General features: G+C 38.6%; 1 protein-coding gene across 1 annotated transcript; it reads right to left on the bottom strand.

Annotated features, from left to right (window-relative positions):
• Positions 1 to 24,481: 24,481 nt before the first annotated feature.
• LOC124521247 (tropomyosin alpha-3 chain-like) lies at positions 24,482 to 62,512 on the bottom strand. Its single transcript, XM_047092338.1, is given in 8 exon segments — positions 24,482 to 24,768; positions 24,771 to 24,907; positions 25,171 to 25,349; positions 25,351 to 25,462; positions 49,187 to 49,301; positions 57,654 to 57,785; positions 57,895 to 58,102; positions 62,435 to 62,512. Coding segments are annotated over 8 exon segments (1,248 nt in total).
• Positions 62,513 to 72,089: the final 9,577 nt, after the last annotated feature.

Genomic DNA, 72,089 nt, shown 5'->3' with positions numbered 1-72,089 from the left:
AATGAACAAAAACAAACAAACAAAAACAAAAGAGGTAGATTACAAATAGATTTAACTTGATACATATTGTCTTGAACATTTTTTTTTTTTCTGACTAGGGCTGGGAGGAACATTGCTAAAGGAGGCTATATAACCCCCTAAGTTTTTAAAGGGAGAATCAGTGACTCTTGATAGCTAAAGAAATAAGACTCAGCAGGAGCGCACTGTGTTTTGAGAATCAGCCATTTCTTCCTGCTTTTCTCTAAGTAACAACTTGCGTCTACTTTGAAAGTTGAAGTATTAGTGAGCAAATGAAATTTCCCTAAGATGCTGTCATGGGGCGATCGTCACTTCAGCCATCTTCCTAAAATTTATGTGCATCAACAAATGGTGAATTTTGTGTTTAAACATTGAACTTAATGTTTCTTTTCATTGGCTTTTCCATCCCACCGTGATGCACAATTAATCTTTAACTAGACTTACAAAAGGATGGAGGACTTGGGATCCCCCAAATTTTTCTAATCAGAAAAGAAAAAAAGCCACAAATGGTAGATACTCTAAAGTGATTGGAAAAGTGGGTTAATAGAGTTTAGTTTTCTTTAGGATAATCTATTAAAGCCTCACTCTTGCTTAACATACCTTAGGGAAGAGCCAAGTGCGAGGCAGTTCTGAGCACAATTCTAAATACAATTGTACAGTTTACATTTATTATTTTCCTGCTGTGATTAGATAATTAGTAAGGTACTTTGTGTTTAGGTGAATTTTCATTAGAAAAGCAGTAGAATTAAATTGAAATGGCGAAAGTGCCACTTATATCTTCTCTTCTTTAATGTGTTGATTTCTTCATGCCAGTCTTCAAGGATGAGCTCAGCGTGTGTTCTCACATAATTTAAACTTTATTTCTTATAATTAAATCTGAACATATATTGAAATCAAGGTTACCTTGCTCTTTTAAGGGTATTCCTAGTGATTACAAATGCACGCGATCAATTTTAATAAACTAAAAAAGGATACCCATTGTCGTGCATTAATTCAATGTGTGGTAATAAGTGATCCCTCAGAAGAAAAAGGACAATTTTGCTTCTCTGTCAGAGGGAACCCTTGATTTCTGTGGAACAAACATGCATTTTCATTGAAATCAGTTATGTCTGTCAATAAAGGGTAGATTGCATATGACAGGGGAAAAAAAGTTTATATTCTTTCAAATTCCCATTTGACAGATGCTTGCATTGGGGAGATATGCACAAAAATGAAGAAAAAGAGAAAGAAAAGAGGGCTAAACCTTATGTATAATGATACACGTTAGTGGTATTAAGGGAAAGGACTAGCGAGAAACAGAGTTGGTCCTGAAGAGATGCTAGATAAATTTACATGAATGGTTGAATAAGTGAATGCGTGTCATATGAGAGTGTTTGTGAAGATGGCAATCACCAGAAAATACCTGAGGAATAAAAACAGCGGAAAATAGGGTACTAAGAGTTTTGATAAATGAAGATAGTGGTGGCATTTTGGAGGGAAGTAACTAGTAACCCGGATTTGGAGGACAGTCAAGGGCATTGTTCAGGAGCAGGAGGAAGCACTGATAAAAAGACACAACCAGCCGGGAAGTTCTGACCCACAGGGCCCACAGGGAGAATTCCTTACGTTACCTAGATGACTGTAGCCATATCGTGGCTTTTTTGGAATGATACTGAATTTTGCTAATGGTTCCAGCTAGCTCTTGTATTTGAATATAATACAACCTCTGTCAGTCTGAAGGTGAGTGAACATACTCCTTTTCCTTCTCCATTGTCTCTTTACCCCTGCTTTGACATGCTAATGAGGCAAAAGTATTTAGAAACACCAGACTGCCCTTAGAGCATATATTAAATGAACATAATGAATAGACATTTTGTATATCATCTATTGTTACTAGAAGTTGAAAATATAGCCATGTTGTATTGTGAATTCTACATATTTTTAAACTTCCTTCCATCATTTCCCCATATTCTAAATAATACAAGTATCATTGTATTATTGGAAAATGTTTAATTTCACAATACTTAAATTAAAACCTTTCATTACCACACTAGAGTAGAATCCAGACATTTTCTAGTTCATTGTGTTCACTCCCATAAATCCCCAGATAATCCAGTTTTTTAAAACATAAATTTTCCACCAAAGGTAGTACCATGCATTTAAAAATGTAAGTGATCCATTTATTTTCCTAAAGGATTTTATATATTCATCCAAAAGAGTAGGAAAATAAATTACCCACCAAAATGAATTGTTTTAAATATTGTAGTGCATTCTCACTGTTGTAACATCAACCAAAATCTTAGGATATTGAGAAGTTTCATTTTTGATTTTCAAACCATTTCTCTAGAAGCATTATGTACATAATGATTAAAAGTAAACAATCAAGTTATTGTTGGTTCATTCATCAGTCAAAATGTATTTGTTGCCTATTCAGCTAGGAGGATTTGGTCCAAACTTGCTCCTGACCTAAGTGATTTACCACACATATACACTGTTTTTATTTTTTAATTTTTTTCATAAAGTTTTTATTTTTTAATACACTGTGTTTATTATTCAAAATTACCTCAGTAAGATTTTTCATTTAAAGCTACACATCATAGATTTAAAAAAAAATAATGTTTATTTTTGACAGAGACAGTGTGAGCAGGGGAGGGACAGAGAAAGAGGGAGACCCTGATTCCCAAGCAGGCTCCAGGCTCTAAGATGTCAGCACAGGGCCTGATGCGGGGCTTGAACCCATGAACCATGAGATCATCACCTGAGCCGAAATTGGTCACTCAACCTACCAAGCCCCCCCAGGTGCCCCAGTATACATCATAGACTTTTAATGTGGCTTATGACAATATTGTTAGATCTATACGTGATTAAATATATTTCACATTTTTGTGTTCCTCTTGTTAAAGAACAAAATTTACCTCAGTAAATTTTAAAAAGTGTATTGACATTGTTAAGCAATTCATGAAATAGGCAACATTCAATCTAGCAGATATGAGATCCAAAGGGTTGTATATAATTTGAGAGGGTTTTGTGGATCACAGTGAGAAGGAAAAAGGGAGTTACACTGGGCATATATTGATTGATTATAGAAGGGTTACCTTCCTTATATGAAGCCAGGATAGGTAACCTGTGCAGAGCAGATCAGCACTGATTGGTTGACCTAGGCTTTCCTTTCCTGGGAGATCCAAGCATAGGAATTTAGTTAACCTGGGTTTGCTCATGTGAAGTTAGCATCAGTGACTCCCTCGTAGGCCTAACACTAGGATTAGCACTCCAAAGAGGCAGATAACTCAAAATGATTAATTCAAAAGTAATTTTATAAGGAATAAATGAGTGATGGATTTATATCTAGAGGTTAAAAATAGCCAGAGTTCCTATCCTTTTTTGCTATGTTATATTTGTACAAAGAGTCAGTAGATGGTTGATGGTGGGGGGGGGGTTGGGAAAGAAACCCATACTCAGAGTCTGGTCAATCCATAGAAGCCACCTGGTACCCCTTTGCTTCCATGACCTTCACATCCTCCCTGTTTTTGGTCAGGTATGATCATTTTATTTAGGAAGGATTACATTTTATTTAGGAAGGTAGGCTTTATGGAACATGTCCCCCAGCTTTTCAAAGTTCACTTTAAACCACTTTGTTTTATGAAAGATTTACGTTGGTAACGCTAAGGAAAAGAAACCCAAAGATTTTTGCTTTAATAAAAAAAGCTATTACCTACCAATGTAGGTCTTTCATTAAAGCAAAGTGGTAAGAGATGAACTCCGAGAAAGTGGGTGTACTTGTCACGTTCTGCCATTTTGACTTATGGAAGACTTCACATGGATACTCTAAAATAGTGGGGGAGCCTGGATGCAATCTCCATCTCTTTGATGGGAACGTAGCTTAATTTTTCTGTGCCTTGTTTGATTCAGTTGGAAAATGATAATAATAATTTATTTGCCCTACCCCTTCATTGAAGGCTGTTTGGAGAATTAAATGAGGTTATCTCTGCAAAGCACTTTGAATAATACTGGGTATTCAGCAAATGTTAGACGTTTTTCTGACTGTTTCACTAAAGTAAAGAATGTGCAGATATTTGGCACAGGTTCACTAATAAGGCAACTTCTTCATTCTTACTCCAAGGGAGGGGAGGCTTTTTATTTCTGCTTCTCTGCTATAACAACTGATCTTATCCAGGTAGAGTGAAGGGTTAAGTTTTAAAATGCAAGTAAAGAAACCAAAAACCCACTGAAGACACAGTCATCCTAAAACACCCCCACTGGCAAATGAGAAGTAAATGCCAGTCAAGAATCCATTTTGTATCAGTCTATGAATTGTGTTGACAACCCCTGTGCCTCTGTTCCTTGTACCTTAGTGGGGCATCCTGCCAAAAGGTCAGATTTCCTTGTCTCCTAGCCCAGCGGCCACGTAATGAAGCAATATCCTTAGGTAGAAAGAGGAAGCGAAGCAAAGAGAGTTGATGGCGTGCGGGAGTAGTGGCAGTGGTTGGTGATCCTGTCACTCGAAATCCAGCTGGTCCACAGTACTCTAGATGTTGTCACTCAATTGTAAGAGTTCACGTATTTACATACGTTCTTTCTCCATTCTCTCTCTCTTTTTTTTAATATTTAAAAAAATTCAATGTTTATTTATTTTTGAGAGAGAAAGAGACAGAGACAGAGTGAGTGAGCGAGCATGAGCGGGGATGGGGAAGAGAGAGAGGGAGACACAGCCTCTGAAGCAGGGTCCGGACTCTGAGCTGTCAGCACAGAGCCCAACACGGGGCCTGAACTCACTATTCATGAGATCATGACCTGAGCTGAAGTCGGACATTTAACCGACTGAGACACCCAGGCACTCCTTTTCTCCATTGTCTCTTAACCTTAAAACGTTTTACCCAGTACCTCACTTTTGGATATTTCTGCCACTAGCAAGGTTTGATATTGCCCGAGTGAAAGCTGAAGGAAGATAGGCAGGTAATGGAATGAGATAAGGCTTTGGAAATGGGGAACTGTCCAAACACATAGGGTCTAGTAGGTTAGGAATGAATGAATATATATATATATATATATATATATATATATATATATATATATATATATATTTTATCTTAAACCTAGAGAGAAGCTATGGAGACATCTCAACAGGAAATAGACATGCTATAATACAAATTGGGGAGGAGGAAATAAATTAAATTACAGATGCAATCTTCACAAAATGCATGGCCTTAGGAGGAAAATAGTGGAGTTTGGTGTGATGGAGAAGGAATTTCTTCTTCCTTGGAGAAGAAAGTCAGAGATCAGTGCTGGTTAGTTTGACCTTGGGACACATCAGATTAGAGGATGACAGAGGCTGGGTCTAATTTTCACTTTATCAAAGAAGGTGTGATTTTCAAGTTTGTGAGATACAGGCACGCTATTCTTCAGGCAAAGTAAGTACAATAGTTTGAAGCCTTTCAAAGATGGTGCCATTTTTACTTAAAAAGAGCTTGAAGGAAGGGTTGTCCTGAAATAAGAGATGAAAATGGGACATTCCAGGTAGAAGTACATTCAGGATAAAATAATATCATAACAAGGGGAAGAACCATTTCAGCATTGCTGGCTTGCTGTACAAGCATGGAACTTGCAGGATACTCTTATGAAATTGCTTCCTGTTGCTTCAGGACTGCAAAAGTTCACAATTTGTTTATAGTTAAGCTCAATACTGTTATTTTGCATTAGTATATCTGCACGCCAAAGGATGTATTTTCAAGGGAGATCCAGTTCTTGGATTTTGCTGTCTCATTAGGGTAATATTGTGGTAGTCGCCAGCCTGCAATTAGAAACTATATTTTTCATTAGAGTGAGCTGTGGACTGTGACTTTTGGTATTCTATCTTGTGTCGCAGGGGGCACTGCACCAGAAAGGTCATGCCGATAACATGAACAAAACCAATAAGATAGCTCTCCACTAAGGTTAGTGCTATTTAACATTGAAAGGTTGTATTTATGTTAGAGAATTAAAAGAAAGTAAAATCATGACATCCTAGAAATGTTAGAGCTGGAAAGCTCCCTAGAGGCACCCAAGTGAGCTTAAGGTTAAGTGACTACTCCAAGGTCACAAAGCTAGTTAGTGGCAGGATTTCTTTCATTACCTGTGCTTTCCAGTTTTCCATTTTGAGCTTTCCCCACTGTCAGAGTGCTTTGCATGTAAAAAAAAGTCAAAGCTTTTCATTCACAAAGTCATGTAAAACGTCAAGGATGAAAAACTTTTTTTTTATGTTACATTTCATATTCCTACTTGTGTCAGTGCAAGAACCAAATTGGTGTGTGTTGGGGGGTGGTTGTAGAAGGACTTGAGAAACAAGCACACTCAAGAAGTAAGGTGGTCCTCAACTAGAGGCAAGTCCATATGCTTTTGAACTCACAGAGAATGCTTAACTTATTATATAGCCCCTGTCTTTGTTTATTTTCTAGTAGGCAAGTAATTTCCTTACATAGGCACCTCTAAGTCACATTCATAGAAGTTGAAAATGATGAGTGCCACGAAGGGGTCGCTGATGCTGTGCTAGTCATTCAAGGGAGGAAGAGACTATGCCCGCTGAGAAGCATGGGGAAGGTGTGCAGACATACTGTCATTAATTCTGGTCATAAAAGATGGAAAGGATTTGGAAATGTGATGAACAGGTTGATGGCACATTTGGAGAGGAGGTAGATTAGAAGGGTAAACACAATGGCTGGAAATAGAGAAGCGTCTGGTTTCGCTGTGATTGGGAAGGGCTTGGACTGGACCCTACTCCTTAGTGTCTGGGTCACCTTAAGGTATTGCACATCTGCCTTCCTCAGCAGCAGCTGTTAACATTCCTTAGCTCTTTCTGTGTGCACTGTTACACACACCGTCTTATTTTACTTGTACAATAACCCTAGGCAGTAGGTAATACTACAATATCCACTTAGAGAAAATGAACTTGAAGTTTATTTGGTCAGGGTTGCAATGGTGGAATGTCATATTCCATCACATGTAGAGATTCTAGCCACACATAGGATGTGGCTTCAATCCCAGCTCAGTATCACTCCCAAACCCATACCTTTCCTTTTTTTACTATTCATTTTCTTCCCATAATATGATTAGGTTGTGGTTATGCATATGAGATCGGGTGGCTGATATAATGCACACAACAGGAAATGACGAGAATCTTAGCTTTTTAATGTATTTTTTTAAATTTTTTAAAATATTTATTTATTTTTCAGAGACAGAGTCCAAGTTGGGGAGGGACAGAGAGAGAGAGAGAGGGAGAGGCAGAATCTGAAGCAGGCTCCAGGCTCTGAGCTGTCAGCACAGAGCCCGATGTAGGACTTGAACACACGAACCTCAAGATCATGACCTGTGCCAAAGTCGGAGGCCTAACCAACTACATCACCCAGGCTCCCCAAGAATCTTAGCTTTTTAAAAGAAGTCTGCGTGAAAATGTTAGGGTCCAAAGTCAGGCAACCCAGGTTTGACTTCCAGCTCCACTCTCCTCACCCCTACACTGGTTGTGTGATTTTAAGCACAATCTCACATAGCGTCTCCTAGCTAAGAGAAGTCCTTGTCTTTGTGTGCGATAGCCTTAAACTCCTATTGTCTCTGGGGTTTGTGCTCCTGTTCACCAGGTGATGTCTTACCTACTGGGTTTTGCAGTTGAAGTCAGGGGCTGTTTGATCCGTTACCTTAGTAGCCTCAGCCTATCCTCAGCAGCTGTTCAGAGCTCAACAAAGACAAATATTTGGCTCGATTCAGTGATGACTCTGCTGCCTTCACTTTTCCAGAGCCAGCCTTGTCACACACTTTTGTTGCCCCTGGAAGTCACACTGTGACAGAGGGTGGAACTTCAGGAAAGCTAGAGTCGTGAAGGCCCAGGGCTTCCCTCTACCTATCCATGTGATGGCCACCTGCCTATTGACAGTAGCGGGAGAGCGGAGTCTGTGAGTTCCATTGTGGGTAGGCCACTTCCACTTCTGGGATTTTCCAACTAAATATTTAAGAGTCTGTTGTGTCTGATCACTTGATGTTCTCACTTTTGCTCACTGTCTCCACATCATTTCCTAAATGACTTAGGTCAGAAAAGAATAGACTTTCCTATGCCTTGAATAGCCTTTAACAATTAAAGTGTTGACCTATAAATTAGATGCTTTATTTTTCTTTCTCATTGGCATGTTTAGGAATTCAAAGAGCACTTAGCAACTCACTGAATTAATAGGCAATTCTTCCAGTTTGTTTTTAGATCTTTTTTCTATCAGTATTCTGATATGTAGAGAACCATAGAAATATAGATCAGATTCAGTATTCTCAATAATTTATCTGAAATTATTGAACAGGGACAATGCAAATTGCACATTCCCCCCTCTTTCTAAAGTCAAATGTGAATGCTAATTAACAGTTTAGTGGTGAATAGTGCCTTAGGGTTGTTATCTTCTTTGGTAAGATAAACAGAAGAGATATTTTAAAGTCAGCTGGATTTTTAAAATTTAAAAGTTTAATTGTGTTTCTCATAATTTTATTTCCTTATAACAGACTTGGATATATATTCATCATACTTAAAAAGTATTAAAAACATGAAAAGCAGGCTCTAATGTCAAGGCAGTACAATCCATTTGGCCATTATCTGTATTATAAAAACTGTACAGGGCAGTGATGTGGATGTAATGATTTAGAAAGTTATAATTCTAAATGTATGGGGATGTGTTGATTTAGGTATGTTAATTGGTGTGTGTAGTAGACATTGGTAGTATTTCTGTCAAATTTTGTGGCCACATATATCAATGCCTCTTTGATTTTACCATGCTGCAACTACTGTGGAATTAGTGAGAGGTAATTAAGAAAATCTTCTTTTTAACTTTCTAAAGGGAAGAACAAAAAAATACATGTTTAAAATTTTTTGTATCTACAGGGCACCTGGATGGCTTAGTCTGTTAAGTGTCCAACTCTTGATTTCATATCAGATCTTGATCTCATGGTTTGTGGGATCAAGTTCAATGCTGGGCTCTGTGCTGGCAGTGCTGTATTTCTTTGGGGTTCCCTCCGTCCCTCACTTGCTCCCTCCCTCCCTCTCTCCCTCTCTCTCTCTCTCTCTCTCCCTCCCTCTCCCTCCCTCCCTCTCCCCCCACTCTGCCCCTCCTCTGCTTTCATGGCTCTCTCTCTCAAAATAAATACACATTTAAAAATTAAAATAAATAAATTTTCATAGCTATAGAAACGAAATGCAAAACCTATATGAAACATATGAATTTAGAAGATTACATCAGTATGTGTTAGGTCTCTATACCCATTGGTAATTGAACTAATTTCTTTATAATTTCTAAAACAGAAAACATTCATAAAACCGATCTTTAATAAGACATGTAAGTTCACTTGCTTGGGTGACAATGTCAATAGATTAATAAAAAGAAAACCAGTGTAGAGAGATATTAAAAGAGGAAGAAAAAAATGGAAAAAAAGATGTCAGATGAGGTATAGCAAACCACCAACCCATAACTAACTATTCCCTCAGGATGTGTCACTGGGTCTTCTGATTTTAGGTGAGTAGTCTGCCCAATGATGGATTGACATATTACAGATGGGGTATTTATACTCATGGCTTAGGATCATAGTGGTCCAAGTTCAAAATGCTGGCATCAGGATTTGTACCCATACACTCTGGCATTACTCCATGCTATTTGTTGTTCCTTCGTCTGCCTCCCTGTGAGAAAACTTTAATGTACGTAAGTACAATATGGTGCAGTGATTTTTCCTGAAGACAGTGTATAATGATCCATCTCATTTGTTTCTGAATATGACATACCACATCATTCATTCGCATGCACGTTCATTCAAAAGTACTCCCCGGATTACTGATGTTCGCCAGATACCTGTGGGCTCTGAGGATGGGTCAAAGAAAAAAATACGAAGTTCGCACTTGGGCTTTGTAGTATTGTATCATATTTATATTGAGTTATCAACTAACAGCATATTTTTATAAAACTAAATCCTTTCACAGATCTGAATAGCTTTCATATAAACAACAGTTTAAAATACCACAGTTCACAACACACCGTTTAAGCTCTCAGAATGGTATAGATTATTCTAAATTTTAAGACCTATCAAAGGTATAAAAGGAAGACACTCTTCCAGTTTTAAGCCTGTACCCTTTTACGTTTGAACACTTGGTTAGGTCACTTCTCTTACCAGACAGGAAGGCAATTTTTTCTCTGAGGATTTCCTCCCCCGCCCCCCACTCTAGACATAGAGAGCGGCTTTGGGGCTGGGAAGCCACACGTAAATGAAGGGTGGAAAGTAGGGAAAATGAAGAGAGCATTGGGGAAGTGAGATGTTCCAGAGTCCCACAGGTACCCCTCGTTTTGAGCTTCTTGTAATCTTCTGCCTGCCCGACTGTGAACACATGAATGAATGAGCTTGTCTGCCTGGTGGGTTCTTTCTGAGCAAGCTATCTTTTTCTCCGCTGGAACACTGAAATTTTGTCTCCAGTACTCTCAAATTCCCGTTCTTGAACTAGTCTCAGTCTTGTCGGGGGACAAGGTCAGATATGCCATCAAAACAACTTCTGTGGTACAGTAGGTTATATCCAGGTCCATTGAATCTACAGTGAATCAACCCTGTACTTGGTGTGAACAGGAGAGAGAGGGAGCAGAAGAGGCAATCCTATCACTTTCCCTACAAGAAAAAGTATGCGGATTGGACGCTGAAATGATGTTCAGAATTACCTCTAGGTAAAATGAAGAAGATCACTGAAGCAGAGTAACAACAAAAGGCACGTTCAGCAAGTGATGAACATCTCGGGTGAACTAGCAGGTATTGTGCGCAGTGGAGGCAGAGAGGGTAAAGGAGTTTGCCTTCTGACAGGTTTTACATTCCAGACCTGAAGTTTGCATTTGTGGAGTTCCACCATAGAACACTGCAGCTGGAGAATGTTTTCAGAAGTTTTCCTTTAGGCCAGCAATAGTAGAAAGGAGTCACCAATGATATCATGTAGAAAATTACAGTTTCAATGTCTGTAATGGTCATTGGACCATATGTAGTGCTTAGTTAGCCCCGATATGTCTTCAGGAGTCCATCCTTTCCCCCAGAGAAGCCCTCACTGCCTTTTTTCTTCTTACCTGCTCCTCAGATCTCGCCTGTCCCATATTCCTTCAAGCTTCTGCCAATGCTCTTTTGCATTTTCTGATGTTCCTCTGAGTATGAGAGAGCTCTGTCTGACAGGTCAGGGGAGTGGTCATTTGCGTTCCTACCAACTTTCACAGTTGTGTGCCCAGGAGGACACCCCCCACCCCCACCGTTGGGTATTAGACTGCAAAGCCTTTCACATCTCATGAAACCTGGTTTAATTTTTGTTTTCAAAGCTACTATGTACACACCCATTAAAAAAATCAACTCAATCAGTATAGCACAAGGAACATTTCCTACTTCCAGAACATTTTTAAATGGGTCGCTGGTCTTGATGCTAATATTAAAATTATTAAAAATATGTTTAAAACATATATTCAGCTAGATTTATCTTGGTCTTCATTTTAATGTGCAATATATGATACCAGGAGTGAAAGTTTTAAGTCTATTTTTTTAGCACAAGTTTTACATCTGTTCATTAGAATGTTACCTTATAGAATGTATTTTTATATACTTAAGGAAAGAGGGTTTAGAATACGAGTAAAGGAAAAAATAATACCTCAGAACACATCCACTATATGTTTGGTTCATAGTAGTTACATAATCTTGATGAGCAAAAATTTTTAATGAAATATCCATAAAAGTGTGATTTTTTAAAAATGACTTAAAAGTAAGGTTTTGGGGGCGACTGGGTGTTTCAGTCCACTAAAGGCCAACTCTTAATTTTGGCTCGGGTCACGATTCCAGGGTCGTGGGATTGAGCCCTGCCTCGGGCTCTGCACTAAGCATGGAACCTACTTAGGATTTTTTCTTTCTCTCCCTCTGTCCCTCTGCCCTGCTTCTGCTCTCTTGCACATGCTCACTCTCTCTCTCTCAAAAAAAAAAATGTTTTGGATGTGTTATACCATGCTTTATTGAGTATTGGAGTTTCCCCATCTAATCTCTGCTCCTTAAAATCCTGGAATAATTACAGAGAAAAAAAGTTTCATGATGGTCAGGTCAGCAAGTACATTTATTCCAACAACACTCTGAGACTTGTTCAGTGTTACTAGTGGAATATTGTCTCCAATATAATTGTGTTAATACAATAACAGCTCTCATTCCATGGTAAAGAATGGGGGGGGGTGGTGATGTTCATGTCCAGTCCTTATTTTCTTTCTAACATTTATGTTTTACCATATTTATGTTTATATTTAAATCATTATCTCTAATCATCTCTGAATCCCTTGTACCGTGCATAATTTATTGTTAGGGTTGGTTGCACATAACAGAAATCCAAAAACAATAGTGACTTCAACACACATTAGTTTATTCTCCCATGTCAAAGGAGTTGAGAGATTGAAGGTCAGGTGCCATTATGTTACATCCTGGAGTAAATCATGTCCCTTGAGCCTAGTATCCTTCTGTTCCATTGTTCCTAGATTGTTGGCACTTCAGTCATGGCACCTGAGTTTCAGGTAGCCCAAACTAGTAAAGGTAGATGGGAAAATGGGATCTAACCGTGCCTGTCCAGTCCTCTTAAGACTTTCATGAAATCCTTCCCAAAATTCATTTCTCTGTGATTAGTCAGAGCATAATCATAGATACCTGATAGGCTGAGAAATGTTGATATGTAGCTGGATATATTGCTCTCCCCCAATAATAATAAAGAAGTTCCATTAGTTGTAAAGAAGGCGAGAGTAGATTTCAGGGAGGTCCTAGCCACATATCTCCATAATTAGTTTCAAGCTACACTTTGAAGGTATTAACAGATAGGGAAAACAACTTTTCCATCTCTGTTCATCTCAGCTTGTGTTTAGTTTGGCTTTATTTTTACCATTAGCTTATTAATACATCCTTAATACATATTGCTACATTTTTGTGCTAATATATATATCGCTAAATTTTTCTTAAATCATTATTCCCTGCATTTGTACCATTCATTAGAACAATCTATCATGATGGCAAAATTTTAAATACTATTTCTATTTAATTATTTGTCTCATTTTAAACTACTGTGTGTGTTCATTTGTTAGGATTAAACTATTTTAGTCATAAGACCTTTATACAGTTTTGTTAAAGCATATTCTTCCAAATTATACCTTTTTTTGGCAAACATTTCTTACTAGTATTTATATACTCATTTATGTGAACTTATGTAAATTAACAGCTTTTGTTACAAATAATAGTAAAGATAATTTTGATTTTGATGGGAATAGCATTGAATTTGCAGACTAATGAGGGTGTGATTTATATCTTCAGAAGATTGACACTTCCCTTTCAGGAACAAGATGTTGTTCTGCCTTGGTGAGTTTATTTGATAGGTGTGTCCTTTAAATTTTATGGGATTATAATGTAGACAGTGTGCTTTTCTTTAAACCTCCTTCTAAGTAAGTAGTTTGTGCTGATATGTTGAATATGTATTCTTTTTGCCAAAACTTTCAGAAGTTGGCTATTGTTGGCAAATAAGAAAACTACTTATTTTGTACATTTAGCTTGCCTTTGTCACAGTATAGAATACAAAATCTCAGAATTCTGCAGTTGGTTTGCCCAGATTTTATGAGAAGGCAATGCTATCTAGAAATTAATTTATCTCTTAAGACTATTGGATTGGGTAGAACTTTGATCACAATACTGAAAAATGCATCACAAATACTGTTAATAGTTGCTGTGGTTGTATTTTGATGCTAAATGTTAGGAATAGAGTTCAGGTAAATTCCTTACCAGGTTGTGGGCATATCCTTGTATTTCTGTGTTGCTAGCCTTATGTGTGTGTGTGTGTGTATGTATGTATGTATGTATTTATTTTTAAATTAGTTTCAACAGCCATTACTAATTAGTGAGTTTCATTCTCCATTAAGATTTTTTTTTCTTTTTCAGTCTATTATAGTACTAAGTTTTATCTCCTAATATTGAATGATCCTTTCATTTCCTGGATGATGTCTCCTAGCTCATGATGTGTCTTTTAGTCCTCAGCTTAATCGTATTTATTTATATTTTATTCATCTGTTTTCCACAAAAATGAGTTTAATCCATACACTCTTCTTACTTTTTCTATTTCTAGAATTTGGTAGAAGAATTTTGGCTTTTAAAGTTTCCAATTTTTTAAGAACTCTGTAATGGTTCTATTCTTTTTTTTTTTTTAATGTTTATTTATTTTTGGGACAGAGAGAGACAGAGCATGAACGGGGGAGGGTCAGAGAGAGGGAGACACAGAATCTAAAACAGGCTCCAGGCTCTGAGCTGTCAGCACAGAGCCCGACGTGGGGCTCGAACTCACGGACCGTGATATCATGACCTGAGGTGAAGTCGGCCGCTTAACCGACTGAGCCACCCGGGCGCCCCTGTAATGGTTCTAAGTAGTATAACAATTATATATATTTAAACAGATACCTGGTGCTAATTAAATGGATTTTTCATTTCTTTGTTTTTTAGTAGTGTATTTAAGTCATATGCCATTTTCAGTGAACATTAACAATTTATGAGTTTTCTGGGTCGAGGTCCATTAAATTGATACTTATTTAGATATTAAAATACAAATTAGTGTATTCAAATATATACAAATATTTTCCTTTTATAATGTTTTACAATACCTCCTGCCTGGTATTGAAGACTTTTTTTGTTATTCATGTGACTTATATTTTCCATACCTTTTTTGACCCTTTCTCAAACATGCCAGGTCATTTTAGGAATTATTTCAGAAAAGTATTTTTTGATGAAATTCCTTTTTCCTGTTTTAACTTAATCATTTCTATTCTTTCTTTAATAGTGTCTTTCACATTTTTGTAGAATAGTTTTCTTAAGGGAATATTTATATCATTTTTATAGTTTCTGTCCACATGAGTATGTACTTATTCAGTATGTTCCCTAGAGTGTTCATTTCTAAATATATGATATTTTATGGTTTATTTCTTGCATAACCCAAGTATCCTAATGAGCATGAATTATTCTGTTTTTAGTGTTCATTTGCCCAATGTATTAGACTTTTTTTATCCTTTTGTTTCTAATTTCTAGTTTAATCTCATTTACGTTAGAGACTATTACCTTGACGGTTTTATTTTTCAGATACTTTTTGAGACTTTCTTTCTAGTCTGGTTTCCTTCTTACAAATGTTCATCTAGAGTTAGAAATAATATGTTTCCTTTTTTGACTCAGGGCAGAAGATTTTTCTCCCTACACATAGATATAAAATCATGTTTTTATTCACAGACACTATACGCTGATTATTTTTGTGTTTTTGATCTAACATTTTCTGAGAGTTGTATATAGTACAATCGCATGACTACAGTTTTGTACATCACTCCTTACGTGCCTCACAGTTGTCTCTTTATATATCTCTGTGCTATTCTGTTGTTTGATGTATAAATGTGTCAATGGTGGTTCTGTCTTCTTGGAGAACCATACGGTATTAAAAAAGAAAACAGCAACAATGAAACCTTTTTCCTGTTCCATTGTCAGTGCTGATGCTACACTAAGCTGCTCCTTGCAAGTAAGCATTAATTGAATGACATTATCAGATGTTATTGTTCAATTCAACTCAGATATGTGCATGTACAGTATGTTTAAGTTAGAGTGTCTTGTCAGATAGCACTGTTATTAAGAACTTTAAGTTCAGGGGTGCCTGCGTGGTTAGTTCGATTGATCTCAGGTCAGGATTTCGTGTTTGTGGGTTCTAGCCCCCCATGGAGCTCTGTGCTGACAGCTCAGAGCGTGGAGCCTGCTTCGCATTCTGTGTCTCCCTCTGTCTTTGACCCTCCCTCACTTGGGCTCTGTCTCTGTCAAAAATAAATAAAATGTAAAGAAAAACATTAAAAAAATGTAGTTCAATAAAAACATACTAAAAATGAAAATTACTTGGGGCGCCTGGGTGGCTCAGTCGGTTAAGCGTCCAACTTCAGCTCAGGTCATGATCTCACGGTCTGTGAGTTCGAGCTCTGCGTCGGGCTCTGTGCTGACAGCTCAGAGCCTGGAACCTGTTTCAGATTCTGTGTCTCCCTCTGTCTCTGACCCTCCCCGGTTCATGCTCTGGCTCTCTCTGTCTCAAAAATAAACATTGAAAAAAATTAAAATAAATAAAATAAAAATTAAAATTACTAAAACCAACCATTGACCTAACCAGTCCTTGGCATATTTGAGGGAGGAGGGGGGAGGAATGAATGAGAAGTGGTATTTAGAGGTTGTTTACAACTGGAGACAAATGCACATTAACTAAATGCAGATTGCTTAGAAAACAGATAAATGTTAATACTTTATTAGTTGATTTTTTTTTTTCAACGTTTTATCTATTTTTGGGACAGAGAGAGACAGAGCATGAACGGGGGAGGGGCAGAGAGAGAGGGAGACACAGAATCGGAAACAGGCTCCAGGCTCTGAGCCATCAGCCCAGAGCCCGACGCGGGGCTCGAACTCACGGACCGCGAGATCGTGACCTGGCTGAAGTCGGACGCTCAACCGACTGCGCCACCCAGGCGCCCCAATACTTTATTAGTTGAAATGCTCTTGGTTTCACAGAAAACTAGAAGAGCTAGCTCACACAAAACATGGAGGCTAACAAAAGGGGAAAGTCCCATCACCCATCCCTAAGCTTGGATGTAAACTTGGGCCTCTTAAGTAAATAAAACATGCATCAACAGGTGTCTGAAGCCAATAGTGCTGCTTTGTCAATATCTTAGTGTCCTTCCCACCCTATCCCTCTCTCACCCTCCCGCTTGGAATCCCACTTCTCTCTGCAGAATGGCGTGCCCTTTGTTGCCATAGAAGGATACTCACTGTAGAGCCACTCAAGTTTTATGTCCTCAGTTGCAGCCCCCAGCACTTCTTAGTTCCAGATCTGGAGAGTATCCAGACAAGGGAGGAATGCAATTTTCACCCCATTTTGCTTAGATATCTGTTCACTCATACTTGCCATTGGGGACTGCACAAACCCAGAAAGTTAATTATGAAGGTTTTTAGAAGTGCCATGGAAAATATAAAACGAGAAGCAGAGTAAGAGAAACTGAGGGAGAGGTAGAAGAGACTTTAAATGTTAAATAGGGTGGTCACAGGGGTCCTCATGAAGGTGGTGTTTGAGAAAGGACTTTTGGGGGGGGGGAGTTAGCCAAAGACACATCGAAGAGAGTATGTCTAGTCTCGTAAACAGGATAGCAGAATATTTCATTTTGTAGTGAACCTAGGATGTGCAACTTAAAAAAAATAGCATGGGTTTGCCTGCCAGTGGTCAGAAGATAAGGCCATTTGAGGCAGAGGAAGCAAGAGAATAAAATAATGCAGATGGTGCGGGGAAGGTCTTGGAAGCCAGAAGCCGTCTGGCAAGAATTTTCTGTGTGAGGACTAGAGCGTGGAGATAAACCTGGAGAGTAGATTGCGCTCGTTGAAGGGACACTGACATGCCGTGCCAAAGACTTAAGTCCTTACAAAGTGGGGACAGTCTGCTAATATATGTGTAATTCCTTGATTCTCTCTAGGAAAGTCTTTTTTGTGATAGCATAGATTCTCATCTCTGTTTCTTACATAAATACAGATCACACACTTTAAATGAATTTTATGTATCTGTATGGCCATCAACTGGAAATACACAGAGAAGTCACTTTGAATTTTTAGTCCCACCAATCAATATTTATGAGGTCATAGATAAATTATACCACCTCACTGAGGCGGTATCCACACTTTCAATTTAAAATTTAGATATATCATTTGCCTTTATTGATTGCCAAGATAAATCAATTAGGTAAGGTATATAGACTGGCTGAAATAGGCCCTCAAGAAATATTTGTTATCTTGCCCTCTTCTTGTAGGCTCGGTATATTCTCTATCAATTTTATTTTTCTATTCCATTTTGTATTCTGGATTCAATGTGGCAAAGATTCTACCAATAACAACAACAAAAATTAAATTGTAATAAGATTGTAGAAAAACATGTGTAAGTAAAAATTATTTTATATGTGAAGAAGCTCTTGTCTCAGGAGACAAATCTATTGATGTCAACAATAATATCTATGTTGTGTTAATTCAGCAAGCTTCAGTTTTACTTTCAAGTATCATTTTCAAGTAATACAACTTGAATTAGAAGATACCTAAAACAAGGAACTTGGCATTGGTTCAATAGCTAATGAGAAACAAATTGGTAAACAAATTGATAATTCAAAATAATTTCTGTATGTACTATACTGCCCACCTCCACATGGGACATAACTGATACGCAATTTTTTTTGAAATTATATTTTCTATAAGGACTCCAACTTTATTTCTCCAAATAGGCAAAGCACTAAGTATGTATTTAATATCATTAGTACACGTAAGTGCAACGTGGTGAGGCTACAGATATAAATTTTCACAGTATCCTCGATAATTTAAAAAATATATATATTTTCTTGGTACACCATGCATCAATAATCTATAAGAAAGAAACCAGAGAAATCACACACGAAGAGACCAAAGCTTTTAAACATAGGCAAATATAATTTTGTTTCTGTCTTCAAGTTTATATAGGGCAGCATATTTGTTTTATGTGACAGTTAGAAGTTTTTATATCAAGTCCATTCATACTTTACCAGAGCAGATTTTGTAAAATAATCTCACCCACTGACATAAATCTTAATTTTATGAGGTTTTTTGCACTTAATGTTTATCTCCAGTCATTTGTCGTTTTGATGATGGCATGCATTAGAAGTACCATGTCTTTGAACATGAGATTCTGAAGACAGCCAGTAGCAACCCCCCTTTTGCCTCCTTGTACTAATCACCTTCCTCCCCTTGGAAAAACAAGTAACTTACATCCAGAAATTTCCTCCCCCATCACACTGAGCTCCATTATTACAAAGTCTTTTGTGGGGTACCTAGGTGGCTCTGTCATTTGAGCGGCTGGCTCTAGATCTCAAGGTCTTGATCTCAGGGTCATGAATTTGAGCCATGCATTGGGTTCCACACTAGGTGTGAAGCCTGCTTGGAGAAAAAGAAACAAAGAGACAGGGAAGGAAGGAAGGAAGGAAGGAAGGAAGGAAGGAAGGAAGGAAGGAAGGAAGGAAGGAAGGAAGGAAGGGAAGGAAGGAAAGAAGGAAAGAAGGAAGGAAGGAAGGAAAGAAGAAAAGAGAGAGAGAAGGAAGGAAGGAAGGAAGGAAAGAAAGAAAGAAAGAAAGAAAGAAAGAAAGAAAGAAAGAAAGAAAAAGAAAGAGAAAGAAGGAAGGAAAGAAGGAAAGAAAGAAGGAAAGACAGAAAGAGAAAGAAAGAGAAGGAAGGAAAGAAAGAAAAAGGGAAAAGGAGAGAGAAGGAAGGAAAGAAAGGGAGAGGGAGAGAGAGAAGGAAGGAAGGAAGGAAAGAAGGAAAGAGAGAAGGAAGGAAAAAAGGAAAGAAAGAAAGAGAAGGAAGGAAGGAAGAAAAGGAAAGAAAGAGAGAGAAGGAAGGAAGGAAAGAAGGAAAGAAAGAAAGGGAGAGACGGAGGGAGAGGGAGAGAGAGGAAGAGGGAGAGAGAGGAAGAGGGAGAGAGGGAAAGGGAGGGAGGAAGGGGGAGAAGGGGAGAGGGAGGGGCTTTCTTTGTATTTTAAAGAATGTTGATAAGGCAACTTAGTAAACTGGAAATCTGCCTATGTGGTATCATGCTTTTATTAATAGCTATCAGCTCATATTTGAGATGGTTAATTTTGAACCCTGTAGAGACCTGAAAATTAGCATCTTTGAAAATGTTACATAGAATGTAGGTATTTTCTGCATATATTAAAGGTAATCATGAGTATTTGAAGGCCATTATGATGATCGGGTTGGAGGAAGTTCTAAGGGAAATATAGGACTCCTTAAAGGATAAGGAAAAGACAGTAAAACCTTTGAGGTCACTGAAGTATGTTTATGATTTATTTCATATTTCACAGTTACTAGAAAATAAGATTATGTCACAATAAAATAAACATAGCTCTAATCCTGGTATTCAAATAAAAGGATCTGGAGATTTTGTTTCAAGAAAATAGTTTTATGAAGTTAAGACCCAATTTCTACTTTCTCATTAGCAGTGACTTAATTTTACTCCATATATTGTCTCAAAATAATCATAAACAAATTTGTTTTCTTAAGATCACAGAGATTTAAATTTGCTTTGATGCCAATCATTCTGGGCAAGAAAAGATACTTTTTTTTTTAATGATGAAATGTCTTCCAGAAAGCTACAGAACTGTGTCTAATAAAACACATATCTAGGGTGAAGAAGATATCTGCTGACTTGATATGTTTTTTGAGTATTACTTTTAAATTTTATGAGCTGTCTGCTGTTCTATCCTTTTCTTGATCTCTGAGAAATAAAGAGGACTTTGCAATTGGAAAATACGCATCTTTCCCTGTATGTTGCTTTTAACCAACGTTGTGATGGTATATGTCACACAGTTTTGAAAAATGCAATGACTACAACCTTTGTGGAAGAAGAATGTCTTTCAGACTTAGTAATGTGGAGCTGAATATTAGATATAATATACACTGTGTTCACTTTTTCTTAGACTATTCAAATAAACTTTCACAGCCAGTAGAGAAGACCACTTTAGGTAACTTATTTTTTGGGTAAGCTAAGCCATTCAGTGTTTTGAGTTTTCTAAAGCCTTTTGGGAGGTACATTTATACTCTTTGCCTGATGAGGCATAATGTCTATTCCTTGACACTTTGGGAATCCCAGGGAATTAATGAGCAGGTACAGAGAGAATCTTCATATGAAAGACATCTGGTGGTACCGTTACTGTCTTAATGTATACAGGCTACAAATGTTAGAGCCTAGAATTCTTCCCACATGGTTCACAGATCTGTTCTAACTGTACATAATGGTTCCAATAAAAGTTCTAATAGACTAAATGCACTCTATAGTTTTTGCTGTGTGTATTCCCAGAAGGGCCTCTTCTCTGGATTTTTTTCTTATCTGTTACCCATTACTCTTTCCCATGAATCATGAATTGGCAGAATCTAGTGTTGTGAGGTAGGTTGTGAGGTAGGTTGTTTTTCTTCTTTGCTTCCGTTAGAAAAGACAAGAATTAGGGCAGTTGTATACTCCTATTGATTTATACTTCTGATGTGGCCAATTGGACTCAGAGAAGATAGAAAAAAGAGTGAGATACAGGGAAAGAGATCAAGAGATAATGTGTGGAGAAAGGGATATGGATTGAAACATACTAAGGAAGTTATTTAGATAAAGAAGGACATGGTGAAAATTTCAGTGTTCAGTGGATTGCTTTTATTTTTGTGTTACCAAGCTGCTTGACTTGGTTGGTAAGAATGGGGATTCTAACTTCCATTCTGTTAAGATTTTCCAAGATACCTTCACTGGGCAAACCCCTGACTGGCTGTTTTTCCAGGTCATGAGGCACAGGAAACTTTGGTGAAGCTGAGAGTCTAGGGTTCATTGACTCAGGCATAACCTGTGACCTGTCAGCTTCTCCCTTTTTTCCCCCTTGATCTGTAAGAACTTCCTCCCTTTCTCCTCTTGTTCTTTTTCTTTTTTTCTTCTCTCCCCCCCTCCCCTCTGCATTCCCTTCATAGAATTGATTGACTCCATCACTTAACATAGAATACTCAGTATGCATCACAAGTTCCCATCACTCATCTAGCTCATCCCCTGACTACTTCATCCATCAACCCTCACTTTGTTCTCTATAGTTAAGAGTCTTTTCTGGTTTGCTTCTCTCTCTCTCTGTTTTTCTTCCCTTCCCCTCTGTTTATCTGTTTTGTTTCTTAAATTGCACGTATGAGTGGTCATATGGTATTTGTCTTTCTCTGATGGACTTATTTTAGTTAGCGTAAGACACTCTAGTTCCATCCGCACGGTTACACATGGCAAGATTTCATTCTTTGATGGCTGAGAAATATTCCATTGTGTGTGTGGGGGTGGTGGTGTATATATATATATATATATATATATATATATATATATATATATAAAACATATTCTTTATCCATTCATCAGCTGATGGACATTTGGGCTCTTTCCATACTTTGGCTATTGTTGATAGTGCTGGTATAGACATTGGGATGCATGTGTCCCTTTGATTCTGTATTTTTTTTATCCTTTGGGTAAAAACTTAGTGCTGCAATTGCTGACTCATGGGCTGGTCCTATTTTTAACTTTTTGAGGAACATCTGTACTGTTTTCCAGAGGGGCTGCACAGTTTGCTTTCCCACCAGCAGTGCGCGAGGGTTCCCCTTTCAGCTTCTGCACAGCGAAGGAAATAATTAACAAAACTCAAAGACAACTTAAGAAATGGGAGAAGATATTTGCAAATGGTACATGTGATGAAGGGTTAGTATCCAGATGTGGGATCACGTCAGGGTCACCAGTTGTGAGTTTGGCTTTCGGCTTTGTCTAGCAAAGCCGAGGGGGGCACAAAGGAGTACTAAAGACTCCATCCAAGTCAGGGGAGGTGAGAGGGAGGCTATGAGAACTCTCCCCAAGCTGCTCTCAAGCTCCTGCATGTGCTGAGATGACATTTAGCATAACATTGCGCAATACTTTGGTGGGCTATGTGTCGGTAAGAACGTATAGAAAACGTGCAAAAAAAACAAGACAGGATAAAATATTCCGTGCGATAACATTGTCTACGGAATTTATGACAATAGGCAGGATCTAACCCCTAGATAGACATGAACTAGATAAGCAAAGTGAGTGCCCCCTAGAGAGATATGAACTAGATAAACCAAGCATGGTCTGCTGTTTTCAGCAAGGCCAGAAAGCAGTTTTCTGCTTTGCAATGTGTTCTTTATAATCTCCTAACCCAGGACATAGCTATTTGATTTCCCACATCAAAATCTGTAAAGAACTTCTCAAACACAGCACCCAAATAATAAATAATCCAGTTCAAGAAATGGGCAGAAGATATGGAAAGTCATTTTTCTAAAGAAGATATGCAGATGTCTAACACACACATGACAAATGCTCAATATTACTCTCCTCTTGCCGTTTCAAAGGCATTTCCAACAAGCTTTATTCATGTATTCCATTTATTTATTTTGGAGGGGCTGGTTCTTTATTTCAAAAGGACACCTGTTGATTTGCAATATCAAAATAGTTGCAGTATTAATTTCTTTCTCTCAATTAGCCCCCAGAGAGAGCGAGCACACCAAAGGAGAATGCATTTTAAGCCACTGAGCAGCAGGATGCATACTTAACAGACCTCACAGAAACCTCACCAAAAAGGGGAATTGGGTGGGGAAAGAAACTTTTTTTAAAAAGATCAGCAGGACATCCGCCCAAAGACTGCAGAGAATTCTCAGCCATTGGGATGGCCAGTGTGCCCCAACCCTAAAGAAGCAAAGTTTCAAAATAACATAAAATTTAAAACCAGTTTTGGACATAAGCTACTTAAGATCTCTCCGGCACTAACGGATACAAAGCACAATGAGGTGGCACTTTTAGAGGCAACAGCTTCAGACCCACAAAAGGGTAACAAGACAAGTCTGTTTCATATGGCCAAATCAATGGCAAACACATGATTTTCCTTTTCTTTCTTTCTTTCTTTCTTTCTTTCTTTCTTTCTTTCTTTCTTTCTCCTTCCTTCCTTCCTTCCTTCCTTCTTTTTTCTTTTCTTTTCTTTTCTTTTCTTTTATTTTCTTTTCTTTTTCCTTTCCTTTCCTTTCTTTTTTCTTTTTTCTTTTGTTTCCTTTCCTTTCCTTTCCTTTCCTTTCCTTTCCTTTCCTTTCAAGGAGGCAGGAGAGCAAATAAGTGGTCACCTCAACATCAGGGGAACCTGATTCATTCTGTGAGGGGTTGGGAAAGGGGTAAAAATACAAGAAGGATTTGGTCTCAGAGGGCTCACATCTCAATTTGGTCAATTCTGATGAAAAAATAAAAATAAAAACAAAGTTGCTTGAAGATGCCTTAAAGCTGAAACTGTGAGCCACACTTTTCCGTTTTTAATTCCTCCTGGAATCACTGTGGAATCACCGTGGGTCCCTTTCCTGTCTCTGGCCCTCAGTAAGGCAGGCCCCTGCCTTTCTCCCTCCCTCCCCTGTGGAGGGGACAGTATGCATTAAGTCAAAACATTTCTTTCCAAATGGGAGGAAGGTGTTAGACTACTGCCTCAGACGTGGAATTGTTAGGAATGTTGTACAAATGGCTGCTGCATCATCAACAACAGAAAAGGTAATTGTAAAACGTGTATAACGCAACATGCTTTCAAGAACCCTTTGCGTTGTGCTCACATTCTCTTAAATGTTGTTTCCGAAGGTGCTCAGCCTCAAGCCCAAATGGAACCTCAGGAGAGAGGCAGGGACAGTGTTTTGAAAAAGACACAGGAGTTGGGGTGGGAGAGAGGTGGCAAAGAGAGAAAGCAGCCTTCCAGTGGAAGGTCAGCCCTCAGTTCCAAGGCCAGCCTCTGTCTGGCGAGGGAAAGGCAGAGTGGAGGTCAGAGGGAGGAGCAGAGGCAGCGTGGGACTGGGGTGCTGTACCCCTCATTCAGGTCAGGCAGAGTCGAGCCGGCCTCTTGGTACAGACGTGCTCCCCTTTGGTGCCTCTCAGCTGATCTTGCAAGTCATTAGTTGTCTTCTCCAGCTTGGCCGCTGACCTCTCCGCAAACTCGGCACGGGGCTCTGCCTCCTGGACTGTATCCGCAAGAAGCCTTACCCCGTCCCCGCATTTGTCTTCCCTCTGAGGGTCCTTTTCTTCAGCAGTACTCAGGCACTTCACGTTCAGGTCTGTCGGTCTGGTTGGCTCCTCTGTCTCCAGGCACGGGGACTCTGCGGCTTGGCTTGCTCCTCTCTGCCCTCCAAGTCCCCCTCTGTAATCCCCAGCCACTTCTTCATACTTCCCACTGCTTCTTCTGCAATGCACTTTGCTTCTCCGAGTTGCATTTCCTGGAGTTCTGTCTTTACTTCATCTTTTTTTTTTTTTGTAAATGTTATTTATTTATTTATTTATTTATTTATTTATTTATTTATTTATTTATTTTTGAGACCCAGAGAGAGGATGAGTGAGGGAGGGGCAGAGAGAGAGGGAGACACAGACTCCGAAGCAGGTTCCAGGCTCTGAGCTGTCAGCACAGAGCCCTAGGCAGGGCTCGAACTCACAAGCAGTGAGATCATGACCTGAGCTGAAGTCAGATGCTTAACCCACTGAGCCACCCAGGCGCCCCTACTTCAACTTTTAAGGCTTGGTGTTCCGTCACTTTCATTCCTCTCTCCCTCCCATCAGCGGCTTTTCCAGCTTCCTCTGGCTTTTGCAGGGCAGTGGCCAGGCGCTCCTGGGCACCGTCCAGCTCCTCTTCCACCTGCTGGATCCTGGGGTGCAAGGAGGCCACCTCAGCCTCTGCCTGCTCCCAGGCTCGACTTCCCCCCCTCGGCCCGAGAGCAGAGAGGGCGCTTGGCCCCCTCCTGGGTATCCTGGCCTTCCTGCTGCAGAGCCCGGATCCTACACTTCGGTGCCTCCGTGGCGGTGACCCTGGCCGTGGTGCCCACCCAGCCCCTGCCCACTCCCGCTCACTCTTAGCTTCCTGCCGCCTCTTTTGGGCTCTGCAGATGCTTCTCTGCAGCAACCTTTAAATAGCAGATAGCAGGAAAACAACGGCCAGGGCCGGAAGAGTCTTTCAGACAACTTTTTCCTTGGGGTTTAATAAAACAGACCTCTCCTGAGAAGAAATGATCAGAGATGTCTTATGACAGGCATGGACGTGGGAAGATAAAATCCATAAGAAATAAAACAGCATATATACCTGTACATTATTCTGGCCGTCCTCAGCACATCTTCCCACGTACTCCTCTACCTTTTTCTTGAAATTTCTGCATAGAGTAGAATAATGCAGTGTAAGAATAGACTAGGTCATCATTAACCTTCAAAACGTGTGTGCTGTCTAGTGCTGTGGGACCCCACTGCTGTCCCAAGTTGGATGCTTTTGCTATTAAATATGATCCAACTGTGCTTTTAAACTATGCTAAGCTGCTCCCATAATGGAGCTTTCTCCTTGCCTAGGATATAAGAAATTGCTGCTAGAACAACTCAGCATTTTGCTGCATTTGTCCCTTTACTTTGCTTTTCATAATGAAAAAAAAAGCTTAATGTATTTCATTTTATAGATAATTGTTTAAAGATCAGAAGGCATAAAGCTAAAAAAAAAGGAGATCCTGTGATCCTAATTGAAGCATATGTAGTTATACGGCCATATATTTTTGTTTATATCATCTCATACAATTTTTATATATAATAGAGGAGTGTGATGTGTACATATGTATATACAGTTAGTTCTGTGATGTTACACACATTCCTAAAAATCACTACGCTATGCATAATCAGGCAACAAAAACCACAGGGCTTATGGAAAAAGGTTGGAGCAGAAACACTCAACGTTTTCATCAGTGACATATAAAAGAAAGAAAATAAGAACCTAATAAAAGCATAATTTCACACATAAAAAATGGTTAAAAATACATAATGACTATGGCAAATATGGTACTTCACCTTTGGAAAAAAACAAATTTTGGGGGTCTTTTATAGAAGTGGATCTTGGAAGAGCTATAGCTTCTCAGTTACTATGAATTGGTGGAAGGTTGGGTAATCTGAAATCAGAAGGAAGGGTCGCAACGCCTGCTGTGGACCGATGTGGGTCATTGCTCCGTTGTTCCAAATACCACAGTTAAGCCACTTTTAACAGCCTCAAATCTTGGTGCAGACTTTTCTGTCTTTCATTTATAAGTCTTTTGGGCCAAGTGTGTATAATAGATATTTTATCAAGATTTTATCAACACTGAATATTCGGAAAAAAAACTGAATATTTGATCCAGTTTATAGCCGCCTTTCACTTCTGTCTTACTGTCAGTTTTCTTTTTCCCACCATTTTCTCCCCTCAATCAATGGCTTTACTCAACAGCTAAAGTCTCTGGAAATACTAGGGACATGTCAAACCACTAAATCAGCCACAGCAGGCCCATAAAGGAGCCACTGAGGGGGGATTAGGCTCTGTCGCCTTCAGTTCTTCACACAGAGAGGATGCTTTACTTACACTCTCTGCTTGGCATTTTGAAGCAGGACACTGAAACGATTTTGAGATGTTTAATGAGGTGGGATTTTTTGTTTGGTTTTAGTTTTAATACATAGAGGACAGTTTACGAGTAAGAAAAATGTAACAAAACACAACCATGTACAACAATACATGCAATGAATCGAGACAGCTGCTAAATGTGGGGTGTGCATGTGGGGCTTTTGTGTGTTCCCACCACTTCGTATTAGCTGAGTACAATTTTCTACTTTTATCCATGTTTTTAAAGGGGGAAATAGCACAGATACTTACTCAAAATTTATATTAGGCCCCAAATGCTCCCAAGTACATCAACCATACCAGGGCAAATTTGTTGCAAAACAAGCATTATAGCTGAAGCGTGTGTGTGTGTGTGTGTGTGTGTGTGTGTGTGTGTGTGTGTGTGTGTGTGTATCTGTAGGTTTGTATGTAATGGACCTAGAAATGTGTCTGCTGGGAGTAGACGCAGACAGACTTCAGGTCTCAGGGCTTTATCTTCAACTGCAGAAAGCTACCTCGCCGGGCTCGCGGTCCTTCAGGAAGAAATCCACATTGACTGATCATCTCGGGGGTCTCAAGGCCCTGGGCATTTCGGCCCATTGAGGAATGAGTCTAGAAGGCCATTTATGCTTCAAAGCTTCCCTTGAGGTTGAAAAAGAGTTTGAGAAAGTTTGACTTTTCCCTTTGCTCACCTCTCCCCCCACTACCTTCTATAGTTGTTGATCACTTACAAATATCTTGCATGTCAAAGTCTGGCTTGGCATCTGCTTCCGCAGACTATATAATGATAGGTAGGTAGGTAGATACATGCATAAATACATACATACATACATGAAATGTTTATATTTATCAAACTTTTATGTTGAAAACCATGAGTTCACAATGGTACCTGCCTTTTCGTATTCTTTGACTCATTCACAGACATGGAATGTCTCCCTTTATCCTTCGTATATTTACTTATCTGATCAATATTCTAGTATGTCATCAGTCTGCCCATCTCACAGGCATCTCCCTCCAGCTGTGCACACTCTCACTTCGTGTCGTCCGGACTCTAGTTTTCCACCACCCTGTGCAGCTGTTTGATCTCCAACAAACTGAAATGGGCCATTCACCCACCCATGAGGACTATCTCCTTAGGACACTTGAGCTCTGACACCGTGATGAGCTGTGGCCTGCTTCCCCACTCCCATGCGGATGCCAAAAACATGATTGAGACTTGTTAATGGCCCCATATGGTGTCTATTTGTGAAGCTATTACTCCTTGTCTCGATGTCTGTTTTGTCTGATACTAAACTAGGCAATCTAGCTTCTAGTGTGTGGTGTGTGTGGGCATGTATGTGTTTATTTTCTGTATTTACTTTGGACTGTCTTTTTGCATTATATGTTTTTAATTTTTTTTAATGTCTACTTATTTTGTGAGAGAGAGAACATATGTGCATGGGGGAGTGGCAGAGAGCAAGGAAGACAGAGAATTCCAAACAGGGCCTGTGCTGTCACCACAGAGCCTCACATGGGGCTTGATTTTAGAACCGTGAGAGCATGACCTGATCTGCAATCAAGAGTCAGATGCTCAACTGACTGAGCCACCCAAGAGCCCCTCTTTTTTGCATTATATTTAAAGTGCTTCTCTTGAAGAAAGTACAGTCGGGTAGTTTTTTTAATCTAGTGTGACGTTATTTACCTTTTATTTGGAATCCCTAGTCTGTTTACATTTGTCATGATTGATGAGGTTGCATTTAAATCTACTGTCTTGCTATTTTCTATTTCACTGTAATGCAGTATTTAATAATATGACCAAAATATAAATTTTCTGTAAAGTATTGCAGCCATAACAAATTATGAACTATTTTTTTAATTCCCATGAATATTCTTGAGATTATATATTACTCTGAAAGAGATGCCCAGGTAAATAAAGTTTAGGAAGGTCTGTTTGAGATCGTGTGCCTTCCCCTGATAAAACCTTCCCTTTAAGAGAGGTCAACCACATTAACTAAGTCGTAGTTCTAAACATAAGAATTTAAGTCTAGTCTGTAGATATCCTACATTTTTCTTACTGAAAACTCCCTCAGCTATCTGTTTATCGAGATCATGTCACTTACTGCCCAGAACATACAGTTATTTCTAATACTGTATGACTTTTGTGGTTGTCTTTGTATATTCCCTATAGTTACTAGTGACAAATAACTATGGACTGGAGGGCTTCTCTTGGGAGAAGAGTGAGAATATAAAGCAACTATTTATTAAGTAAGATCATTACTGGTGTAAATCAAAGGAGATTTCAAAATACTAAATTAGACAGTCATTGGCAGACCAGAAATTGAAGCTTCAAAATTTTGTCTTTCTCATCAAGGCAGCACATATAACTGAAATGACATCATACATTTTGTCAGTGATTCATCCATGTCCGCATCTTCTACTTCACATGTCTTTTAACTAAATGTATTGAGGTTTCAGTTTTTCTGAAGTTTGTTTATTTTTGAGAGAGAGAGAGAGAGCGTGCACAAGCAAGGAAGGGGCAGAGAGAGAGAGAGAGAGGTAGACAAGGAATCCAACGCAGACTCCAGACTCTGAGCTGTCAGCACAGAGCCCGACGCAGGGTTCGAACCCATGACCCATGAGATCATGACCTGAGCCGAAGTCGGACGCTTAACTGACTGAGCTACCCAGGTTCCCCTGAGGTTTCAATTTTAGGTATTTATTTGTCCTTTGAGGACAAAGCAGTGTCTGAAGGGCATCCTGTGGATTAAAACTGTTAGTTTTCTCCAAAATATTATTCTTTGCTTGTATGCATATATGCATATTTGTATGTGTGCACATGTGCACTCACACACACGCTGCATTTGTATAACGCCAAATTCCTGTCCTGCTGAGAACTATCTAAAGAAACACCACGACAAAATGTCGTAAAAGCCGTTAAGCTTTTAAAGAAATAGCGATCTTAAGCCCATCAACTTTAGGGAAAGTTAAGAGAAAAAATAAAAGAATAAATGTATGGCAGATGAAAAGTGGATCAGACACAGAACGCGTTGTTGCCCATCTAGATGATTTTTCCTTTAATCTTTTGTATGGTTGTTCAGTAAAATGCGTAGTGTAACAATTTAGATGTTTATTACACTAGTAATACCACTCTGCTGATAGATCTGTTATCGTGCATCACTATCACAGTGAATTTGTGTATTGTTAGTTTTCTTCTCATATGTAATGGACTTCATGATTGATTAAAAATCCTCAAAGTAGTGAACTTTCATTTAAATATGTGAATATTTAGAAACAAATTTGATCTTTATCAGCAAATAATGGATTTTTAATGACTTTGTTTTTTGGAAGACATATTTTAATCCAGAAATGGCTAACACTACATTTTCCTATTTGATTTGTGATCACCTGTAATGGATAGTAAGTTCCTCATTCAGACACCCCACTTCTTAAGAATAATTCTTTCACAAACAGAATAAATCTCACACAGTAAAGTAACATGGTGCTATAAACCCTCAAACATCTAGTCTTGAATTTGCCATTAGGCACTCACTATTTTACTGGATGTCTACAGATAGAAGATGCATCAAAAATTCAGGGGTGCTCAGTCTTGATTTTACATGTCCAACACTGAAATATAGCTTTCATTTTTAAATAATCCATGTAATTTTCTTTAACTTTAGGAAAGATGGGAAAGCAGCGATCCAGACTGACCTTACATATCCAGATTTCATGTTAGCAATTGCTTTAAATATGTTTTTGCGTAATGTCTTTAACACATTTGTTTTCTCATGGAGAAAACTCATATATTTTAGTATGTCTGCAGCCTGTGTATTCCTGTCTATGTATTTTAAACATCGTTGAAACATATAAAAGGAAGCCCTCGACACTTGTTTCTTGTCAGGGTTGAGGCAGCAATATACTGTTAGTGTGCTACATAGATCTCAAAATTTTATGAGATTTCACAGTATGGCTGTGACATTTCACAGTACAGCTGAAGTGAACACAGAGTTTATATATCAGTGCATACACATCAAACGTATTTGTGTCTTTGAGAATTATATGTTAATGAGAGTCAGAGAAATCATCCATGGCAATGTGTTTGTTTGTTTGTTTGTTTGAAACATTCCCTGAGACCAAATTCCGATTCACTTCTGTTTGGTTCTAAAATTACTGTATTCAGTGCTGTTTGCATTCCCCAAGACGAAAACATCGGAAGACGTATGTCGTCTCAGATTTTTAACCGATGCTTGTGAAAGGCAAAAGCTCAGAAAGAGTTGAAAAGCAAGAGATGATGAGGACTCACAGTTTGTCTTTAATCTGAATGTTGCTGTGATATGTGTAAATTTTAAAGACTTTTCAATGGTCATTTACAGTTAGCCACGTATAGTTTTAAATACCGTCTGAGAGTGGGAAGGTCCTATCCCTAATAAGATGGCTCATTCTAGAAAGGCGATGCAGACACATTGTTCCAAGTTCACCTGCAAGGCTGCGGCTTTGCTTTCAGCAGTATAGTTCAGAAGCATCAACTTGCCACTTTTTTGTTGTTGTTGTTGTTGTTGTCATCCACAGAGGCAAAGAGTATACAAAGGACATCATTCTTGACAGAGGGCCTTTTGTTTAAGACTCTTTTATTTCCTAGTAAGATATTTCACTTTCACCCCTACCGTATCTACATTATTTAATACAGGAAATCTGAAATCACTCCTTATGGGGATACTGATGCTGAGTTTGCAGCCAAGAAGTGTAATCGTGCCCAGACGCGCAAACACAGAGGAAGAGAGAAGAGAAAAAGGCTCATTGAAAATGTGGCTCTCTTTCTGGACTAATAATATTTTAATTGGAAAATTAACATTTATTCACCCACCGTATAACATTTCCAGTGAACATTTTCTGCATTTTTGCTGAGTATTATGAATAGTGATAAACACGATATTAAAAAGCTATCAAGTCTAGCATCATCTCACATTGAGGAGAAACAAATTTCACGGAACTGGAATAAGATTGACACATGGCAAAGTCAGTTTTTAAAGTAGGTGACATATTAACCATTCGTAATATATAGCCCATTATTGCTTTTTATAAACCGAGGCAATACTAGGAGTGCATAGTTGAATTACAGTAAGAGATCTAAAGACACATTCCTTGTGGTGCCTGGGTGACTCACTTAAGTCTCTGACTTTGGCTCACGTAATGATTTTTCAGTGGCTCGCAAGTTCGAGCCCTGTGTGTGTGTGTGTGTGTGTGTGTGTGTGTTGACAGCTAGGAGCCTGGAGTTTGCTTCAGATTCTGTGTCTCCCTCCCTCTCCCTCCCTCTCTTTCTCTCTTTCTCTCAGAAATAAATAAACGTTAAAAAATTTAAAGATACTCTCCTCTTATTAACAATGGCACCCATCCTACTTTTTTTTTTAACAGCATTGAATATGTTAGATTGTAGTTAATTATATCTATAAGAAAATAAGACTCAACCTAATTTGGTTTTCTCAACAATCTAGTGGTAGAAAGACATTACTGTTGCCATTTTAGAAATAAGGAAACAGAGTTCAGCTAGAGGTTAAAAGAGTTGCTAAGACCAGACACTGCTGAGAAATACCAAAGACCAGGAAGAAGAGCAATCTTGTGCCTCCCCCCTGACTCCCCACTCCCTTCTCTCCTGCATGCAGAAGTTCACATTCTGGATATTGTCTCTACTCATTCAGAACCACTGAAGCGCGGTTCTCAAAGACAACTTATTTTCACAAATAGCTTCTAATAACTAGCTTAGGGACTGAAAGTAGACATTAGGTGAAGAACTAGGGATATAATTTATTTTTAATTTATTTATATTTTCTTTTTTGTTTCTGGCACAAACTATCTTAAGATATCATCTGGGGATACTGAGCCAGTTTGGAGGGCAGTTAAACTATGACCTTTGAGCACTTGACATACTTTTTACACTCCCTTTTCTCCCTTTTCACTGAGTAAATATTTGCAGATAAAGATAAATGAAAAAACAAAAGATTAGGATAGATTCGTGTGAATCAGTGTAGCACCTGTTATGTCCATGGGTATTCTGTTGATTACATCTTCTGTCAGTTTAATTAATTCCATTCTCTCTGTGCAAGGTTCCACAAAAAAGATGAGAAGTTCAGGCCACTGCTCTTTCTGACATATCTCATGGATAGTGCAGAATGTAACCATTTTGGAAGTTTTATCTCTACTGCTTTTGCAAGTTTAAGACGCTGTAGCTCCCATGTATGGATACATTCCAGTAATTCAGTGATTCTCAAAGTGTGGTCCCTGGACCATTAGCATCAGCATTACTGACAAAAGGGCTTAGAAATCCTTGGTCTCACCTCAGATGTACTGAATCAGAGTCTCTGGGTGTGGGGCTCAGCAGTGTGTGTCTTAAACCCTTCATGTGATCTAATGTCTGCTAAAGGCTGAGAGTCACTTCAGTAAAGCAGACAATTATGTGGGCAGAAGCATTCTTCAGTCTTTCTGAGAAAAAAAACTTTGAGAGTAAGTTTATTCCCCTTGACTACCGAACATCGATAGAAATCAGGAAACTGGAATTCTATTGGTCTGCCACATCTGTTTTTATAACTATGCAATAGCCAGTTGATAGAATAGATGCATTTGTGTTTGTACTGTCTACTCAGCTTGGAGGAGTCCATTTTGCAAGAGCAGAATCAGCTGTGTGCTTTTTGTATGAAGGTACAAGCTCTCTGTCCCTTTGCTGCCATAGCCCACAGAGACCGCTAAATATATTTTCTAAGAAGCCCCTTTTCTTGAATCTGAATTATAAACATTAATAAAACATAGTCTAGGGAAACTAAATTTGGTTATTTTCGTTATAACGTTATAGTATATTCTATATAACATTATAGTATAGCCAAAAAATAGTCATCAGAAAAATTTGCTTTGTATATTACATATAAACATTTCTAGTTGAAGTAGGTTTTATTTTATTTTATTTACTATTTTTAATTGAAGTATACTGGACATATTAGTTTCAGGTGTGTAATAAAGGGATTCAACAATTATGCACCTTATGAGATGCACTATAATAGATATGCATTACGAGACTACACCACTGAAAAGTGCAGTCACGATCTGTCACCATGCAGTTATTACACTATTACTGACTGTAGTCTCTATGTTGTGCTTTTCTGCCCTGTGACTTACTAACTGGAATTTTCCACCTTGGAATCGTCTTCACTTATTTTGCCTAACCCCTTATCATACCTCTCCCCTCTTCTCCTCTCACTACCACCAATTTCTTCTCTGTATTAGGAGTCTGTTTCTGTTGTTGACAGTGTCTTAGGTTACAGACAGAAGTGAAATCATATTGTATTTGTCTTTCTCTGACTTACTTCACTCAGCATCATACCTTCTAGTTCTATCTATGTTGTCACAAGTGGCACAATCTCATGCTTTTTATGGCTGAGTAATATCCCATTGTGTTGGTATGCCACATCTTCTGTCTCTATTCGTTTATCAACGGATACGTAGGCTCATTTCATTTTCTGTGAGTAAATATCCAGAAGTGGAATTATGAGATTCCCTGCTATTTTTATTTTTAATTTTTTTCCGAGAAACCTCTGTAGTGATTCCACAGTGGCTGCACTGATTACCAATCCCCCAAAGAGTGTGAAATGATTTCCTTTTCTCCACATCCTCACCAACACTTGTTATTTCTTGTGTTTTTGATACTAGCCATTCTATTTTGAGGTGACATATTGTGGTCTATATAGTCAATTAATCTACATCAAAGGCGATAAAAATATACGATAGGAAAAGCAGTCTCTTTGATGGTATTGGGAAAACCACATCGCTACATCAAAAGCATGAACCTGTACCACTTTCTTACATTTGATACAAAAACAAAACAAAACAAAACAACCTTAAAATGGATTAAAAACCTAAACATAAGATCTGACACCATAAAACTCCTAAAAGAAAACAAGAAGTAAGTCTCTTGGACATCAGCCTGAGCAATATATAGATAAAGACAGCAATATCTGTATCTTTATATTTTTTCTTCGATATACCATGTGCCTCCCCAGGCAAGGGAAGCAAAAGCAAACATAAACAATTGGAATTATGTTAAACTAAAAATATTGTGCATAAGGAAAGGAACCATCAACAAAATGAAAAGGCAACCTATTGAATGGAAGAAGATATTGTCAAATGGCATATCTGATAAGGGATAATATTCAAAAATAAATAAAGAATTGATATAATTAAACACCAAAACAACAAATAAAGCAGGGTTTAAATAGGCAGAGGACAGGGGCGCCTGGGTGGCGCAGTCGGTTAAGCGTCCGACTTCAGCCAGGTCACGATCTCGCGGTCCGGGAGTTCGAGCCCCGCATCAGGCTCTGGGCTGACGGCTCAGAGCCTGGAGCCTGTTTCTGATTCTGTGTCTCCCTCTCTCTCTGCCCCTCCCCCGTTCATGCTCTGTCTCTCTCTGTCCCAAAAATAAATAAATGTTGAAAAAAAAAATTTAAATAGGCAGAGGACCTGAATAGGCATGTTTCCAAAGGTCTACAAATGACTTACCCATGAAGAGTTACCCATGAAGAGCTGCTCAAAATCACTAATGATCAGGGAAATGCAAATGAAAAGTAGGTTTCAGATAAAACTTAAAAATAAGCTCTGGGAATAATAAAGTGTTTACTATGTTTAAACATCACCTGTGACGTGGTAGCATATTTATAGCTATACTAAATATGCAAGTTATAATTAATCAATTTTTTTTTACTCAACTGTAAATTTTATGGATCTAATTTAGGCAGTATGGCTATCTACACACAAGGCTATATTTCAGTGGATAATATTTGCCAACTCAGATGCTAAAAATATGTATATTACATAGAGGTAGTTTAAAGTGCTAGTTGACTTTTTTAAAAGGGTAACTATTTTTGTTATTCATTTCAAAAACATTTAAATGGTAGAGAAAGCCCATGAACATCTATAAGCCTGCCTACTAGACATTTTATCTGCAAAGATGAAAATGGTAAGTGCACTTAAAAGTTACCTTTGGTATTTTCAAAGACAGGAGAGGATTTTACTTTGCATATGGCATATCTTTGCTTCTCATATGCTTCAAAAGATTAAACACCAAAGGCCTCTGTTAAAGGCAGCTATTTGCTATGATTTTGATATTGGCCTCAATATATTTGATAGAAATTCTGATCAGGGTGACATCAGGAGCTAAAGATATAAATGAGTTGCCTGCTGTCCCTTCCACATGCTTTTTAAAAAAGGACATGTATCATTTGTTTATCTTATGTTATAGAAAAAGCAAGTCTAAGCGATGCATCTTAAGGATTTTGTTTCTCATTACTCTTTGTTTCCCTAATTGTGCCACTTTCTCATTTGAAAAAAGAAAAGATGACAATGGCTAAGTTTGAAAAAGATTTATTCTTCTAGAAAGTAGAAAGCTGAAATCTGAATACCATTCTACTTAGAAGTGTATAAATGGGACTGGAAACAAAATTTCTGTTACCAAGTTGTGTTGTTTTTTTTGTTTTTTGTTTTTTTTATAGTTCTGAGTAGGTGTGGATTTCTGCTCTCATAATGTGTTAATGGAGGTGCATAGACAGTTAAAGCTGGTTGTGAGCCTTGGCCAATGTTGCTATAAGTTAAGGGCAAATCCTGAATCTTGTGATGAGCAAAATACACTCTTAGTTTAGGTTTCTTTATAAACATGTTAAAATGTGCTCCTGCCTTTAGTTCTAACAACATATTCACCCTAAACCAAAAAACTCGCTGTAAAGTCTATCTATTGTGGCGAATCTGAAGGGTAATTTCATAATTTTCAAATCCTCAAATTTCACACATTTATCTGAAGCTTAATATTGCCTATAAATTTTTTCAGATATTTTTAATTTAACACATTTTAAATTTTGATTAGGATTACATATTTCATAAAGAACCATAACTCTGTGAGCTGAATTACATAGTGAAGGGGAAAACAGTAGATATTTCCCTTTGATTCATATATTCCCTCTTATCAGATGATGATTATTAAATTGAGGATGGTAAACACAAAATTAGTGATGATTAAGTAAATATCATCGTCTGACCTGACATGAACCAACCCCCTTCTCTTTTCAAACTTGCATGCGCATGCACACACACACAGAAAAGGAATCAGGGTACTAGAAAAAGAACTTACAGCTCAATAAAGAGGGGCATGATACTAAATCCCAATGATTGTAGAGGCTTAGCTCCATGAATAGAAGCCTCGGTGGTTAGAGAATTTACTTTTAATATGTCTGAAGAAAATGAGCTTACGTGTGAGAACTGCTGGAGGCTGAGAGCCTAATTCATCCATGGAACAGGGATGAGAAAAGTTCTCCTGTCCAACCTGACAAAGCAACACACAAATGTGCAATCTTATGTCTGCACACAAGTGTGGCCTAAAGTCACATTTCTCCTTATGTTAGCACCTCATGCAAAGGTAATGAGGAAAACATGTATGAAAACAACACAACAGAAGTCTGGTGGGGCAAATATCAGAAAGTTTTGTCTGAATGTTTTAGGAAGAAAAGTCGGTGATTACAATAAACTGACAATTAACACTGGAAAACATTTTATATAATGAGATAAACCAAGAGAGATTATAGTCAGTATCTTTACAGTGTTTAAAGGTTTAAAATAAACTATGTAGATTAAGCAAGAACAATATATAATGGGGGGGGAAGCATATTAAAGGAGCAAAAAGAATTCTAGAAATGCAATGATAGCTATTGAAATAAAATCTCATTGGGTAGATTAAACAGTAAGGTAGATGTTGCTGAAGAGAGAATCAGTACATTGAACGAGATAGGTAGAAGTCAGATTTTTAAAAATCCTAAATTAATAGATGAAGAATGTAAAGGAGAAGTAGCTAGAATGGAACTAGAATGAGAATGTTTAGCAGATATTTAAGACAAGTTCCAAAAAAAAAAATATATATATATACATATACATACATACATATATACATATGCATGTATATATGTATGTATGTGTATATATATATATATGTATTTATATATGTATACATATATATGTATGTATGTATGTATATATGTATATATGTGTTTATATATGTATACATATATATGTATGTATGTATATATTTCAAGCATAAGAGAGTGGTACTTTTCAATAGAAAATACTAAATTATTTACTAGATTTAAAAATAAATGAGTTTGGGGGCATCTGGGTGGCTCACTCAGTTAAGCATCTGACTTTGGCTCAGGTCATGATCTCATGGTTTGTGAGTTCAAGTCCCATGTCAGGGTCTGTGCTGTGCTGACAGCTGGGAGCCTGGAACCTGCTTCAGATTCTGTGTCTCCCTCTCTCTCTGCCCCTGCCTCCCTCTCTCTCTCTCTCTCTCTCTCTCTCTCTCTCAAAAATAAATAAACATTAATTTTTTTTTTCAACGTTTATTTATTTTTGGGACAGAGAGAGACAGAGCATGAACGGGGGAGGGGCAGAGAGAGAGGGAGACACAGAATCAGAAACAGGCTCCAGGCTCTGAGCCATCAGCCCAGAGCCTGACGTGGGGCTCGAACTCACGGACCGCGAGATCGTGACCTGGCTGAAGTCGGACGCTTAACCGACTGCGCCACCCAGGCGCCCCAAACATTAAATTTTTAAATGAGTTTTACATTTACATTTTACATTTACATCGAAATTGATTTGACTCTTTGGCAAGGTAAGAAAAAGGCACTCCACACCTAAATACATCATAGAGAAATAAAAGTGCTCGGTGAAAAAGGGAAAGTCATATGTGTAAGAGGTGAAAAAAAACTACTTAAAAGGAGTAGAAAGTAGTTTGACAACGTATGTTTCATAACTGATAATAAGATGCTGGAGACAATGGAATGGTGTGTTTAAACTCTCATTGAAAACTAATGACCAGCCTAAAATTCTATACATAGTTGAGTGATTCTTTCAAGAATAAGGATGAAAATAAAATACCTTCTGACAAAACCTGGGAAGTGTTTTCTGGTTGTGGAGGTTGTCTCTAGAATGCCCCATCATTTCTTCCCTGTCTGTGGACATTAGCCGTTTCCCTTGGCAAGGTGAAGTCTGTTCCTCCGCCCTCTGAAATCTAGCTCAGCCTGCAGCTTCTTAACTAGTCGAGTAGGGTACAAGTAACACTACGCCCATTCTGAGTCACACGTTTGGGAGGACTTTCAGCTTCGGAGCTCGCTTTTAAGGCTCTTGGTCATGGTGCAGGAACTCTGACCACCATGCTGGAGAGAGTGCTGGATGAACCCTGAGGCTGCATGGGAGAGGAAGGACCCAGTGGGGCTCAGCTCTCTAGGTGTCCCTGGAGGTGTGCCAGCCTGGCAAGTGAAGTGACCTTTGAACTCCTCCAGCTCAGTGACAGGTCAGTTTATAGGGAATGATCCAGCAAATACCGCATGAAGCAGCAGCCTTAGCCAGCCAAGCCCTGCCAAACTTCTCCACGGTGTGTGACCTAGAATGAGAAGGTGGTTGCTTTTAGTCACTAAGTTTTGGGGTAGGTAACCACTGCAATGATATTGGTACTGGCTGAAATAAATAAAAAAGCATATACTTCAATAAAAAAGAAACTGGGACAGGAGGCTGGAATGGGTTGAAGATGCAATGACATGGATAGAGGTTGTTTAGTCGTTAAGACTAAAGAAGAATCAACTTAACAAAAATTCGAAAAACTACCTTTGGGAAATTAAAGAAAAAGATGGAAGTGAAATAATAATAATAATAATACAGTGGAAATTGAACAGTGAAAAGATAAGACTTAAAAATCCCAAAGGCTTTCAAAACAAATCAGAGGATATTGGGATAATTTGATTACATTTCGATTTTTAAAAGTATTGGGGCACCTGGGTGGCTCTGTAGATATAGTGCCCGACATCAGCTCAGGTCATGATCTCACGGTCAGTGAGTTTGAGCCACGCATCGGGCTCTGTGCTGACAGCTCAGAGCCTGGAGCCTGCTTCGGATTCTGTGTCTCCTGCCCTCTCTGCCCCTCCCCTACTTGTGCTCTGTCTCCCTCTGTCTCTCAAAAATAAATAAATGTAAAAAAAAAAATAAAAAGTGTTTATTTTTTTTCTTTATTTTAAATTTTTTTTTTCAACGTTCATTTATTTTTGGGACAGAGAGAGACAGAGCATGAACGGGGGAGGGGCAGAGAGAGAGGGAGACACAGAATCGGAAACAGGCTCCAGGCTCCGAGCCATCAGCCCAGAGCCTGACGCGGGGCTTGAACTCACGGACCGCGAGATCGTGACCTGGCTGAAGTCGGACGCTTAACCGACTGCGCCACCCAGGCGCCCCTAAAAAGTGTTTATTAATTTTGAGAGAGAAAGAGAACAAGTGGGAATGGGCAGAGAGAGAGAGAGAGAGAGAGAGAAAGAGAGGATCCCAAGCTGAGAGCACAGAGCATGACGTAGGATCTATAAGATCATGACCTGAGCAAAATCACGAGTTGGCTGCTCAACTGACTGAACCTCCCAGGCGCCTCTAGATGTTGTTAAGTCAATAAATATGTATGGAAAATGTTTAAAGAAAAGAAATGTAATTTAGAATATGGAAATGAAGAAGAAGGAACAGAAAACAGAACAAAACATCAGAAAGTCTTTGGTTGGTCCATTAGTAAGCCAGGAGGGGCAGGTGGGTGGCTCAGTAGGTTACACATCTGACTCTTGATTTTGGCTCAGGTCATGATCTCATGGTTGGTGAGTTCTGGCCCCATGTGGGGCTCTGTGCTGACAGTGTGGAGCCTGCTTGAGATTCTCCCTTTCTTTCTGCCCCTCTCCAACTTGAGTGCACATGCGTGCACACTTTCTCTCTTTCTCTCTCTCCCTCTCCCTCCCCCTCTCCCCCCCCCCCCTTTATCAAGAAGTATTTTTAAATTTTTCATCTAAATGGTATTTATCAAAGTCACTCACTAAAATGTGTATCACTCAGACTTTGTAAGTAAATGTATGGGGGAGGGGAATGTCAACAATTTACCAATCTAAATAAATTACTTTAGCCATTTTAATATTAAGCCCTTCACTTCCCGCAAAACACATTAGGGAAAATAGATCTTTACTCAGTTACATAAATAGCAGCTCGAAAAATATGACAATCATGAACATTTTTTTATCTAATATCATATATGTCTATTCATTTATTTAAGGGAATATTCCATAGAAATACTAAGAAAAACTGGTAAATCTATAATCACACTGGGAAAATTTGTCTTTCTTTAAGAAACTGATGTACTAGCAGATAAAGGAAAGGGTAAATAAACAGGATTTTTTTTTATTTTTTAAATGCTGATTTTTTCTTCTGGAGAGAGAGACTGAATGTGAGCAGGGGAGGAACAGAGGAGAGGGAGACATAGAATCCAAAGCAGGCTCCAGGCTCTGAGCTGTCAGCACAGAGCCTGATGCGGGGCTCTAACCTACAAACCATGAGATCATCACCTGAGCTGAAGTCGGACGCTTAACCCACTGAGCCACCCAGTAACCCCAAGAAACAGGAATTTTAAATAATACAGATGACTAACTTATTCTAAATGACGTATATAGAACTCTGCAGTCATCTTCTCCACATTAGATAAATACACTTTCGATTATATATGGGTTAAAAGACAATTGACATGCAGGCTCTATTTTTATACTATATTGTAATAGAATTAGACATCAGTGCACAACCATAAAAGGAAACACATATCTGTGAACCCAAAGTATACACCTGACCCTTGAACATTCTAGGCTTGAACTCTGTGCATCCACTTACGTGCAGATTTTTTTCCCATATGGTAATGTAAATGTATTTTCTCATATTTTGTTAACATTTTCTTTTCTTGAGCTTAATTTATAGTAAGAGTACAACATATAATACAGTGTACAAAATTCCTGTTAATCGACTCTTTATGTTGTTGGTAAGGCCTTCAGTCAATAGTAGACTATTTGTAGTTCAGTGTTTGGAGAGTCAAAAGCTGTATGTGGATTTTTGAGTGCATGGGGCAGGGGGTGTCAGTGTCCTAACCCCTGCATTGTTTAAGGGTCAACTGTACTTTTCAATAAGAAAAAAAATCCATAAGGGAAAATTGGAAATATATAAAAACGAAAGACCACTATGACAGATTTGGCAACAGGCTGCATGTATCAAGCAGGGTTGATAGTGCACTGAATTCAAGAAGATAAAAAAAACAAACAAACAAAAAAAAACACTGGAATTGAGTCAATAGTAAAAATAACTAGTGAGACCATAAGGTAATACAATTTTTAAAAATGGTTCTTTGAAAATAGAATAAGATAGAAACTCTTAGCTAACCTAGTCAGGAGGAAAAAAAATAAAAAGCTGAATAAAAAATGTAAGAAATGGATGAGGCAATTAGATTTTAAAAACACCAATAAGCATGTTATGTCAGTAAATTTAAGTCTTTGTTGAAATGGTCTTTGTTTAAAAAAAAAAGTAAAGTGTCAAAAGTGATTTGTAGATATAGAAAATCTGGAGAGACCAATAATCATTAATAATTATTACAGCTATTGAGTCGGTTTGAAGTATCTTCCTGCCTTTAAACAAGACACTCCAAGTCGTTTTACAGGCGAATTCTACTGAAACCCAAAGCCTTAAACAGTCTCTACCCTCAAAAATTTAGTCCCAAAACTTAGAGACATAAGGCTAATAACATTGTCAGTATACTATGACCACTGTGGCCACCCAGCCCAATTAAAGACTATTAGGACAAAGAAAAATGACGTTCAGCAGAATTAGAAGACAATGTTAGACATCTATTGCCAGTTAAATATTTAAAGATAAAACTTCAAGTTTGTGGAATAAAGTGGAGTTTTTTTTTGCTTATTTGTTTTGGTTTCTTTTTTTTTTTTTTTTAATGCTTATTTTGAGAAAGAGAACGAGTGGGGAAGGGGAAGAAAGAGAGGGAGAGACAGAATCCCAAGCAGGCTCCGTGCTGTCAGTGCAGAGCCCAACTTGGGGCTTGATCTCATGGGACCATAAGATCATGACCTGAGCTGAAATCAAGAGTCAGATGCTTAACCAACTGAGCCACCTTAGCACCCCATGAGTTTTTATCCTGTAGACCAGATTAGTTTTATTCCAATATGTGCACTTTTCATGAACGATATTTTTGAAATGTTGGAGTTCTTGCACCAGCTTGTAAGAGCATTGTTGTTTCTTTTATTATCTGCAAACATTACTAAAATAGATAGGAATTGAGCCTTAAGCATATATACATATACATATATATATATATATATGTATATGTATATGTGTGTGTATATATACACACACACACATACATGTACACACACACACATATAAATATTCAAGTAAATAGTTTTTAACAAAGAAAATTTTGATGGGAAGGAAATGGAAATGAGTCATCATAAATGTATAAAAAAAGCTCTGTTAGGATACCACAACCATGCGAGGGAAGGATGGTGAATGAAAACATTACTAGGAAGGAAGCATCAGCCTGTGGAAATCTTGTATGATCAGAGTGTTTGCTATGGACTAAATATTGTCTCCCCTCCAAATTTATATATCAAGGCCCTAATGTTATGGTGTATGGATGTGGGACTTTGAGAGATAATTTTAGGTGACAAGGATAGAGCCCTTGTGAATGGGACTAGTGCCCGTGAAAGAAGAGACACAGAAGAGATGATCTCTTTCTCCATTATGGAGGTTATAGCAAGAAAGTGGTCATCTGCAACTTAGGACGTCCCAGCCTCTGGAACTGTGAGAAGAAAACATTTGTTGTTTGAGTCACCACTCTGTGTGATTTTGTTATAGCAGCCTGCATTGACAGTGGTCCTTTCTCTACAGTGAGTATGGAGGAAGTGTTTAGGGAAGCTGGATGTTGTCTTTCTGCAGAACTGTGACACAAAGAAAAGAGGTAAAAAAATTTGAACTACTAAGAACCATTTATGTTGTTAACATTAATTTTGAATGAGGAACACTAAAGACATGTAAAGAAATGGACAGTATCTGAAGAGTTAATGCATTCACACAATCCATTTCTGCTTAAAAATGTAAAGTTCATGCTGATAGATTTTGAAAGAAAATGGATATTCATAATAATCATTCTCAGTTTATAATAATGTAACCACTGAAACAGAACATCTGAGCATATTTGCATATGTTGATACAAAATTATGAAGTTCTAATAAAACTCTAAATGAAATACAAAAAAAAATTCCTCCAGGTAACCAAATCTATACAGTAAACTTTCCTGAAATATTCTAAGGAATTAAATTTATATCCATGTATCTTCTACTTACTGTATACTACTGTTTGCCTTTTTAACTGTGAGTTTCAGAATTACATGGCCTTTTCCATGAAGAAAATTTTCTAATTTTTTTTTTAATGTTCATTTATTTTTGAGAGAGAGACAGAGACAGAGTGTAAGCAGGGGAGGGGTAGAGAGAGACGGAGACAGAGAATCTAAAGCAGGTTCTCGGCTCTGAGCTGACAGCACAGAGACCTACGTGGGGCTTGAACTCCCGAACTGTGAGATCATGACCTGAGCAAAGTTGGACACTTAACCGACTGAGCCAGGCACCCCACAAGCTTCCTAACTGTTAACATGTCCTATATAACGTGGTTTTCATATATTAACTGAATCCTTTAAGTGAGGTGCTATTATTTTCTTCATTTAACAGACAAACTGAAACAAAAAACTTACGTCACTTGCTTTAGATCACACAGCTAATGGCATTAGTGTCATAATGCCCAATTAGTCAGTAGAGAAAGGGTAAGCCTTTCCAAAATATGTGAATTCATAAAGCTATATAGTCCTGCTTACAAAAGAAGTAATGGGTGATAAGGAAAGCAGTCAAACATTCTAAGTTAACGTTTATGTTCTGGTAGTAAAGACACATGCTAACGATAACCTTATTTATTAACTTAGATAGATTCACATGTAGGATCCATAATCAGTCTTTTAAATAGGTATGAAATACACCTACTAGTCTGGAAAAGGGAATGGCACCTGGTTGTTTTCTGAAAACTTTTCAACTGTTTTAATTGTGAAAAACCTCGAGAGGAAAGAAGACCTATCTTTTAGTCCTATGATTGTAGCCTAGCATAAAGACTAATGCATTGGTCATAATTGGTTTATTTACTCATTCATTATTCATTTGTCATAATTATTCATATTTAATTGAAGTATAATTGACATACAATATCCTATTAGTTTCAGGTGTACATCATAGCAATTTATGTTTTCATACATTATGAAATGATCCCCACAGTAAGTCTGGTTACCATCTGTCACCACACCAAGTTATCACAATATTATTGACTATATTCCCCATGTTGCGCACCACATTTCCATGACCTAATTCTTTTATAACTGGAAGGCTGTACCTCTTAATCTCCTTCACCCATTTTGCCTGCCTCCCAACTCCTCCCCTTTATGGTAACCAGCAGTTTCCTGTGTCTAGGAAGCTGGTTTTTTGGTCTTGTTTTATAGATTCTACATGTAAGTGAAATCATACATTATTTGGTTGTCTCTCTCATTTCTTTTACTTAGCATAATACTCTCTAGATCTATCCAAGGGGTTTCAAATGGCAATAGTTTGTTTTTTTTTTAATCTTTGTTTAAGGATTGAGTAGTATTCCACTGTATCTCTGTCACATCTTCTTTATCTGTTCATCTACTGATGGACACTCAGGTTGCATCTATCTTAGGTACTGTAAATTATGTTGCAGTGAATGTAGGGGTGCATGTATCTCTTCAAAATGGCATTTTCGTCTTCTTTGGAATCATCTCTAGAAGTAGAATTGCTGGATAATATGGTAGTCCTATTTTTTATTTTTTTGAGAAACATTCATACTGTTTTCATTAGTGACTGTACCATTTTACATTCCCACCAGCCATGTATGAGGGCTCTCTCACATTCTCACCAGCACTTGTAATTTTTTATCTTTTTGACAGTAGCCAGTCTAACCTCCGTGATGTGATACCTCATTGTGGTTTGATTTGCATTTTCCTGATGATTAGTGGTGTTTGAGCATCTTTTCATGGGTCTATTGACCGTATGTAAGTCTTCTTTGGAAAAATATGTATTCAAGTCCTCTGCAGTTTATTAATTGGATTTTTTAAAAAAATAATACTAAGTAGTATATGCTATTTATATATTTTGGATACTAAGTTGTAAATATGTTATTTGTAAATATCTTCTCCCACTCAGTAGGTTGCCTTTTTATTTTGTCGATACTTCACTGTGCAGAAGCCTTTTAGTTTGAGGTAATCCCATTTGTTTATTTTAGCTTTCATTGCCCTTGCCTGAGAGGACTGGTCTATATATATATATATATATATATATATATATATATATATATATATGTCATGTGGTAGTATGTGTGCACACACACACGTGTATGCATAACTATCATCAAATAGTTTACTGCTTCTGTTGGTCGTGTGTGTCTGTGTGTGTGTGTGTGTGTGTGTGTGTGTGTGTGTGTGTGAAATAGTTTACTGCCTCTATTTCCACGTTTCAGGTTTCAGGTCTCACATCCAAAGATTTAATCCATTTTGCATATCGTGTAAGGTAATGGTCCGCTGTTTTTTGTTTTGTTTCTTTGCATGTAGCTGTCCAGTTTTCCCAACACTATTCGGAAATGTGTATCGTTGCCTGTTGCCTCCTTTGTCATGAACTAATTGACCATGTACGTTTGGGTTTATTTGTAGCCTCTCGGTTCTGTTTCATTGATCCGTGTATCTTTGTGCCAGTACCATACTGCTAGGGTTAATATGGCTTTGTAATATAGTATAAAATCAGGAAACAAGGTACCTCCAGGTTTGTTCATGTTTTAGTACGTTACATTGGCTGTTTGGGATATTTCGTGGTTTCATACAAATTTTTAGCATTCTTTGTTTTGGTTTTTGGGAAATTTCATTGGTGTTTTACAGGGATTGCATTGAATGTGTAGATTGCTTTGGGTACTGTGGACATTTTAACAATATTAATTCTTCCAATTCATGAGCACAGTGTATTTCTCCATTTGTGTCATCTTCAATTTCTTTTTTTATATTTACTTTTATATTTAGATGTTTACCTTATTTATATTTATTAATTCCTTACTGATTCATTCGCAGTAATAATTGGTTCACTCATTCATGTATTAAGGAAATACTCATTGAACTTCTCTATTTCTCAAAATGGGGAACACAATAGCGAGTGGATAAGAAGTTTCTGCCCTCTTGAATTTTACATTCTAGTGGGAATAGACAGGCAATACATGATAAACAAAGATACAGTTGATTCTCATTAGTTTTGGTCATTATGTTGTATAAAGTTGCTGTGGACACTGAATTCATGGCTCCTGAACCATTATTCTTTGGGGAAATATTGTATTAGCTTCCTGTGAACTTCTGGTCACACTATTTTCATCAACCTGTCAATATATAACCATGTTTTATGTGTGCTGCTTTTTAAATTTTTTTAATGTTTATTTTTTTTGAGAGAGAGACAGAACACGAGTTGGGGGAAGGGCAGAGAGAGAGGGAATACAGAATCCAAAGCAGGCAGCAAGGTCTGAGCTGTCAACACAAAACCCTCCGTGGGGCTCGGACCCACAAACTGTGACATCATGACCTGAGCTGAAGTCAGATGCTTAACCAACTAAGCCCCCCAGGCGGGCACCCCTATGTGTGCTGGGTTTTATTTTATTTATTTAAAAAAAATTTTAACGATTGCTCATTTTTGAGAAAGAAAGAGTGCGAACAGGGGAGGGGTAGAGAGAGAGGGAGACAGAATCTGAAGCAGGCTCCCGGCTCTGAGCTGTCAGCACAGAGCCCCAACGTGGGTCTTGAACTCATGAACCTTGAGACCATGACCTGAGTGGAAGTTGGATGCTTAATCGACTGAGCCACCCAGATGACCCTGTGCTGCTTTTTAAAGAAAGCTGATTTCTCTCTATTTTGGATTCACTGGCATTGAGCACATGGCCAACAGCACTGTGACTCACATGTGAATGAAGCTTATCTAACACACATTGTCTCCTTGAGGCACATCAGAGCCTTCTTGGGAACACTAAACGTCACTTCAGCACGATGCTTGGAGGCCATTTTAAATAGCAAAATCACCAACAGATTTTGCCAAAATGTGAAAATCTGACCATGATAACACTTGTTTATAGCATGATGACAAACCAGAAGGCAGTGTCCCCGTGTTCGATGTCAGTTGGGAACGTCTGTCTCAGGTGCAGGCATTTTTCACCACTCTGCACATGTCTGTGAATACGTGCAGGGGTCCCACAGTATTGACTTTGGGGTGACAAGTAAATTTTAAGGAGTAGGTAAAATTGCAAATAAGGAATTTGTGAATAGTAAATAACAACTCTACATTCCATCAGATAAGTGCTATGGAGAAAAGAAAGCAGAGTAAGGAAGGTGGCCAGAGAAGGTGTCTGTGGAGTGGTCGCATTTGAACGAAAGCCCCGAAGAGGAAGGGGTATCCTGGGGCACCTGGGTGGCTCAGTCTGTTAAGCATCGGACTTCCACTCAGGTCATGAAATCACAGTTCATGGGTTCCAGCCCTGTGTCAGGCTCCGTGCTGACACCTCAGAGCCTGGAGCCTCCTTTGGATTCTGTGTCTCCCTCTCTCTCTGCTCATCCCCACTTGTGCACTCTCTCTCTCTCTCTGTCTCTCTCAAAAATAACTAAACTTAAAAAAAAGGGGGGGGGGAGGAATCCTGAGACTACCCAACAGAAATACATTACAAGCAGAAAGAACAATGGCCATGATGCCATAGCATGTTTGAAATGCTTGAAGAACTGTAACCTGTGGGGCTACAGTGTTATGAGTAGGTGCAGAGGCTACGAGAATGAGGCAGGACAGTTAGTCAAAATTAGATGATGGGGGGTGGGGGTGGGGGAGGTGTCCGGGTGGCTGAGTCAGTGAAGTGTCTGACTTTGGATCTCTGATCAGGCATGATGTCAAGCTTCATGAGATCACGCTCCACGTTGGGTTCTCCACTGATGGGGCAGAGCCTGCTTAGGATTCTCTGTCTCCCTGTCTCTCTTGCTTTCCTGTCCCCTCTCTGTCAAAATAAATAAATAAAACTTTAGCTAATGGACCAAACTGCAGGCAACGATAAGGGCTTCACCTGAGCAAAATGGGAACTGACTGGAACCTGGGCCGTCCATGCAGAAGAATCTGACTTGAGTTTTATCATACCCCTTCAGACCCCTGGGCTGGGAGTAAATCGTGGAGGAGCGCTTCCCCATAGACGACGCGGGGAAAGCAGGTTGCAGGAATCCGCTGGGATGAATGATGCCAGAGGTGGTGGCGGCTTAGATCAGGAGTGTGGAAGGGAAGGTTGCACAGTGTGCAGGATGTAAGTTGTTGGAATAACTGAACAGACTCTCTGGTTGGTTGGTTGGTTGGTTGTGGAGTCTAAGACAAACAGAGGACTGGGCTCTGAGCCCATTTGTTTGACCTGGGTAACTGAAAATTTGGAAGTCCACTTATTGAGATGGGGAAGACTGTAGGAATAGCTCGGAGTCTGGGGGAAAGCAGAAGCAGGAGTTGAGTTTCAGTCAAAATTCAAGATTTATTAGACATCTTAGGGGGGGGTTTGATGAATCCCCTAGATACACTACATAGGAATTCAACGCAAAAAATTATCCATTTGTACTGAATTTATCCACTAATGAATAAACCCATTGTGTAACTTTTATTTCAGCTCGGTCATTGCTTAAAACATGGTAAATATTTTAATATCAATTACGTGCTGCAGAATGAAGTGAAGTTCCAATCAGACAAATTGAGTTTAAATCCTGGTACTTCTGCTTTACTTATCTAAAATGTTGGAGGAATTACTTCATATATCAGAAGTTTTTCTTCCTTATATATAACAGACAAAAAAATACACTCTTAATTAGACTGAACATTAAATAGTATACAGATAAGAATCTTCATATAGTACACAATAAATATAAATTCCCTTCCACCATACCCTATAATTTCAAATAAAATGTCTGGATAGATGGCATGGGGTTTTTTTATTATTATTTCCAAAATAAATAAGTACATAAATAACTTCATGACTTGAAGAAGCTAAGTTATCATAAAAGGCAAATGTGAGTTTAGGACACTAAGCTTTGGCTAATGGACTGAAAACCTATTACAAGAATTTCATGTCCATACTTTTATTGACTAAGAATGACAAATTGTAAAATGTATCAACTCACTTAGTGAGCCCGAACTCATTTAGTGATCTGATACTCTTTTACACTTAGGCTGGTCTTCACTACTGAACCTTTTATTTTTTTTAAAGTTTATTTATTTATTTTGGAGAGTGAGAAGCAGGCAGGGCGGGGGGGGGGGGGGGGCGGGCAGGGAGTTGCAGAGAGAGGGAGAGAGGGAGGGAGGGAGGATCCCAAGCAGGCTCGGCATCATGAGTGCAGAGCTAGACATGGGGCTGGAATTCACGAACCATGAGATCATGGCCTGAGCCAAAATCGAGAGTTGGACACTCAACCGACTGAACCGCCCAGGTGCCTCACTTCTGAATCTTTCTTACTATAATTTTTCTTACTCAGCTATCAAGACGCATTGAGATTCATATGTGAGTTAAACAATTTATAGCCAATAGAGGTTACTCAATAGCACTAAGTGGAACAATGTGTTATATTAATATTTAAGAGTCAACACATATTGAAAGAACTTAAAGAAATTCTCCTGTGTAAAATGTCCTTCGTTCAGATGTTAAACTCTGTTCAGAAAGCCATAATTTTTCAGTCACTCGAATGCTTAATTCTTAAGATCCTAAGGCTATTTAAATAGGATATATTTTATTGGTAAATAGCATTTCGAATTAATAGACTTGACTGAGTATTGCACTGAATCATATTGTGAATTTGAAACTTTACATGTGAGAATACTCAGGCTAGCAAGAAGCATAGAGAAATAACATTACTAACTGATAAGAAAAACAAAGTAAAATTACTGAGCACAAACTATGCACCATTTATGGTACTGAACGTGTCGCATGTTAAATCATACTGAATTCTTAGGACTCACCTATACTGGGAACTGTTTTACAGATAACAGGATGGAAGCTTAAGGGAAGTTAAGTTCCTAAAGTCAGGAAGTGATTGATCTGGGTTTTGAACACATCAGTCTTTTACTCCAAAGCCTCTACTCTCCCTTCTGTATTATGCTGTGAATGGAAAACTAGATCTGAATGAAACAATTAGCTGTCTGACCTAGGTTCATTCATTTTATTAACTCATTCCATCCACAACTTCCTTATCTGTAAGTGCAGTACAATGGAATAGAGGCCTATGATGAACAGTAGCTCTAAGTTCACAGAAGCTTTGTTAGAAACCAGCATCTACTGGTGTCATGTGAAATTGAGCCCCAGTTTTATTAGGCGTAAACATCAAAGAAAGCAATCATAATAATAATAACGGTAATTTATTGCTTTTGTGTGAGTAGGAAAAATGTGAGCAGTTCTCACGTAGATGCACACAAGGAAGAAGGTCAATCACAGTGAAAGATAAACAAGGAATCGGGCATAGGGACCTAGAATAAGAGTTCAGAATTGAGACATTCCCGCAAACAATTTGCAGATTCTGGAAAAACAACACCACTCGTGGAACTTGGTACGCTCGTGCCTCAGGAGATTTTATTTCTTGAAATGCACTTATTTATATCACTTGCGAAGGGACATTTCTTGTTAGGGAAGTAAATTAACCATTTAAAATAGACGTTAGTTGGAAAATAGAATTCCTTTTACAGAATTTCACATTACTGTCAACTTTTCTAAAGCAGACCTCTCAGATGAAAAGAGAAATGTATAATTTTCCCCTGATGATTTGTTATTTATGTAGTGCTGACATTTCTCTTAAAACATTCTGCATTTCTATTTTTTGGACCGCATCACTCATACAACACGCTCTTTTGTGTGTGCTTTGTCTCTCAACGATAATGCTAACCGCATTAATATAACTGCTTATTTATAAGATGGTCTTCTTTAATGGGCTCTTAGCTCTTAGAGGGTGGGGAATGTATCATATTAATTGTTTAATCCTGGGTATAGAGCCCGGTGACTGGGTGTAAAAATAATCAATGTTTATAGAAAAGAAAGGGAAGGAAGTTGGTAATTGACCTCCGGATACCACAATGGTTAGTCTATTGTCAATTCAAATGGTTGCACAATCCCAGAGCATTATGTAAGTTTGACCATGGACCCTGTAAACTATTTGTATTTAGATGGAAATGATCTTCATCAAATGATGTTCAAGGTCAGTGAAACCAGAGTGCTTCATCCAGGCAAGTGGTCCTTGGCAGGGAAGTAACTTCCCAAGTGTAAGGTGTGTGTTCATACTGAAGGGAGTAATGGTGCGTAACTCACGTGGTAATGTTCAAATTGTACGTATTCTCAGGAAATGTTCCTCCAGGAACATAACTAGAATAGCTGTTTCATTTGTTCAAATGTATGGATATCTTCGCTTGTTGGGAGTCACTAACTATCCCCTGGATATGCAGTGGCTTCCCCACATTCACTGTGTTAGCACTGAGGACACAGAAGGACCACATTTCTTAGGCAGGCATTTAAATATATAACTTGATTATTAATTCAATCAAATTATGGGTGATGCCTATTATCTTTATAAATAGATGTAAAAAGTATATATATGTGAAAGAAGCATTGATGTGGAAAATGCTACAATAACAAATCTTATTATAAGAAAGAATTTTGAAATAACTTGCCAGGAGGGTAATGACCTCAATTAAATTTTATGTGAAATAATAATTGGTGATTTTAATAAAGGAACTCAATTGCAAATGGCACATTTGATAATATAATATTTTGGTAGTTCTTATTTCACTTTGGCTTGCATTTATATTAAATACAAATCTTTGAGATAATCAAGTAAGATTTATAATTTAAAGAGCTTTTTCTTTCAAATACTTAAATAGATTTTAAATAGTTTCAAATTCAAAAGGATATAGAAGAGTAATCTTCTTAGAGATATTTATTCTATCAGTGAAGGAAAATAATGAAATATAAAAACATGCAGTGAATATTGAAGTGATCAGAACTCCAAGAAGAGAGAAATTACAAGCCCCCGTACTTAGAAACATTTCAGGGAAAGAAACATTTTGGGTGTAAATCATCTGGAAAACACTAAATTGAATTAATGCTTTCTGTAAGAATATAATCTATTCCTCTGTTTACATGTCCTTGTGTTTATGGATTTTTTAAACAAAACTATTTGATGATGGTTACACACTCTTCTGAAAATGCTTCACATAAAGCACTCACAGGTAGTTTTGAGTTGAGATACCCTCACAATTCAACTAGGAAAAGCTTTTTGTTTCTATCACTACAAACAAAAATTTTCTCTGTTAAATACTGTTGAAATAAGCAATACTAGAGGGCTGCTGTGCACGCTTAAACACTACATTTAAATTAAGTTTCAAACTCGCAAAACCTACATTGTGATGCTCATTTCCTTTAGCCTTGAAAAAAATCCCCTGTGCTGATTTTTCTATGGCATCATGTGAATTTTAACCTGGTTCTGGATGAAGCCTGTCAGCCACAGGGAAGGGTTGCATAGGCTTTTCTGTTATTTACGTGGTATAGTTTTTCACAGTTGGTGCTCAGTATCGTTATCCAAAAAAATAACGAGGCCAGCTTGGAGTGAAATGAACAACAATCAGTGGAAAGCATGTTTGAGGGGATTCAAGAGACACGTTAATAACCTGGTTTAAAAACACCAAACAAGCTCACACTGCCCACGTATAAAATATTTTCAGACTCACTGACATTCACCAAAGACTGTATTTCGATTTGGTCCCACCCTGCCACATTTTGCATCAAATTACATCTTCTTTGTGTTTTGGGATTTTACCAACTATATTTTGAGGAACCATATGGCATTATCCCTGCCATAATAAGTTCTCTGTGTGGCTGAACAGGATTTGCAAATATTATGCCAAGATTAATAATTAACGTGTGCTGACCAGTGGGTAAACCTTCTAGGACCCTCACTATTCTGGTGGCTCTTCTCTGGGCGCACTCTAATCTCTCCTTCTTAAGACATGCCATCAGAAGCAACCATAATATTCTAGATGTAAACTGAAACATGCAGAAATTAATGCCAACTTTTTTTTTCTCTATTGTATTCTAAATATAATAAAGCTATAAAGTCTGCTTAACGGTAGCTAACCTGTTCAGTAATCCCATCTCGCTATTGGTGTATGGAATTTTTGGTCATTTTCTAGGAGTTTAGTCCACTCTCCAGGGAATTTGATAATCACCCTCTCTGTGAAATGCATCTATCAGAGTTACCATGGCTATGACCATGGGAACTGCCAGTGGAGCTCAAAGTGTCAGGTCAGTTAGGAGCAACTCAAATTTCTCTCCTGGGAATTTTCTAGTACATGTACTGGGTAGTTATAGTAACATTAATAGAAATATCAGAAAACCACACCATTCTATACCATTGCAACAGAGAAAAGCTCTGTGCTCAGAGATTCTGCTTTAACAAGTTAGGCAGTGAATAGGCAATCTAGTAATTTGTCCTCATTTTTTTTTAACTTTATTTTTTTAAGTAGGCTCCCCACCCAGCGTGGGGCTTGAACTCACGACCCTGAGATCGAGTCTCATGCTCTACCGACCGAGCCAGCCAGGTGCCCCGTCATGTAGAACTTTAAAAGCAGTTTCTAAGTGTGTAGATATTAAGAAGTCATGCATTGTTCTATTTCCAGAAAATAAAACCTTTGACTCTTTAGAGCGGCATCAAATGTAAATCAGATTTGTTTGATGTGATTTCTTCAGTTATAAATAAGCTCGTGTGTTGAAGAGGCCCTAAAAATAGCAGGAGACAGTGATAATATTTAAATGAGTTCTTTTTGAGACCCCGTGGTGATCTCCCATTACCCTCACTACTCCCTAACAATATGTGCACATGCGCGCGCGCACACACACACACACACACACACACCCCGTGGAATGTGTAAACTGGGTCCATTGTGCACTGGGGTGGCTGGACTATTGTAGCCCTTTTTCGCAATGAATTAAACCGAGGGCTATGTAATAAGACTGAGGGCTATTTTGTCCCCCAGAGGATATTTGGCCATGTCCAAAGATACTTTCTGTTACTAAAACTAGGTGAATGCCCCTGGCCTCGAGTGGGTGGAGACCAGGGTCGCTGCTGAATATCCTGCAGTGCCCAGGAAAGTTGCCCACAACAAAGAATGGTCTGGAGCAAAGTGTCACTTGTGGGAAGGTTGAAAAATTCTCAGTGAGACACTTAAGCCCACAACTGAGCATAGCGAATTGCTCAGCTGACTGAGGCAGCACCAGCTGACTGTGGCAGTCTGTGAACAAATCCCATCGTGAACCAGACTGTGTTCTTTGGGAGCTGTAGCACCCCTGAACGAATCCTTCATTAACCTTCAGACACGTTTTTGTCTGAATTGCCGTCTCATTTGGATGGTTTACTATTACTTGATAGTCACCAATGTGTAGATTTTTTCCCCCCTAAATTGTCATAATGAATTCTGCTATTTCTACCTCTCGATTCCTGCCAGGCTTCCCCCAGCCTTACTGAAGAACTTCTATCTAACTACAGCAGTGACCCCTTACTCTTCCCTCTGCCTCCTGTACCCCTCTCACATACACCACTGTCCCAGTAGTGCATCTTTTTAGAGCTGTCAAAATACTCTGTCGGAAAAACAGCCTCACCTTGTTACTCACCTGCTCTCAAACCTTGAATAGCTGCCCGTTGCCACCCTGTCGAAAAGCACGATCTCCCCTTTCAAGCAGCAAAGCAAACCCTGTGTCACCTGAGCCACTCAAACTTGCCCAGCCTCTTTTCTCCTCTCCTTAGTTAAGCATTGCCACTCTATCAACACTGAGTTCCTTGTTTTCCGCACAAGCCATGCAGCTCTCACCTTGGTGACTTTATTTCAGCCTGCCTGCATGTTTGCAGTTTTTTCCTTCACCCTTCCCACCTCTCCAATTCCCACCTGGCTCATTTACTGTTTCTTCCTGGAAACTTCTGTAATCTTCCCAGGTAGGGTTCTCCTGCATTAGCCTGTGGATATTTCCATTACTGTACTTCCCAGGTTGTTTTAAAAGCAGCCTTTTGTGTTTGCTGTGGATTCCATGGCATTGCAGACTATGTCCTATTCATTTCTATGTTCCCTGACTTCCTGGACAAAGGCCCAGAAGACGTTGTACCTTAATCAGTGTAAAATGATCAAGTGAAAGAGTGTCTATATTTGTCTTTGTTGCAAGTGAATTAAATTGGTCTAAGGGGAATAATATGCCCTAATTTATTTATACAGTAATTTTAGAATTATTTTATCTGCAACTAATGTATGGTAATCATTAAAAGAAAGTTAATTTATCTGTTGTTTTTCTTTCTTCTCTACTAACCTATTTGTTTAGATGGGTTCAGATTACTAAGCATTCAAACAGCTGTAGATGTTAAAAAATGCCATCTAGGGGCGCCTGGGTGGCTCAGTCGGTTAAGCGGCCGACTTCGGCTCAGGTTGTGATCTCTCGGTCCATGAGTTGGAGCCCCGTGTCGGGCTCTGTGCTGACAGCTCAGAGCCTGGAGCCTGTTTCAGATTCTGTGTCTCCCTCTCTCTGACCCTCCCCTGTTCATGCTTTGTCTCTCCCTGTCTCAAAAATAAATAAATGTTAAAAAAATTTTTTAAAAATGCCATCTATTTCTAAGTACTAGTATTGTGTGAATTCCAAATTTGCCCACGGTCCAGGACATGATTAAGTATAGAGGAAACAACTGATAATATCAGTAATAGCTAATGTGCACTGAGCCACTACTATCAGTCAAGTTCAGGTGCTATGTTCATATAATTTTAGTAAGAATAAAATATGTGTGAGCATTTTGAAAATGATTGTATAACCAATAAAAACATTGTCCTTGGACAATGGCACTATAGTGCATGGACTTCTCTAAAATGTAAAATATATTTGCCATTTGCCTATAAGGGAAGAATGATAGAGTCAACCTGATTATTTTAAGGCTTGGGAAAGTGTATGCATATAAGCTGAAGGCAGGGCTTGAATGTGGTGTTCAACTCTTCCTACGGAAGACATGGTAGGATGATACTGTTCTAAAGGGCACACCTTCTAGATTGTGCCAGTTTCCAGTGGAATCTGAACCGGGAACTGATTCCAAGAGTGGGAGACGAGCAAGAGTCCAGTTTGAAACCTGAACATTCCAAAGTGTTTGTTTTCCCATTGGCCCCCAGGCAAGCATTTAACTTCCGTAGGGAGAAAATCATTTCTGGTTTAGGTCTCCATTATTATTATTATTATTATTATTATCATCATCATCATCATCATCATCATAATCATCATTATTTTCCTAAGTCAACCTTCTTTTGAAACATTTCAAATATCTTTCCTAAATTGATGAGTCAGGGGGAAAAGAAAATGTCCCCTGTATTTTATGGGCTGCCTTACCATATTCTAGAACCCACCCTTGAGAATCCAACCGTTACTTCAAGGAATGCTCTGTTGTCATCCCTATGGCGGGAAGTGGAGAAATGGTCAGTGCATTCCAAGACAGGATTTTGCGCGCTGACTCACCAAGGGGATGTGTCCCTTAAAGAGCGCCATCACACAGCTCCCCTGGCGCCCATCAGGACTCACTGGGGCTCTCTCCGAATGCGTGAGCAGCCCCGTCGTTAGGGGCTCGCCAGGCCGACCTTGCGTGGACCTCTGCTGTGGAGGCCTCTGCAAGCGTTTCTTCAGACAGCTCACCTGGGAAAAGCAGGGCCTCATCTGCATTGAACAGGAAAGCCGTCACTTTCCCTTGCCTCGCAATTGTTGTTGACCCTAATGCCTGTCTAATTGACAATAGAGCGGTTCAGTAACGCTGACCTCTTCTTACCTGCAAAGAGGGACTTGAGCGGGATTGATGGAGTGGAACCTTTCGCGGCTGCATTGAACTGCCATGGGCCTGCCTCGCCAGGGTCGGAGCCGGGCTCCCGGTGAAACGCCCCTGATGAGATCAGATCGCTCCTGCAGGTCAGGCGCAGGCTTCCAGTGTCTCCCTTTTGCACTTTCAGTTCCGGTTTGACTTGAAGACTCGTCTGCTTCTTTCAAATAATTGAGTCTAAAATGATACGTCCTGTCTCAGTTTTGAAGAAGGACGGCTTGGTTTATGCCTTGGACATTTCGGATTGAAACCTCACTGGGCTTACCTGAGCGATAACCAGTTTTCTCTCATCATCGTCCTTTTTTTTTTTTTTTTTTTTAACAAAACTGTATTGAAATGCCTGTGTCACAACAGCTGAACTTAAAGCTAAGTATGGTATTAAAAATGACTCCTTAGGGGCGCCTGGGTGGCGCAGTCGGTTAAGCGTCCGACTTCAGCCAGGTCACGATCTCACGGTCCGTGAGTTCGAGCCCCGCGTCAGGCTCTGGGCTGATGGCTCAGAGCCTGGAGCCTGTTTCCGATTCTGTGTCTCCCTCTCTCTCTGACCCTCGCCCGTTCATGCTCTGTCTCTCTCTGTGCCAACAATAAATAAACGTTGAAAAAAAAAATTAAAAATGACTCCTTAGAACATCTTAGCAATGTATATTAGATATATGTATTTTTTAAAAAGAATCATGAATGCGTACAGATTAACATAACACCGGTTTTAATTTTGAGCTGAATAATGGTAACTATTACATGACAGAGGTCCGTTGCAGTTGGTTGGAGACCAGAGAGATCAGTGTCTGAATCCCACCTCTGCTATTGGCTGTATAAGCAAATTCTTAAACTTTGTTAGACTTCGTTTTCTTACTTTTAAAATTGTGGTAGTGGGGCGCCTGGGTGGCGCAGTCGGTTAAGCGTCCGACTTCAGCCAGGTCACCATCTCGCGGTCCGTGAGTTCGAGCCCCGCGTCAGGCTCTGGGCTGATGGCTCGGAGCCTGGAGCATGTTTCCGATTCTGTGTCTCCCTCTCTCTCTGCCCCTCCCCCGTTCATGCTCTGTCTCTCTCTGTCCCAAAAATAAATAAACGTTGAAAAAAAAAAATAAATAAATAAAATTGTGGTAGTAATGTCTGCCTACTGAGATCAAGGATAAGTAAAGCAATGAGTAAAAGTGCTAATATCAATACTTGGCAAATAGTAAGGTCTGTGTTATAGATTGGGGCGCCTGGGTGGCTCAGTTGGTTAAGCATCTGACTTCAGCTCAGGTCATGACCTCGCAGTTCGTGAGTTCAAGCCCCACGTCAGGCCCTGTGCTGACAGCTCAGAGCCTGGAGCCTGCTTTGAATTCTGTATCTCCCTCTCTGTCTCTGCCTCTCCCCTGCTCATGTTCGCTATCTCTCTCTGTCTCTCTCTCTCTCTCTCAAAAAAAGAAAACATTAAAAAAAAAAAGGTCATAGATACTATGATTATTAGAATGTTCTTTTCTGTTCTTTTTTTTTTTTTTTTGTCCTGAATAGATACCTAGTGATATGATACCTCTGCGGTTATTTACAGGTTAAGAAACAGCTTGATAGAAAAATTGTTTCTTACAGTTTGTTCTTAACTTCCTAGCTGGCACCAGCTTCCTCTGTCTTAGTCACAGCAAGAAAGCCACCACTTTCTCTGATACATTTTACAGCCACATCTCTCTCTTTCATCTGCTGCTGCCGTTCTATTTGGCCAGAGGAGGACAAAACTGTGACATTTCTGGTTTCCCATGCTGCATGCAGGCCTTCACTAAATCTGGAGAGGACGATGATGAAGAATCTCTTCTATAGCTAAGATGCCTCCCTTGGTAATTACAGCAAGGTTCTTTCCACCTGACCATCATTACCCACCTGTTGTGTGTTTGTTTTAATGCGCCTTTCTTGTTCCAAATGGCCCTGACAAGTTCACCATATTAGTTTACAAATACATTTAAGAACATCCTAACATACTTCAAATTGGAATGTGTAGAGATCGTGATTTTTTAGTGGGCACTATTCAATCAAGTTTTAATTCAGAAAAGTTCAAACATTTACACAGTAGACAACATAGAATAATGGACCCTACTTCCCAGACCCAGTAACTGTTAAGATGCTGTCAATCGTGCTTCTTAGGCGCTCCTTACTCCAACTCTATTTTGCCAAAGTCTTTTTGTTATTAATTTTTTTAAATGTTTATTTACTTTTGAGAGAGATACCACAAGCAGGGAAGGCAGAGAGAGAGAGAGAGAGAGAGAGAGAGAGAGAGAATGGGACATCCAGAATCCAAAGCAGGCTCCAGGCTCTGTGCAGAGCCTGATGCAGGGCTCAAACCCACGAACCGTGAGATCATGACCTGAGCCGAAGTCAGACACTCAACCAACTGAGACACCCAGGAGCCCCTTAAAGTATATCCTAGACATCTGATTTCACATATTTCAAATTTGTGTTTGTTGCCTGATAGTGTTCTTTAACTCCTTTCTCTTTCGTTTCTTGTCAACTGGAAAATAGCTCTGTAGTGTAGATTGAACCTAAGATCAAGTTTTTTGTCAGTAATATTTTTCTTTACATTTTGAAAAATGAATGTTTAGTCAGGAAAAGTATCTGTCATCTTAGAATCAAATTCATGAATACCAGTCAGTAATCATTACATGAGCTTATGGTCACAAGTTCCGGTGGCAATATTATCTTTATGATTATGAAAAATAAAGAAAAGAATATGTGTCTCTATGTATATAAATTAAATATTTCTCCTTTCTATTTTTCAAGGAATACATTGGCTGTTAACTTTATCCATGCCTGTATTTGAGAAAGAGATAAAAAACTTTCTCCTCTCTAATATCATTCATTCATACATGCCTTCATTTAACATCATGTATTCAGTTTTTTACAGGTCTCTGCTTAGTGCTAACCATAAAACAAACAAAAACAAGGCTTGATCCTTAGCCACAAGGAATTTGCAGTCATATAATAATGAAATTCATTAGTATAGAGATTGTGTCCCAGGGTGCTAGACCAGTAGGGTTATGTACCAGCTGTGGTCCATGAAACAATATTTAAAAATAAATAAAGACAATTCTAACATCATTTATTACATTTCTCCCAGAAGTTGTTAAACATAATGGTTAAACAATCAGTAGAAAAGCCAAAAATTAAACCAACGGTCCAGTCTGCATTCTATAAAAACTATCTCTAGTATGTGTCCTATCTCCTAGGATATCGTATTAGTAAATATTTGTTGAAGATGTTACTGAATAAGTTAAATTGATTTTAGTTATTAATTGTGTTGCAGTACATAGATATAATCTAAGACAATCTAAGGAATATAGTTTAAAATATATCCATTATTAAACTTTGCTTTACATTTGCATAAAATTAACATAAATCAGGTGATTCCCTGTAAGAATTATCTATTATGGAAAGTAATATCCACATAGGCATTATAGGAGTAAGTTTGTTTGTTTGTTCATTTATTTATTTTGAGGGAGAGCACAAGTGGGGAAGGGGCAGACAAAGAATCTCAAGCAGGCTCAGCACCATCAGAGTGGAGCCCCGGTGCGGGGCTTGAAAACCATGAGATCCTGACCTGAACTGAAACCAAGAGTCTGACTTAACTGACTGAGCTACCCAGGTGCCCCTTAGGAGTATTAGAGAAAATCCTTAACCCCAGTGAATATTTGAGCAGCTCGAAATAAACCAAGCACATAGAAAAATATGTAGCTTTCTGTAATTTCCCATCTTACATAATTTAAAATACGGAAAGTGTATGCTAAATATCATAACCTTTGTGAAGCATAAACTACATTGTATTATAGTACCATCAGGGAGAAATAGCAACCATTTAGAAGAAGAAAAACTTCCTGAAAGAGTTTGAAGTATAGGTTCTTTGAACAGTAGATGCAATTTCAGTATGGTGAATATTCTAGCATATTCAAGGACTCATGGATTTCTCAGGAAATAACAGAAGCCTTAATTTTACTAGAACATGGGCTCATGAAGCTAAGTGCTGAATAATGATATCTGAATGATCATTTGAGATCTTTTGTGAAGGGCCCCAAATGCCCCAGAATGTAAACAGTATAGAACTATGAACAATTTCCAAATCGGAGGATGGTGTGTTTGAGCCAGTGATTTTAGAATTCTAGTGAACTTCTCTGGAGGCAATTAAAAATTCAAAACAAATTTTATATATATATATATATATATATATATATATATATATATGGTTATATATATACACATATGGTTATATATATGGTTATATATATATGGTTATATATATACACATATGGTTATATATATGGTTATATATATATGGTTATATATACATATACATATATATATATGGGATAGACCATATATAAACCATATATATATGTGTTTGTATGTATATGCATACACCAAGAGATACACCAAGACCCTAGGGAGGGAGTAATTATAATAGGTTGCACAACTCTTGTTTGTTTCTCAGAGTAGTTGAATGCAGGATTTGCAAACTAATGCTTACAACAGTCCACGGGCCCACAGGTGGTGTTGCTAATAAATCGTCACATGCACCTTCGTCATACCTGCTAGTATCACTCATCTTTAAAACCTTGACACGAGGCCATGATTTTTCACTCAGTGTCTCTTTCCTGACTGACCATATATGATGGTCCGCTAACTTACTACACAAGTCCCCCATCCGAGGACACTAGTGGTAACTGCAGTGTAGCACATGGTCCACTCGCTTGAGCCTTGACCCCTTACCTATGACATAGGCCCATGACCACGTGTTAGAATGAGAACCTTGTGTGAGTCTGTACACATTGCTGTATGCACTAGCTGTGTCACTGCCCCCAGGCTTGCTCCAGTGCCAGGGTCCTTTTAAGTGTTGCTTATCTGTCCACACTCTATCGGGTCAACATTGTGATGGCTGCAGATTACACAAATAAGCAAACAAACAAAAACAGGCTCTGTTGCGATCCACAAGCTCCTAGTTTTGATCCCCAGTGGAAAGACTACAACCTAGGAAATCTTGTATGAGGCACAGAAATAACAAAATTGGAGGAGAAGCTGCTTAGAAAGAGAATACGAGTCTATCTTGATGTACGTTAATAAAGTAGACAGGTGGAAAGAGCAGATAGGCCATTGGAAATGTATTAAAAGCTTGGGAAGAGAGATTAAATGTAGTTAAGCGTCATAAGTCTGGTGATCAGAATTGCAATGACAGGTAAGGGAGTGAAAACAATAAGGGAGGGGCGCCTGGGTGGCTCAGTGAAGAATCTGACTTCAGCTCAGGTCATGATATTGCTGTTCATGGGCTAGAGCCCTGGGTTAGGTTCCGAGCTGACAGCTTGGAGCCTGGAGCCTGCTTCTGATTCTGTGACTCCCTCTCTTTCTCTCTGCCCCTCCCTGTTTTGTGCGCGCATGTGTGTGTATGCCCATGCGTGCAATCTCTCACAAGTAAACGTTTAAAAATACGACAAAGGACAAAACATATAGAAGAGAGTATAAATTGTGGAATATTGGCTGTTTACTAATACATAGTGTAGGAAAAGCAGAAATACTGGGAATTCATAAGAGAAAATGGAAATATTCAAAATCATGGTTTCTGGTCAGGCTATTAAATGTTCATCACTATTTTCACACATCCTGATTTAAATTTCCTACAATGTGATTGCATTTTAAAAAATGCTACAGAGCATTGAGAAAGAATAAGACATCACAATAACTAGGTATTACATTTTTACACGGTTTTAAATCTACACAATGAAAATTTTATTTTGTGGCAGACTATGATATATACCGTAATCCAATATTTGGCTTTAACTCAAATTGTTAGCATACTTGGAAGTAAACTTCTAAAAAACATATTTAAGTTATCTATGTAACTTGTCTCCTTTGTTTTTTTTCCAAAAGATAAGCATTTCAAAAAATTTTGCAAGATTTTATGAAAATGTTACATACACAATCTAAACTTTGAAATGTATTTTTATAAAATAGGAATATAATTAAAACAATTTAAGTAGAGACTTCAAGAAAAATGTGTTTTCTATTAAATTTTTTATTCGTTTTAATAATCTAAACCAACCAATCAACCAAAAAGATATTTTTCTCCATTTTTTTTTGGTTTTGAGTATATGTAAAACAAAAGTTTTCTTACTTTTTATTTTTAATTTTTAGTTATTTTTGAGAGAGAGAGAGAGAGAGAGAGAGCAAGCAGGGGAGGGGCACAGAGAAAGGAGAGGCAGGATCCTAAGTGGGGCTCAAACTCATGAACCTTGAGATCATGACCTGAGCGGAAACCAAGAGTTGGAGGGTTAACTGGCTGAGCCACCCAGATGCCCTTAAAGCAAAGTTTTTTGAAGGCAGATGGGCATTTTCTCTGAGAAATGACCACTTTTTTTTTTTCTTCTTTCTCATCACCTCACACTTTTATCCACCATGGTAGAGGAAAAATTACTGTTATTGGTTTTAAATGCCATCAGTATCAAAAGAGTACACCAAGAGGGGCATCTTGGTGGCTCAGTCTGTAGAGCGTCCAACTTCGGCTCAGGTCACGATCTCACGGTTCACGGGTTCGAGCCCCGCATTGGGCTCTGTGCTGACAGCTCAGAGCCTGGAGCCTGCTTCAAATTCTGTGTCTCTTTCTCTCTCTGCCCCTCCCCTGCTTGTGCCCTCTCTCTTGAAAATAAATAGACCTTTAAAAAATATGTTTTAATTTACACCAACACATAAAACCAAAAATAAAATCTGTTTTTGGGTATTTCAATTAGTTTGCATTAATGAATTAAAGAAAGGCCTGCAGTAAATGTCAGTCAGTTTAAACCCTGGAGAATCAACATTCTGGGTTTTATTACCGCTACTTAAAAAGACTCACTTAGGGGCACCTGGGTGGCTCGGTCGGTTAAGCGTCCGACTTCGGCTCAGGTCATGATCTCGCCGTCCGTGAGTTCGAGCCCCGCATCAGGCTCTGGGCTGATGGCTCGGAGCCTGGAGCCTGTTTCCGATTCTGTGTCTCCCTCTCTCTCTGCCCCTCCCCTGTTCATGCTCTGTCTCTCTCTGTCTCAAAAATAAACGTTAAAAAAAAAAGACTCAGTTAACTTTTTGCCTTTTACTGGTACCTCAGTTTTTCTTTTTTTTTAAGACTTTATCTTTTCGAGCAGTTTTAGTTCACAGCAAAATTGAGAGGAAGGTATGGATATTTACCACCTTCCCTCACACATGCCCCTCCCCCCCATAACATCAAGACTCCCTGCCAGAGTGACACATTTGTGACAATTGATGGACCTACACTGACACATTGTTATCACCCAGAGCGTAGAGTTCGCATTAGGTTTCACTCTAGAGTTTTACATTGTCTGGTTTTGTTAATGTTTATTTATTTTCGAGAGACAGAGAGTAAGTGTGGTAGGAGGGGGGTGCAGAGAGAGAGGGAGACGCAGAATCCGAAGCAGGCCCCAGGCTCTGAGCTGTCAGCACAGAGCCCAACTTAGGGCTCGAACTCAGGACCTGTGAGATCATTGACCTGAGCCAGAGTGGGACATGACCTGAGCTGAAGTCGGACGATTGACTGACTGAGCCACCCAGGTGCTCCTTACATTGTCTGGTTTTGGACGAATGTATAATGACAGGTCTCCATCACTATAGTATGCAGAGTAGTTTCATTGCCATAAAAATCCTTTGTTTTATGCCTCTTCATTCGTCTTCCTCCCCTTAACCCCTTATCAGTGCTAACCATTGATAGGGTTACTGTCTCCAAGTTTTGCCTTATCCACGATGTCATGTAGTTAGGGTCATATAGTATGTAGCATTTTCAGGTTGTCTTCTCTCAGTAATATACCTTTAAGCTTGATAGTGTGTTTCTTTTGTGTTTCTGAATGATCATCTTTGGTCTTAGGGTACCACACTTCGTGTTTATCCATTCATCCAGCGAAAGCTATCTTAGGGGCTTCCAAATGTTGGCAGTTTTGCGCAGTGCTACGATAAACACTTGCATGCAGGGTTTTGGGCGGACATACACTTTCACCTCCTTTGGGTAAATACCAAGCAGTGTAATTGCTGGATTGTATGGTAAGAATATGTTCAGTTGTGCAGGAAACCACCAAACTGTCTTTCACGATGGTTGCATGATTTTTTATTCCTGTCAGCAATGAATGAGCATTCCTTTTACCCACACCCTCACCAGCATTTGGTGGTGTCAGTATTTTGGACTTAGGCCATTCTACGTGATGGTACCTTGTTGTCTTGCTTTGCATTTCCCCGATGACAGATGATGTAGAGACTCATTTCCTAGGCTGATTTTCATTTTGTGTATCTTCTTTGGTGTAGTATCTGTTGAGGTCCCAAGTTCATTTTTAAATTGGATTGTTTTTCTTACTGTTGAGTTTTTTTTTTTTTAATTTTTTTTTCAATGTTTTTATTTATTTTTGGGACAGAGAGAGACAGAGCATGAACGGGGGAGGTGCAGAGAGAGAGGGAGACACAGAATCAGAAACAGGCTCCAGGCTCCGAGCCATCAGCCCCGAGCCTGACGCGGGGCTCGAACTCACGGACCGCGAGATCGTGACCTGGCTGAAGTCGGACGCTTAACCGACTGCGCCACCCAGGCGCCCCTCTTACTGTTGAGTTTTAAGAGGACCTCATATATTTAGGCTAACAGTCCTTAATCACTTGTGTTATTTGCACATATTTTCTCCCACACTGTGACTTGTCTCCCTGAGCTCTTCACATTGTCTTTCACCAAACAGAAATTTTAATTTCAATGAAGTTGAGCTTATTGTCGCAGGATTTTTTTTTTTGCCTAACTACCCAGGGTTTGTTGTCTCGCTGCTTGAAGAATGAAGTAGACACAGGATAAAATGAGCAGTGGGGAAAAGTTCACTAGAGTTGAAGATCCGGAAGAAAGGAGAGTATAAAAGTTCTTTTACAGAGAGGGGGCATTTGAAAGTGAATGCCTTTGGCAGTAGGCAGGGGACTTCTTTTTAGGGTTTGGGTGGGCCCCTTTTCTTCCCTTTGGTTTCTTTTTCAGGGTTTACCTGTATTGGCTACATAACTCTAAATGCCTAGTCACTGCTTTCTGATTGGGTCGTTTCCATTGTATGAGGGGTGATTAGTCAGGTCTTTTGTTGGTCAAATTTCTGAAGGAAACCTGAGGGGGAGTCAGTGGTGTCTGTCACTTTCTCCAGAGGAACTTTACCTCTAAGGGAGTTGCTGGAGGTCAGATGTTCCCGAAGAAATGTTTTAAAATATGTGTTTTCCCCACCCAGGGACTTGCAAGCCCTACCCTCTCCCTTCCTGCCTATTGAGTCTCATCTTTTTCTATCATATTATCATCATTTCCTTTGTGAGTCCTGCCTTTGCTGTTGTAGCTAAAAAGTCATTATCATGTGCAAGTCGTTCTTATTTTCTTCTATATTATCTTGTAGGAGTTTTATAGGTTTGCATTTTACATTGCAGTCTATAACCCATTTCAAGTTACTTCTTTTTTTTTTTTTTTGGTGAAGGATGTAAGGTGAGTTTGGATTCCTTTGTTTTGCATATGGCCATCCCTCTGTTCCAGCACAACTTGCTGAAAAGACCGTTCCTGTTCCCTTGTGAAAATCAGTTGACTATATTTGTGTGCTGTGTTTCTGGGGCTGCATTCCGGTCCATCCAAATATTTCTCAGAGAACCAGTCTTAACTGCCTGGGGTTAAATATTTGTCATAGTGTTTTGAGGACAGATAGAATTCAGCATAAGAACTGCACATCTATTATGGAAAGTAGTATTAAGATAGTCATGACAGAAGTGTAAGAAGTAAAATATATAGATCGATTTTTCTTAAACGGTTATTTATTTTGAGGGGGGGGGGAAAAGAGAGGAAGAGAGGGAATCCCAAGCAGGCTCCGGGCTCAACATGGAGCCTGAGGCAGGACTCAGGACAGTCGCTCCCCCGACTAAGCCACTCCGGCATTGCTATAGTCAGTTTGTATAGTGGTAGGCCAAGTGGGTTTTGATAAATGAGGTGACATTGAAAGTGGAGCTTAAAGGGTAAGTAAATATTGGCATCCAGTTCATTAATCAATCAACAGTGTGCAAAATCCCTCCAGAGTCAAGTGTTGGTTGAATTAATAGGCATGTGACTACCAAACAGGCCCAGTTCTTGTCCTCACAATGCTTACATTCATCGTTACGAAATAAACAACTCCTAAGTTATCTATAAAATCATGTTAGGTGTTGAGAAGTCCTATGGAGAAAATACTACTATGCACATCAGGAAATTAGGGTCCTAATGGTGACTGATCAGATGAGTGGTGAGTAATGGATCAGGAAGGCTCTCTGAGGCAGTGATCCTGAAAAGAGAGAGGAAATGTGCAAAGGGGCCATGTGGATTCCAGGCAGAGAAGACAGCAAACATAAAGGCCATGAGACAGAAACATTTTGAGCAACATCAAGGAGGTCAGTAAATTACGTTGTAATAGATAAAGGAGGAAATGATAGGAATGTAGTCAGAGATCATATAGGATCTTGTCAGAGGAAACGAGTAGTAAAGGGTGGTTTAGGCAGAAGGGCCAAAGGGTAGAAAGACTTATAAATGGGAATAAAAATAGCATGTTTGGAAAATTTCCAGCAATTCATTATCACTCACATTTGACAAAAGGGAGAGGATTAAGAAATAGCAGTGGGTAGATTTTCAGCAGCTTTAGAGGGGGAGCCATGCAAAGAGTTTGGGTTGGGGTATGATGTGTCATGTGTAAGTTTCAGCAGGATAACAGCATAGTGGAGCAGAGTGAGACTGGAGGTTAGGAACCAGCTAGGAGACCATGAGAGCAAAATAAACAAACAAGCAGAATTGGAACAGAAGTGTGACAGTAGTCCTTTTAGTATTTGTGCCTTGCATATCAAAAGTGTTCACTATAGGGACACCTGGGTGGCTGAGTCGGTTGAGCATTCCACTTCAGCTCAGGTCGTGCATAGGTTCGAGCCCCGTGTCGGGCTCTGTGCTGACAGCTCAGAGTCTGGAGCCTGCTTCGGATTCTGTGTCTCCCTCTCTCACTTTACCCCTCCCCTGCTCACTCTCTCTCTCTCTCTCTCTCAAAAAATAAAATAAAACATTTAAATTTGTTTGAAAAGTGCTTAATATAAACTTGAAGAAATTGGTTGGTTTAGTTTAAAATTTGGACTGTATAAAAATAAAGATGGAGAAACCCTTACAAAGTCACAAAGGAAAAAAATACTAGCAAGGTAGTAGTAGCTAGACTATACACGTTAATGAAAATATTCTAAAACACTGGGGAAGAGTACACTAGGTAAGAGTTCTATCAGAATGATTTTAACCTGACAGTAAATGAATATAATGAAAATGTTATTGTTTTGAAACAAAGAATTCTGACAGTGGTCAGTGTTGCTCAAGGTAATAGGGGAAATGAAGTTTTGATTAGGTGGATCAACTCTAGTGATAATTAAGACATTGGAAGAAACCCTGCAGGTCATTGCAATTCATCAAATAATTCTACATAACTTGATGACTTTATACAAGGCCTTTTCCATCCCTTCAGGCACAGTAAAAACCATTTGGAAATATCTCATGGAAGAGTAACACAAACAATTAAGGTGTAATATGGCTACATGACAGTTTAAAAACACTTAAAAGTCTTAATTGAAATGAGAACACTTCTAAGACTGGCTTAAGGTAGTAGAAGAATTACTTAGATTAATGTGAGGAAAATAAGAGATAATGGCATCAAACAAAGTAAATCATGCTGACCTTAGAGTTTGTGGATCATCACACACACAAATGGCAGGATTAAAATCACTCTTTCTTCAGAGGGTTTAAGTATAATGATATACTACGGAATGTTCCAGGGAGAAAATCTTTTAGAATATGAAATAATGAGCATATTCAGACTTTTAAAGTTATCCCTCCAAGTGATCTAATACAGCAACAGTTATATTTTTAAAAGGTGTATTTTCCTTTTGTAGTCCATCAGTGAGATACACTCGAGCTGAGTCATTTGGATGAGAGTTTTAAACGCTCAAGAAATCAGGTATTGCAAATAATCTAGAGTCAGAAGGATACCTCAAACCATCAGTTTCAAAAGAAAGAAATCAAAGCAAAACAAGTTGCTGAGCAGGTAGAAAGGAAATGATCATTTACTTTTAGGGTTTCTAGGGTTTCTCATTAACTTTGTCCAGTCTCTTATTTTGTTCACAGAGTGGTACTTGGGTGACTAAGAGCTCTGAGAAAGAGGGTAAAAAAAAAAATTAGTCTGAAGTAGTTAGTTCTCTGTAGAAGGAAATTAGAAACACTGTGTTATGGGTGAGTTCATTATAAGTAATGCCAATAACATTTGAGTATTAACAAAAATGTCATATCGGTGTGCATGTCATAGGAATATGTGTGATTTGTGTCTACATGAAGAAACAAGTAAATATGTATACTGGAGTTGGCTGTAGACTTAACATGATAAAAACTTAACTCTCATCAAACCCGCATCCCTCTCCCCCTACCCCTTTACAGAAGGCCCAGCAGCCAAACCTCTACTATTTAGGGGGCAAACAAAAAATAAACTTCTCTAAATTAATTCATGATTAGTCCAGCAGTAATGTTAATGTCTCTGAGCATAGCACACTTGATAGGCTTCTGACATCTTTATTCCCACCACAGCAAAACAGGTAAGTGTTTTCCTCCCTCCTCAAATGCTTGCTGTTTTCAGGCTCCTTGTAGACATAGTGAGATGGCAAATTCTGTCTACCCCATTTTTAAATATAGTCAAGAAAAAAATATTTGAGGCATGTCTGAAGGATAACAGGAAAAGACCAGACCATGATTAACCATTAAAAAATACTGACTTCAGAGGAAAGAGAAATAATAATAAAGAACAAAAGAGAAATGGTAATATGTGTTAAGAACTCTGCAGGATGAGAGTTTACTCTGCTTGCCTTGACTAGTCTGTTATGGTTTTGTCAACACTGAAAGAATGTGGGACTTTGGGGCCAGAAATGAAGGCCTGTATGTTCCTCACAGCAATAGATACAGATAGGATATTAGCATTTTTCTACCAATTTCTCAACTCCCTATCTTCAGAGGTTGTTACTAACACGGCCTCGTGACACCTAGCCACAAAATGGGTTGAATTACAGGAGAGAAACTCTGATCTTAGGAAACCTTTATAATGGGCATTAAGCCCACCTGACATTTTCATCAGAGTGAGTCAACATTATCTTCATTATATTGGATAATATTATATATTGGATAATAAGCAAATCTTCCTTTTTCCCCCAAAGGAGGCTTTATCTTCCAAAGTTTTTTTTTCCTCTAAGTATTATTGAAAAGATAATGTGGACTGAAGGAAGCCTGTGCCTCTGTTTATAAGATATGTAGAAATGTGAGAGTCTTTGAGAACATCTCTAAACACTACACAATCTAAGAAAAATTTGAAAAGTCAGTGCAAGCACAGAATAAGAAAGGATGCTATGAAAAACATGAAAAGAGAAGAAGAAAGTGTTTTTAGGACTGAAAAATATGATAGAATTCTTTAAAAAAATGTACAAGAGGTGGAAATCCAAATTGGAGCATTTGCCAGAAGGCTAGTATTTTTTTTTTAAAAAGGTAACTTGACATAAATATTAAACCATAAGTAAATTCCCATAAGTTCCAGAGAGAAACTACAGAATAGCAAAAGTACAAAAATTGTCACAAAAATAATACAAGAAAACTTTCCCAGAGCTAAAGAAAGATATATGTCTTCAAATCTTCTTGCCAAACAGAATAAAAAATTCCCTGGATGAAATGTGTAACATGGCACAAGTTTAGAACATAAGGAGAAGTGCAGAATATAAGAATAGAACAAAGTGCCTGGAAATTTCAGGAATAAGAAAAGCTATTCAAATAGATGTGGTGCATTGAAAAGGAAATCACTGGATTTAAAGAAATATAATGAAATGGACATCAAACAGAATGAATGAAACTTTTAAAGATGATAGTAACATGCTTCTTAACAAGAAAAATACAATTTTATAGTTTTGAAAATAATGTATACATAATAAACACACAAATTAATAAAACTATGCTAGCAACCGAGAGTCCAAATGTGAGGGAACATTTATTTTGAGTGACTTCTAGAGAATCTATTTGAACCTTCTTTTCAGACTGGCTGAAAGGCCGTGGCTATTTTATCCTAGAGAAGGACATGTTA

This window comes from Lynx rufus, unplaced genomic scaffold, assembly GCF_022079265.1.
Source record: "Lynx rufus isolate CCGP_SWC_20201006 ecotype Redwood Valley unplaced genomic scaffold, mLynRuf1.p SCAF_3, whole genome shotgun sequence".
Lineage (NCBI taxonomy): Eukaryota > Metazoa > Chordata > Mammalia > Carnivora > Felidae > Lynx > Lynx rufus.
This window is presented reverse-complemented; position numbering and strand designations above follow the sequence as displayed.